This window comes from Rosa chinensis, chromosome 3 (genome assembly GCF_002994745.2).
Source record: "Rosa chinensis cultivar Old Blush chromosome 3, RchiOBHm-V2, whole genome shotgun sequence".
Lineage (NCBI taxonomy): Eukaryota > Viridiplantae > Streptophyta > Magnoliopsida > Rosales > Rosaceae > Rosa > Rosa chinensis.
Genome location: NC_037090.1, coordinates 2003160 through 2074568, shown reverse-complemented (window position 1 = coordinate 2074568; position 71409 = coordinate 2003160). Strand labels below are relative to the sequence as shown.

The 71409-nt window shown below is 36.3% G+C and overlaps 7 protein-coding genes and 1 non-coding gene across 9 annotated transcripts; 3 read left to right on the top strand and 5 right to left on the bottom strand.

Annotated features, from left to right (window-relative positions):
• The first annotated feature begins 666 nt into the window (after nucleotides 1-666).
• Nucleotides 667-781, top strand: LOC112195555. The gene has a single exon (XR_002934614.1). It is a non-coding gene; the product is annotated as a U5 spliceosomal RNA (small nuclear RNA).
• Nucleotides 782-1625: 844 nt separating this feature from the next.
• On the top strand, nucleotides 1626-3553 carry LOC112193050 (probable WRKY transcription factor 74). The gene is made up of 3 exons (XM_024333064.2): nucleotides 1626-2781; nucleotides 2866-2991; nucleotides 3291-3553. The coding sequence occupies exons 1-3, from the start codon at nucleotides 2096-2098 to the stop codon at nucleotides 3421-3423; spliced, it is 945 nt and encodes a 314-aa protein (XP_024188832.1). The 5' UTR covers nucleotides 1626-2095; the 3' UTR covers nucleotides 3424-3553.
• Nucleotides 3554-3777: 224 nt separating this feature from the next.
• On the bottom strand, nucleotides 3778-5980 carry LOC112193052 (40S ribosomal protein S15-4). The gene is made up of 4 exons (XM_024333065.2): nucleotides 5878-5980; nucleotides 5603-5751; nucleotides 5398-5455; nucleotides 3778-4205 (listed from the first exon to the last, which is right to left on the bottom strand). Exons 1-4 carry the CDS (start codon nucleotides 5878-5880, stop codon nucleotides 3957-3959), a joined length of 459 nt encoding a protein of 152 aa, XP_024188833.1. The 5' UTR covers nucleotides 5881-5980; the 3' UTR covers nucleotides 3778-3956.
• A 14697-nt stretch (nucleotides 5981-20677) lies between these two features.
• LOC112192725 (histone H1) lies at nucleotides 20678-21756 on the top strand. Its single transcript, XM_024332583.2, has 2 exons — nucleotides 20678-20850; nucleotides 20962-21756. The coding sequence occupies exons 1-2, from the start codon at nucleotides 20779-20781 to the stop codon at nucleotides 21538-21540; spliced, it is 651 nt and encodes a 216-aa protein (XP_024188351.1). The 5' UTR covers nucleotides 20678-20778; the 3' UTR covers nucleotides 21541-21756.
• Nucleotides 21757-26419: 4663 nt separating this feature from the next.
• LOC121052404 (aspartic proteinase CDR1-like) lies at nucleotides 26420-27395 on the bottom strand. The gene has a single exon (XM_040517310.1). It carries the CDS (start codon nucleotides 27039-27041, stop codon nucleotides 26421-26423), a length of 621 nt encoding a protein of 206 aa, XP_040373244.1. The 5' UTR covers nucleotides 27042-27395; the 3' UTR covers nucleotide 26420.
• Nucleotides 27396-40551: 13156 nt separating this feature from the next.
• LOC112192494 (aspartic proteinase CDR1) lies at nucleotides 40552-41616 on the bottom strand. Its single transcript, XM_024332246.1, has one exon. The coding sequence runs from the start codon at nucleotides 41614-41616 to the stop codon at nucleotides 40552-40554; it is 1065 nt and encodes a 354-aa protein (XP_024188014.1).
• A 6686-nt stretch (nucleotides 41617-48302) lies between these two features.
• LOC112191502 (aspartic proteinase CDR1) lies at nucleotides 48303-50018 on the bottom strand. The gene has a single exon (XM_024330848.2). The coding sequence runs from the start codon at nucleotides 49860-49862 to the stop codon at nucleotides 48522-48524; it is 1341 nt and encodes a 446-aa protein (XP_024186616.2). The 5' UTR covers nucleotides 49863-50018; the 3' UTR covers nucleotides 48303-48521.
• Nucleotides 50019-58833: 8815 nt separating this feature from the next.
• On the bottom strand, nucleotides 58834-63213 carry LOC112192966 (protein WVD2-like 1). 2 transcript variants are annotated; one of them, XM_040516769.1, is made up of 7 exons: nucleotides 63055-63213; nucleotides 61069-61585; nucleotides 60276-60352; nucleotides 60090-60183; nucleotides 59917-59988; nucleotides 59664-59774; nucleotides 58834-59360 (listed from the first exon to the last, which is right to left on the bottom strand). In XM_040516769.1, the coding sequence occupies exons 2-7, from the start codon at nucleotides 61579-61581 to the stop codon at nucleotides 59031-59033; spliced, it is 1197 nt and encodes a 398-aa protein (XP_040372703.1). In that variant the 5' UTR covers nucleotides 61582-61585; nucleotides 63055-63213; the 3' UTR covers nucleotides 58834-59030. The 2 variants fall into 2 exon arrangements, with proteins under 2 accessions (XP_040372703.1, XP_024188697.1); XM_024332929.2 differs by lacking the exon at nucleotides 63055-63213 and adding an exon at nucleotides 62634-62869.
• Between the last annotated feature and the right edge of the window lie 8196 nt (nucleotides 63214-71409).

Genomic DNA, 71409 nt, shown 5'->3' with positions numbered 1-71409 from the left:
ATTCAGTTAGCCTAAACATTGTTCTGTTATACTTAAGTTGACGATACTTAAGGAATCCTCAAGAAGTTATACTTAAGGAACTGTAATCCTCAAGAAGTTGACAGCATTTTAATGCGATGGGTGGCGTGTGCGACGCATCTTGAAGCTTCATGCCCAAATCCTCGCTTTGTTGTCATATTGGCAACTTCAATGATCACTTATTTGCCTAAATTTCATATTTTATTTGATAATAATCTTCCATGCTACTTTCAATGATTCTCCACTGCACGATCTTATACAAGATAAGATGATATATTAAACTTGCTTTTGATTTTGAAAGACTTTTACAAGAATTAGAATAATCACCATAATGTGGACTATGTTGTTGTGTTTAAGCTTATTAATTAAATACATCTTTCTTCTGGCTAGTGCAAGATGACAAGAGACTCACCTAGTAAGGTCATTTCAAAAATCATTTCCTCTTTATCCATCAAAAGACTTGAAAGTTGTATGACTTTTTTCATCACCAATAATTCAGTAGGGAAGTGATCATTTGCCTACCATTTGAATTATACGATTGATTAGCAACGGACCTCAATTCAAAAAAATCATTAACGATGCGTTTACTATATAATATGTACGAGGATATGGCATATAGGTTTATTCATAATTTCTTATCTTTTTACTACACACATGCATTAAGTACAGAGCAAACTATTCTTTCACCTTTTACTAAAGAATACAGTGTTTGTGGCACTTTAAGTGACATACGCCAACCACTGCAAGTGGCCTAGTAGTTCTTGTCGAGTTAGGTGTGCTCCTCAACCTAGGATCGAACCCCGAAGCTGTCAAAGTGGCCAGGCACTGTGCTGCAATGCACAGTTAGAGCATTTCACATGCCCCGAAGGGGTTTATCTTGGGCCTAGGAAGCCGTTGGATTCCCTTTGACAAAGTCAAAAAAAAAAAGTGACATACGCCTATTTTTAAAAGAGTGCATCTCTGTGGGTGCCCCTAAAAAAAAATGGACATGAGTGCGTGAAGTTTACCACACACCAAAATCATATTCTCACACGTGAACAACTTAGATTTCAGGAAAACACCCTACTAGGAATCAATTCCTCTAAAATGTGTTCTATTTAGCGAAAAATACGTTTAGAAACTTACAATAACTTCAAATAACCCAGAATATTAGAAATAGTTTTTAATATCAAGTCACAAGAATTAGTAAAGAAATATTATAGCTTAATGAACATTCAATTTTTCCTCTTCTAAACTCACTTCCACGTGTCCACATCTCCTCTGGGCAGGAGAGACCAGAGTGGAGGACATGTACATGTACATGTACATGTAGGACTCAGTCAAATGAGATATTAGCGTCTGATCAAGGTCAAGGAAGTGGGGCCCACTCTTCTCATATTTGGCCCTTTGTTTCTGCTGCTCTGTTCTTTCTCTTCCCTCTCAGAACAGAGCATTGTCTCTTTCCTGCAGGTCTTTTATTATCCGAAACGGTAAGAAAAAATTGATATGATTCGGTTTTTCTGAGACAGTTTTTCTTTTGTAGAGATATATATAAACCCTTGTGTAAAAAGGGGGGAGATTCCTTGTTATGGGGCCAATGGGAGGGAGGCCAAAATGACAAAAATTTGCGTAGGAATATCAACTCCTTTGATTAAAGAGACTTGTGTCTTTTGCAGTTAAACTATTACCAAACCAAGGCAAAGTCGTCTTCTCATTCATACCTTTAAGGCAGCTTTGTCTTTCACTTCCCAAACCCAAAGTGTGCACGATTTTCTCTTCTTTTTGGTTTTCTTACTCTCTGCTCATATAAACCACCCAAATGGATATCAGCTATGTGCTTTAGCTAGGTGTTTTGTCTGAAACGTGAAATATTTCTTGGGTTGCACATGCTCTAAGTTTCTAAGTGTTTTTCTTCTTCTTTTGGATTGAAAAGGTTGAACCTTGAGTAATACCCATCTTTTAGGGAAGTATGGAGATTAACTGGTAGAAAGTTTGTCTGTTTTCTTCATTTTTTTCCCTGGGTTTTTTAGGATTTTCTATCTTCGGCCAATGGGTTTCTTCTAGGAATTAAAGACTGGTTTTTGGGGGTTTGGGGAACATGGAGAAGGTTGAATCAGCTAACAAAGCAGCAGTAGAGAGTTGCCATACAGTTCTTAACAGTCTCTTGTGCAAACCCAAAAATGATATTCAGTCTAAAAGTTTAGGGGTGCAGACTGAGGAGGCTGTGGTTAAGTTCAAGAGAGTTGTGTCTCTTCTGAGTCATGGAAGAAGGATCAGAAAGTTGAAGAAGAAGCTCGATTCATCTTTGCCTCAAAGCCTCTTCTTGGATGGCCCTAATTACAGATCAGACATTTCAAGCAAAACCCTCCAATTACTCCCAGCTACTTTTCCTCAAAACCTACACACACAAAACCAGAAAGTGTTTCTAGGAAACCCAGTGTTGGATATGAGTAACAAGCTTCCTCTCCAAATTGCCAAACCAAAACCATTGCAGCAGTTACATAGACTTCAAGTCCATCCCCAACAGTTCACCGGCATAAACCTTGCATTTAACAAGCCTACCACCACACCCTCCTTGTCAAACGCAGCGTCGTTCATATCATGTTTGAGCATGGATGCTGGTGGTGTGGCTAACTATGGCAGCAACTCCTTCAGACTGATCAATGGCAGCGTGCCACAGTCGTCTGATCAGATCTCGCAACAACAAAGGAGGAGCAGTGGTGCAGAGCAAAGCAGCAGTGTAAAATGTGGCAGTAATGATAAGTGTCCTAATTCAAGGAAGAGGTCAGTTATTATTCTGCATTCAAAGTTTTCGAATAGGCGTTGTTGGTTTTATTTAGATCAAACTAATGTTGATTGTGTTCATAGGAGACTGAGGGTGAGAAGATCTTTCAAGGTTCCTGCAGTGAGTCAGAATGTTGCAAACATTCCTGGTGATGAGTATTCATGGAGGAAATATGGGCAGAAGCCAATCAAGGGCTCTCCTTATCCTAGGTACTAAATTAAATATCTCTATTCCAAGATGCTTTGAATTAGGGTTCGTCTCCGGACCGAATTGGGATTAGGGTTCATCCTCATTATTCTAATCAATTCCTTCCATAATTCGTAGTTTGCATGTAGTGTTATTCAAAATGATGTTTCTTTAATTGAGATTTAAATGCGGTTCTGCACAGAGCTATGTGCAGTAACTTGTGTACCATCGGAAAACTCATCGTCGGAAAACTCATCGTTGTTAGTCTAGCTATTGATGATTGATTTAAAATGATCTGACCATATCAAGGGTTTTAATGTAGGGGATATTATAAATGTAGCAGCATGAGAGGCTGCCCAGCAAGGAAACATGTCGAGCGATGCGTGGAAGACCCTTCAATGCTGATAGTCACCTATGAGGGCGAGCACAAGCATTCGCAATCTGCCCATCAATGAGAATGTTCATAGACCTTGACCTATTGTATGACCCTTAGACAACTTGTAATGACCCTGACTAGTATTGTCATGTCTGAGTGAACCCAACGTGAGTTTTTGGAAATTTCAATCAAAAGTCAAGTTGCAAATACTGCAAACTATCACATATCAAGTTAACTAGCAGATCCATTATACCTAAAACACTCGTAACCCTGATTATCAAAATGAATCACAGCCATCACCATCAAAACGGAACTAGGGATCTTTTCACTCACCAACAATAAGGTAGATGATTATTGGAATAACCATGCTTTAGTAATTGCTGCATTACTACATAAGCTAAACCAAATCATAGCCCAAAAGCAGACTCTCATAACTCATAAGTCATAAACTTGATTGCAATAAAAATTACTCCAATAAGATCCTACAAACCAGTCGACTTTGTCATTGTTTACAAAATAATAAAACTTTCAGCAAAAATGTCTGATGGGAAATCCAAATTCATACTCAAATAAAGTCCTCTCAACTCTCTGAACAACAGTGAAGTAGAAACTTCACTTGAGGGGAATGAACCTGGAAGAGTGGGTAGCACCAATACCAGGCCTTCCGTGCTTGACAGGCTTGTAACTGATAGAGAACTCAGCAAGATAATGGCTGATCATCTCAGGCTTGATCTCAACCTGATTGAAGGTCTTGCCATTGTATACTCCAATAACGCTACCAATCATTTCAGGTACAATGATCATGTTGCGAAGGTGAGTCCTAACTGGCTCGGGCTTCTCACCAGGTGGAGCCTCCCTTTTCTATTACAAACCAACAGGAAACCCAAGTAAATACAATGACTCAAAAATAAGGCAGTGATTTAAAATTTGCATACATTCATCAACACAACAGAGATTTTTTATTGGCCAAGGTATTTCAATAAGAAAACATTTTGAAGAAAAAGTTTCAGAAGTTATGCATAATGGTTTTTAAGAGAAAAAGGTCATCCATGATTTCATAAAACCGAATCACCAAGCTCAAAAAGTAAACAATGAAAACCACCAAAAAAGCCCAATTGGCAAAATGTTTTCGGTCTCCCATGCAATGCAGAAAAGTTTTGCAGTTGCTCCTTCCTCTATATAAACAAAGGGAACAATGTAATTCTTTTTGATGCCATGCTATTTTACCAACACATACAATACTATTACCCTAGCAGATACCCCAAGAACTAGGGGAAAGCAAGTATCCATGATGGATTGGATCAAATAATCATCTTAAAAGTTCAGACTTTGAGTGAGAACACCCCACTCCATTAACGTAAAATCCACTTATTGGAATCAAAGAACACAAAGAGAAGAACAGAAACAAAAATGTCAAACAACCTGATCCTTTTTTGGATATCTCAAAAACAGTTCCCCCGACTCTTCCATTTGTTAAGAGAACCTTGATAGAAACTCAGTTGTATAAATAATATGACAACCTACATTAGTTTAAAGAAATATAACAAGATTGGAACTCCAAATTTTGGGAAAATTGTATGTACCAGAACTTTACTCTTCAAATGAATAAAACAACGTAAAGTAGCATAGATGACTGATGTAATATCCAGAGACGGGTTGGGGGAAACAAGCATTACACAAATTGAACATTTTTGCAAAATCAAGCACATCCAGAACATGAATTACTTAACGAATCTAGAGAATCCAATTGCAAAACAAGTGAAAAAATTGAACAACTCGGGAACTCCTGGTGGGACACGAACACATTTTGCAACCTTCACCCATTCACTCAAGCCACGAAAGTCGCTATTTTCATTTGTTTGAAACATCCCAAACACCAAAGAAAACACCATACAACTAGTTTACTTCTGCCACATTAGACACAAATTCTTCACCAATCCGAAACAAACAAACAATCCAGAATAACACAACTTCAATCCAAACACCTAATTCAACATAACAAACACCAACTAATACAAAATCACAAATGCGAACACACGATAAAGAATCTTACAGCTTTGCGCAGCTTCTTGATCAATGCCATCGGCTTTCTCTTCAATCCCCTCTGAAACCTGCCAAACATTTCCATCAGTCCACCACCAAATAAACACCACACATCTTACACAACCTCATCGAAAACTCTCCGATTTCTCGCAATCGAAACCAAATTAAATTCATAAACACAGAGAGAGAGAGAGACAAATACATGATCTTGTTACCTTCTCCGAGCCCTGGCAGGGAAGAGCTTAACGAGCTCGTCAGTCGACATGTCCAGAAGAGCATCCAAATCCACTCCTCTGAAGCTGAACTTCTTGAACGTCCTCTTCTTCGGCACTCCGGCCGCCGCCACGTCAGCTTCCACTTCCGCCTGAATCCACATAACCAAGAGCTCAGATTGCTTCCACATCACACACAAATAAAAACAAAAAAAGCAGCGAAGAAAATTGAAATGAGAAATCGAGAGGCTTTGGATGAGAGAAGTGTGAGAGCTCACCATCGTCGGTGAAATCGTGAAGAGATGAAACCCTAATTTCGCAGAGGGAGAGAAGCGGCGACTGAAGAAGCGAGGAGCAGTGTGGGGAAGTGAAATTAGGGTTTTGTTGGGTTGGGTTATATACGTCGACGAGATAGAATATGGGTTATTTGTTGGGTCCGGCCCGACCCGTTTGTTGCGGCCTGCTCTATTGGCCCAAGCTGATGAACAAAATTTGATATTCATCAATAAAAAATTGTGATTTATTTATTTATTTTAGAATTGAAATATGTACGTCTTAGCAAACTCTCTTTTTAAACTCCTTAACTATTTTGGAAAGTATGTTTAGATTTTTATCTATTTTAGCGGCTGCACAAGACTGTTAGATGACCCTCCATTATAACTTTTAGCTATCTCGCTCCTAAATATAGAGCAAGAAATGAAGTTCTCTATAATTTGAAACATTCATTTTAAATTGTTTTATGTAATTTATAAATACATCCAAACTATTTAATCTTCATTTAAAAAATAATATAAGTTCAAAACTAACTAAAATATATAGCACTGATGCAGGCGTATTTCTAAAGTGGATAGCTAAAACAACTTTTTAGTTATTTTGGTTAAAATTTGACTCAAAAAATTGCTAGTATTGCTAAAAATTCTCTTATGAATTAGTATTTTATTCTAGTGGATAAAGCATTTATTGATTTCCAACAAAATCCTAATTTAACTTGTGTAACGTGTTTTTTCCCAACTCCATTTCAAAGGTGGGATGTAAATGGTTGTCTCTAGCGGAATGAACATGTTTCTCATGTATTTGATTAATGAATTGAATTGAGAAAAATTTACAATCATTGCCTCTAAATACTATGCTTCATGCCTTCACCGTATTTTACTGGAGAGAGGTTATCTTGCTTCATTGTTTGCTCATTATCATTCTCATGAGTAGTTTCGCTTTTATTGAAGCTTATATTTAGGGCAAGTTTTGAATTCGTGCTAGGTCCATTGGATGCAAGTGTCTCAGTATGAGGATTTTTAGATGATGTTCAATCCTGCTTACTTGTTCAGATATCTCTCTCGTGCTTTTGATTTTTGAGAATGTTATTACCCTTTACCATTCCTAGACAAAAAAGCCGGAGAGAATGTTATTGATGATACTGACAAGTTATTGTACATATCATAGTTGATAGTTGTTAGATTGATTTTAAATCTCTTATACATTATGCTTTTCACCGATATATTTATTTCTTAAGTATTTCAAGACTAATTATTGAGGGAAAAAAAAAGGGAATCAAAATAACCAATTCTAGCTCTAGAATCATTTCGTATTTATCTTGCGATTGAAATTTTGTATAGTCAAAGAGAGAGATTGTTAGTATAATAATTTTATGTGTTGGCATTCCCTATATCAGTGTTTGAAGTGTTAGGCCTACATTAGAACTATGTCAGTGTTTGAGGTGAAGAGGAAAGATATTGGAACACAAGATCAAGACCTCCAACTAATATTTGTGAAACTCTTAAAGGTAAATCATTCATTGCATATCATAACATCTTTATTTCTTGATTATGTGTTGTCGAGATTGATAGCTCTGTTTCAATCCGACCATGTATGAATAGTGTCAATTAAGTTTTATCATCAATTTCCAAAGGAGGATGTCTTGGTGATTATGGTGATCAAGACTAGCTACCACTTACTAATTTGTTGGGAAGCATCTTAACCGTTTTTAATTGAATAATAATGCATGTCCTTTTTATTAGGATAAATAAGTTTTTATTGCATAATATCTTTTAGGGAAAGTACTTTCTTAATAGAATTCAATTAGGTCTAGAACTTTAATCATCCTAGATTTTCTAGAGCCAGTAGTGGTTGTAGTGCGCATACATAGGAAAATAACATTTTCATGGGTGGTGCTTCCGAATATTTGAGCGCACCTTTTTCATTGAGAGAGTTTTCCATTGCACAGTAAACCTAGAGCTTAAACTGAGAATCACTAAGTTATTTGTTACATCTCATTCATACCATAATGCATGCCCCCATGAGGTCAGTTGAGTGTTAGTGACATATCTAAGCACATTTAATAGCTGAGGATTGTGCTATTCATTCAAGAAGACAAAGGGACGCTGTTCAAAAGGTGAAGTGCAACAAGGTGGTGATTGTCCAACCTTCTAGATGAGTCTAGTCAGAAATAACCAAAGTCAGAGCTATTCGCGTTGGTTGTAATTCCATATGTGCTTGTTTGTATTCACTTAGTGCATTGCTTTTCATTTGGCCTGTAAGAGTTAAGGCCAGCAGTTGTTTACCTTAATTTGAGGGTTTTACTGCTTCAGAAATTTCTTGTGTCTAAGTTCTTTATTTCCACTGTGGTTGTTGATTGTGGGTTATTCTCCTCCCTATTAATTTTGAAATATACTAAATCTGGGAATTGATAGACGTCTATAATCCACTTACTGTAGTTCGGTAATTTTAATTAAGTTAAAATTAACCATAACTTCCATCTAAGCCTATTCACCCTCCACCCCTCTAGGCAACGATATCCATCATACTACTTTCAACATTTCAATTAAAATTTGATGAGTGTCAAGTATAACTCAATGTGTGCATAATACATATTAGAACCTGTAGGCGGATTGTGTTTGAGTAAGCGGATAGGCATTGAGCATGTGAGCATGGCCCAAACAAGTCGTGACTATGCTCATTACCCGAGTGAGTCGTAATCCACACAAGTCTAAGCCCATAATGATCACAACTATTGATGCATGTCATAGTCATGTAATGAGTGTCACACACACATATCTGTGTGTGTGTGTGTGTGTGTGTGTGTGTGTGTGTGTAGTGTGTAGCAATTTAATTGGTTTGCAATTAAATTAGAGCATGGCATTTGTTTTAGCATGTACATGTAGTGGTAATGCTAGTAACAATTTGCATTTAGTAAGCATGCTTAATGATCACAGGGACATTTAAAGCATGATATTAACTCAAATTGAAAAAGTGTAACTAAGAACTTATTTAGAACTGTTCATAAGTAGTAAAAATATTGTAGAAATATTGGAGCTATCCATGCTTAAGACTCCATGGGCTAGCAAGTGCCGGTAGGTTATTTAGCCTTGTCTTGTATATGAAGTAGCCCCGTTGGGATGACAGTACCTTCTCAAATAAATAAGTGATTAGTAACTTATTCATATGAATGTATGTGATTGAGATTTTATGTAAATGCGTTGAAGCATAATATAATTATGACTTGATGACATTAATCAAATTGTGTGAAGCACAAAGTGAGAACTAATCAATGTTTTGGTCATGGCATATTGAACTTAAAAATTGAAATGGCATAAGTGAATATGTGACATGCACACCTGATTAAGAACAAATATAATCATCAATGAAGAATAATAGCAAACGCATGGCAAAGCTATGTAGAGCTTGCTATTGATGCCATAATTGCAGGCATGAATGTTTGGAGGAGGCAAATGACTGACAATCTAGCTAGTTTGTATGTGAAACAGATATTTGAGTATTTGACAATTAATGCGGCAATGAATTTTCCGCTATAGTAGATCATGTGTTTTGATCATAGAACATGTACTAAGGGGCTATATATGTTTGCTGATTGAGAGAGATAAGTCAACTCCAATTTCATTTGCCAATAACATTTAAAAGTACGGTAGGATGTAGAATTGGACGTGCCATCAAGTAATCTCCTTATCAATAATCAATATACTTGTGTGAGGTGTGTAGAATCGTTGTAAATCTATATGTAATTAGGATTTTATTTAATTAAGATATCCTGTAATTATGGAAAGATTGTTTCCTATTAGAGTTAGACTACTCCTTTGTACTTGTATATATACCCTCATTGTGGGATGAATAGAATTATCGAGTTAACCCTGAATTGAAATATTATTTTCTACTTGGTATCAGAGCAGGTTCAATCATTTGAACTTGCGTTGCATCCTTTGAATCATGAATCTTGAATCCTGAAGAACACCACAAACCGCTACGTACCACCACCGTTGAAATTAAACCATCCTGAATTTCAAACCACCATCACCCTACCTTTTTTTTTCGGACAAAAGAAACAAAAAAACATTTCTTTTTCCAAAACATTCATATCCATCTTGAAACCCTTGAAAATCTAATCATGCGAAAATCATGAATTAGGTTGCCAAAGGATATACACAACGCTATGAGATTGATTATGAGGAGACTTTTGCACATGTGGTAAAGATTAATACTGTCCGGATTCTAATCTCACTTGCAGCAAACAAAGATTGGCCCTTGCACCAATTTGATGTGAAGAATGTGTTTCTTAATGGGAATTTGGAGGAAGAAGTGTACATGGATGTGCCCCCAAGTGTTAAGAATTACCCAAGTGACGTTGGCAATGTGTGTAAATTGAAGAAGTCTTTGTATGGCCTGAAGCAGTCTCTAAGAGCTTGGTTTGGAAGATTTTCAAAGTCCATGAGAGCCTTTGGATACAGACAGAGCAATTCTGACCATACCTTATTTATCAAACGCAAGAATGGTAAGATTACAGCTCTTATTGTGTATGTTGATGACATGATTGTTACAGGGGATGATCCGAAAGAGATGAATGAATTGCAAAAGTATCTGTCAAAGGAGTTTGAAATGAAGGATCTGGGACAACTAAAGTATTTTATGGGTATTGAAGTTGCAAAGTCTAAGAAGGGGATTTTGCTTTCACAAATGAAGTATGTCCTTGATTTACTTGCTGAAACGGGGATATTGGACTGTAGACCAATGGAGACACACATTGAGATGAATCACAGACTTGCTATTTATCCTGATCAAGTTCCAACTGATAAAGGGAGGTATCAACGTCTTGTAGGAAGGTTGATTTATCTTTCACATACTAGACATGATATTGCTTATGATGTGAGTGTTGTTAGTCAATTTATGCATTGTCCTAGTGAAGAGCATATGGATGCAGTCTTTCGTATTTTGAAGTACTTGAAGATGGCCCCAGGTAAAGGGTTACTGTTTCAAAAAAAGGATGAATTGGAAGTTGTTGGGTACACAGATGCAGATTGGGCTGATGATAAAACTGACAGATGTTCTGCATCTGGGACTTCACTTTTGTTGGAGGGAACCTTGTCACTTGGAGTAGCAAAAAGCAGAAAGTTGTTGCCAAATCAAGTGCAGAAGCTAAGTTCCGAGGTATGGCACACGGAGTCTGTGAAATGTTGTGGATTCGTAATGTCTTGAAAGACCTAGGTTACAAGCTTAAAAAGCCTATGGATTTGCATTGTGATAATACAGCTGCCATCGAGATTGCACATAATCTAGTTCAGCATGATAGAACAAAGCATGTGGAGGTAGACCGTCATTTTATTAAAGAAAATCTTGACAGAAAGGTTATTCGCTTTCCATTTGTAAACTCAGAAGAGCAATTAGCTGATGTTCTTACTAAAGGAGTGTGCAAAAAGGTATTTGACAGCTCAGTTGACAAGTTGGGCATGATAGACATCTATGCACCAACTTGAGGGGGAGTGTAGAATTACTGTAAATCTATATATAATTAGGATTTTATTTAATTAGGATATCCTGTAATTATGGAAAGATTGTTTCCTATTAGAGTTAGACTACTCCTTTGTACTTGTATATATACCCTCATTTTTCAATTCTACTTGGTATCAGAGCAGGTTCAATCCTTTGAACTTGCGCTGCATCCTTTGAATCATGAATCTTGAATCCCGAAGAACACCACAAACCGCTGCGTACTACCACCGTTGAAATCAAACCATCCTGAATTTCAAACCACCATCACCCTACCTTTTTTTTCGGACAAAAGAAACAAAAAAACTTTTCTTTTTCCAAAACATTCATATCCATCTTGAAACCCTTGAAAATCTAATCCTGCGAAAATCATGAATTAGGTTGCCAAAGGATATACACAACGCTATGAGATTGATTATGAGGAGACTTTTGCACCTGTGGTAAAGATTAATACTGTCCAGATTCTAATCTCACTTGCAGCAAACAAAGATTGGCCTTGCACCAATTTGATGTGAAGAATACGTTTCTTAATGGGAATTTGGAGAAAGAAGTGTACATGGATGTGCCCCCAAGTGTTAAGAATTACCCAAGTGACGTTGGCAATGTGTGTAAATTGAAGAAGTCTTTGTATGGCCTGCAGTAGTCTCTAAGAGCTTGGTTTGGAAGATTTTCAAAGTCCATGAAAGCCTTTGGGTACAGACAGAGCAATTCTGACCATACCTTATTTATCAAACGCAAGAATGGTAAGATTACAGCTCTTATTGTGTATGTTGATGGCATGATTGTTAAAGGGAATAATCCGAAAGAGATGAATGAATTGCAAAAGTATCTGTCAAAGGAGTTTGAAATGAAGGATATGGGACAACTGAAGTATTTTATGGGTATTGAAGTTGCAAGGTCTAAGAAGGGGATTTTGCTTTCACAAAGGAAGTATGTCCTTGATTTACTTGCTGAAACGGGGATGCTAGACTGCAGACCAATGGAGACACCCATTGAGATGAATCACAGACTTGCTATTTATCCTGATCAAGTTCCAACTGATTAAGGGAGGTATCAACGTCTTGTAGGAATGTTGATTTATTTTTCACATACTAGACCTGATATTGCTTATGATGTGAGTGTTGTTAGTCAATTTATGCACTGTCCTAGTGAAGAGCATATGGATGCAGTCTTTCGTATTTTGAAGTACTTGAAGATGGCCCCAGGTAAAGGGTTACTGTTTCAAAAAAAGGATGAATTGGAAGTTGTTGGGTACACAGATGCAGATTGGGCTGATGATAAAACTGACAGACGTTCTACATCTGGGTACTTCACTTTTGTTGGAGGGAACCTTGTCACTTGGCGTAGCAAAAAGCAGAAAGTTGTTGCCAGATCAAGTGCATAAGCTAAGTTCCGAGGTATGGCACACGGAGTCTGTAAAATGTTGTGGATTCGTAATGTCTTGAAAGACCTAGGTTACAAGCTTAAAAAGCCTATGGATTTGCATTGTGATAATACAGCTGCCATTGAGATTGCACATAATCTAGTTCAGCATGATAGAACAAAGCATGTGGAGGCTGACCGTCATTTTATTAAAGAAAATCTTGACAGAAAGGTTATTCGCTTTCCATTTGTAAACGCAGAGGAGCAATTAGCTGATGTTCTTACTAAAGGAGTGTGCATAAAGGTATTTGACAGCTCAGTTGACAAGTTGGGCATGATAGACATCTATGCACCAACTTGAGGGGGAGTGTAGAATTGCTGTAAATCTATATATAATTAGGATTTTATTTAATTAGGATATCTTGTAATTATGGAAAGATTTTTTCCTATTAGAGTTAGACTACTCCTTTGTACTTGTATATATACCCTTATTGTGGGATGAATAAAATTATCGAATTAACCCTGAATTGAAGTATTCTTTTCTACTAGGTGTCAAGTTGAAGATTTTTCTTCAAATATGGTCTGGTTGGGAAGCCTGAGAGAGCAAAGGTAATGGCCAAGGCCATGACAGATAGCTGCCAGGAAGTAGTGGAGTTACTTCCGAGACTAGCTAATGAAGCTACTGATGAGGGTCACCGATAGGTCGGGTGTCTAAAAAGACCTCCTGGGTGCCCATGGTAGATTGCTTCTTCTTTCTATTTTTTTTTTTACCAACAAGTGTCGAGTCGAAAAGGACCAGAACTAGTGTGGAGTTTGTGTTATATCACGGCATCTGTATTGGGTGCCTAAAGTAGAACCTCTCGTCGGTTTTTTTTCCATTGTTTTTGTTTTTGAAAAGCCAGCAAGTGTTGACACTGAGAGATTGTAGGTGTCAGTATCAAAAACCAGTTTATCCACTTGGCAAGTGGAGTACCACGGTTGGAGCAAGAAGATGAACATTGAAATTCTCATCATATACTTTCACAGACCCCGTATCTAGTTTTGGCATTTGAACCCAAAGAAATCTTGTAATGCTGAACCGAGAGAAAGTTACAATTTATCAGAATTTGTCGAGCAGGGAAAGAGGAAATTTGAGATCTGTTTCTCCCCCTTCCCTCTCCCTCATACGTCATGAGTTGGGGCTGATTGGGATTGCGAACCCAAAAATCATGAGACTTACAGGGACAGGGAAGTCATGGGATCAAAATAACGATTACCCAGAGGATGGAGGTGTTGCAAATCTAACTTGGATGGGTGATGGGTGCACGAGAGAGATGGGTGCCTGGGAAAGTTTGGGTGTCCAAATCAATATCCGGTAGAGCTATGCATGAGCCACTTTCCGATGTTGCCGAAGGACGTGGAGGCTAGAACTAATTAGTCAGAGGTTGGTGAGTTTGATTGTTGTGGAGGTGAGTCACAGCGGAGACTGGAAGCTAGCGGTGGAGGAGAGAAAGAATCTGAGATATGTTTTTTCTCTCATAAAAAATTCTCTAAACCACAGCCCCAAAGAAAAAATTAGCTTGATTATGATGTTGGGCCGAGATAGGAGTGAAGGAAATGAATCCAAGGCCATGGAGAATGAAAGTTGTTGTGGCAGCAAAATAAGTTAGCGATGAGCTCGAAAAATATTTCGGAGAGCTGTGAGTGTGTTTTCCACTGAGGGCCCCTCCTTGTCATCCATGCTTGAACAGAGGTCAGAGGGAAGACTGGGATTGCAAGCATTAGACTTTCCGATGCCTAAGTCAGATACATGCAAGAATGTAGATAAGGTATGAGTGAGTGAATAATTTAGGCTTACCTTGAATGAGAGGAGATGCATGTCTATATAGTGTAGGTTTGGGCATGTCACCCTTTATTTCCTATGTGGACCTATGTGTGGCCTACTAAAGTTAGGAATGTGAGGCTAGCGTATGTGTTTGGGCCTATCTTGTAGAGCTAGGGCCCAAGTTTCTTCCAGTGGCCATTTAGCCGTATGATTCCACTGTTTATGCCTAATATGCATATGGTATGAACAGATTTCTTTTGCATGATATAGTAAATAAACTTAGGGGATCTAACCGGACCCTAGCTCTTCATCATCATTGTCGAAACCCTAATTCGCATTCTTCTTTTCTTTGCTTCTTTTATTTTCATCAATATCATCCCAAATCCCCCTTTTTACTTGTCTTGTTTTCTATAGTTTTTTGTGCTAAGGTTTTATAATGTGTTTTTGTTTTGTAGATTGTATAAAATAAAGGCAATACCTTGATCCTTAGCGTAGAACAATTCTTGCTTCCCAACCATCCTATGACTACACAAAGAGGGTTTAAATTGATTGCCACTTTTGGCCTATCAAAAAAGCAATGTGCCAAATTCTTGAAAATAAAACGCCACCCATGTTTTTAGTCTACAAGGGCAAAATTCATAATCCAAATCAAATACAAATAGCCAAGTGGAGAAAAGGAGAAAAAGAAAATACAAAATTTATACCACCACCAGTACTAGTAGTTCAGGCAATTAGTTTTTGTTAAAGTCTGCGCAATTAGTTGGCTTAAAGGATATCACTTTTTTATCAGAGTCAAAGCCAATCAAGAGATTTGTCTGTAGAGAACCTCCAAAAAAACCTTGATACCCATTAGTTATGTTTGAAATTGCTAAGCAAAATGCCCCAGGCATTTCTTCAGAAAATAATTGGTCCATCGCCACCGGCAGTTTGCTACCACCCTCAAAATGGAAAACCATTGGTGTTAATTTTGGAGGCGTCGTGGAGTTAAAGCATAGGAGACTCATCATATCCTTGGTATATATGAATGACTCCAATTTAACTATCTTTTTTAGCTGAGTTACCATCCGGTGAAAAAAGTCTTGTGGTAAACGTGACGTAGATGTACCACTGTCAACTAGGGGCGGGCAGAAACCGAACCGGGGGTGGAAAACATGCCGAACCGGGCTGGAAAATAGGTTTCGGTGGCCGAACCGGAAGAAATAGTGAAGTGAAATTCAGTAAACCGGACCGAACCGGCTGTAATCGAGTCGGAACCGGCTTTTGACTTCCCACCGACCGGTATAAACCGAACCGGCCTTACTTAGGTTAGTTTATTAATTTATAGGATTAATTTCAGTTTACCCCCCTGAAGTTAGGGGTCGTCATCATGTTAGTCCCTCGAGTTTCAATTTAATCAGTAACACCCTTGTACTCTCCAAATTCATCACCCGTGTCCAATTTCTACTATTCCGTCCAATTTTGACCGTTAAGTTTGACTTTTGAGGGCTAAAATGGTCATTTCAAGACAAAAAAAAAACAAAACAAAAAAGAATTCTTTTTCTTTTTTTCGTTTTTTTTTTTTTGCATTTTTTTTTCTGTTTTTTTTCTTTTTCTTCACTTATTATTATTATTATTATTTTTTAAATAATTTTGTCTTCAACCTATACACCACAAGTTATAATAGGTTTATAAAAAAAAAAAAAAAAAACTCTAGGTGGTCAAAAAGCAGCTCGCTGGTCTACGATATTTGTGATATTTCTTCACTTTATTGGGGATATATCCTATTATTCTTCACTTTATAAACCTATTATATTTTATAGATATATTTTACAAATATATCCTAAAAATTTTCGCTGGCTGGTTACAAATAAACCCTATAATAGGTTTATAAAAACAAAAACAAAAATACTCTAGGTGGTTAAAAAGTCGTTCGCTGGTCTACGATATTTGTGATATATCTTCGATAAAGCGAAAAATTTTAGGATATATTTGTAAAATAAATCTATAAAATATAATAGGTGTAAAATATATCCTATAATAGGTTTAAAATATAATAGGTTTAAATATAATAGGTTTAAAATATAAAATAGGTTTAAACCCTATAATAGGTTTAAAATATAAAAAATTTCGCTTTATCGGAGATATATCACAATAAAGTGAAGAATTTTAGGATATATCCCCAATAAAGTGAAGAAATATATGTATTTATTTTTTAATCATATTTTATAGATATTTCTTCATTTTATTGGGGATATATCCTAAAATTTTTCACTTTATAAACCTATTATATTTTACAGATATATCCTAAAATTCTTTGCTTTATCGGAGATATATCATAAATATCGTAGACCAGTGAGCGGCTTTTTGACCACCTAGAGTTTTTTTTTTTTTTATAAACCTATTATAACTTGTGGTGTATAAATTGAAGACAAAATTAAAAAAATTATAATAATAAGCTAAGAAAAAGAAAAAAAAACAAGAAAATAAAAAAATGCAAAAAAAAAAACAAATTTTTTTTGTTTTTATTTTTTTTGTCTTGAAATGACAATTTTAGCCCTCAAAAGTCAGACTTAACGGTCCAAATTAGACGGAATAGTAGAAATTGGACACGGCTGATGAATTTGGAGAGTATAAGGGTGTTACTGATTAAATTGAAACTCGAGGGACTAACATGATGACGACCCCTAACCTCAGGGGGTAAACTGAAATTAATCCTAATTTATATTTAATTTTAATACGTGTTGAATTATCATTGGTTGAAATGAGGTTTCATGTGAGATTGACCTTACATTTATTGTTTTTGTGTTGGTAAAATGGTGATTTTGGAGAATTTTTTCGGATAAGATGAGCGCTAAAGCCACCATTGATATTGGTTGCTATTGTAGCATAGTTATAAATGAGATGAAAGAAAAAAAGGGTGATGACAGCCATAGTATAATTATTTTTGTGTAAAGGACATAGGACAGCCATAAGGTCGAGTTTAGGTGGTGATAAGAAGAAAAGAAGTTGGAGGCAATGGATGTTGGAAGCTTTTTGATATTCAAAGATTTGTGATCTTTAAATATCAAAAACTTATTTCGCTCCACGGATATCCACTTCAGTATGAACCTTACTACATTTGTGACCTTACCACATGTTTATATAGGGGTTAGGAAATTTGTGTTTACGGCTAAAATACCACTAGTCACACTTGGAGATGTGACCTTAAGTTGCGGTAGAATTTTTGTTTTTAGAAATAACTTGGAAGATGACTCGGTCCATGTTTTCCCCTAAAGAACTTTGTACCAGTTGTTTTATAGGGCAAAGCCTCATTTTCTAAGTTCATTTTCCAAATTTTGGATTTTGCATATTAATTTTCAATTATGCTGGACCAAATTCTTCAAAATTAGTTAATTATATTATTCTAATAGTTCTTAGTTTTTTATATATTTTTTATCCTCATTTATGTTTGAGCTAAAAATCATTTTACATCCCTCAACTTTACATTTCTCAACTTTACATCTAAAACGGTTTGTGTTTTTGAACTTCTAATATGATCAAATGTAACTTGATCCAGAATGGTGAAATTTCAACTACGAATGCGTGAGGAATGAATGTTAAAGCTATTACCCAATTAAAAGAAACCACTCATTAGAAACCTCATGTTCTAACCTCCACATCCGTCAAAATCTCACTAATATCCATCACCTACATCTTAAGTTACACCCATTACAAATTGTATGAGAAATTTACCGAAAATGCTATTTCAAATTTTCGAAACCCCAAAAAGTGCATCCTCCTAATCCCTGAAGCTGATCTGCATCTAGTCCTAACCTTTATTTCCAGCCATAGATAGCCCCCCTACTCCAACATCATCTATTCAAAATCCTTTTGCCCTCGATCCGCATTACTTGAACCTCCACCAATCAGTACTCACTATCCCCTCAATACGAACCTCCCGCCCCAACTGCACATTTCACATCTCTATTTTCTTCTTCCAAAATAAGAACTCAAACACAATCCAACTTGACCAATTTTTTCAATTCTAATTTGTCCAAGTCACCAACATGGCTGCCAAAACCGCCATGGTCAATCCCAAAAAGCTGCGATCGCCTCCCACTCATTCTCTATTCGTCGAGGTATGTGACCCGTAAATGGATTGTACTTTGTTCATTCGTTGTGATTTTACGGCTTTGGACTTGGCTTTGTGATTGGAGACTTGACAACGGCGACGTTTGACTTATTAAATAGCTCAAGCTTACTGCATATTCACTATTTCACGACAGAGAAGTTGATGGATGACCGAACTACATTTCTTTTGATTAGAGGATGAGTCTAATTGGCGTCATTTTTTCGATATCTAACATCGACTATGAGTTTGGAGTAACATGTTTGGCCTATTTTTTATTCGATATTCAGTAAACACAAAGATCACTTGGATATTGGAATGGAAAAGATTCTGCTAGACTGATGCCTAAAATTACCTTGAACTCGAAATTCCTAAAATTGCTCTACTCTTCGATTCTCTCTTCTTTGATCAAATTGGGCCAAAAGATGTATACTAAGATGATTAGTGCATCAAGGACTTCAAAACTCGGGTTGTGGTGTCGTATGAGGTGGCCGGAAAACGGTTATCGAACAGGGTACCCGAACACAGCGACGTCGTTCCTTTTCACTTCCATTCGCCGCCGTGGGTGGTCGTCAATGGAAAGTGAGGCCAGAAACATGGCCGGCGTGAGGTGGTTGTCTATGGTGGCCGGACGGTGGGGAAACCCGACGGGTGGTGATTCCGGGTCGGGTCTAGGAGAGAGAGTTTGAAGGTTAGGGTTTTTAAATAAATGGTAGGTGTCCGGAAATGGAAGCGTTAAGTTTCTATTTATAGTTGGTTTCCCAAAATAGTAACTCGAGGTTTTCAGATCGTAACTTTCTCATACAAATTTGTATTTTCGCGTGCTACATGTCTACGAACTCGGTTTAACGTCCTCTATTACTTTTTAGAAGGAAGTTGTTTTTTTCGGAAAATGTACGAAACAAAAAGTAAACTTTTTGGTTGAACGCAGGTAAAAAGTGAAAATGATTATCATTTACTGTCCAAATGACTGGTAAACGGGTAAATTTAGGCACCGAGTATAACAAATGCAAGCCATTTTTCTGTCAAATTTGAGCCAAAGTAGCTAAAAAGTCATTTTAACTAGCAATTTTAAAAATATGTTTGCATCAGTGCCCTCTATTGAATTTATATTATTTATGAAATGAAGATTAAATAGTTTAAATGTATTTACAAATTACATAAAATAACTCAAATGATAATTTTTTAAATTATAGAAAGTTTCATCTCGCTCTCTATACTTATGAGTGAAATAGCTAAAAGTTATAATGGAAAACCACTTTAGAGTCCGATGCAGCTAGCAATTGTAAAAATGATTATTGTGAGATGAATCAAAGAAAGTAGATGTTTATACATCTAAGAAATCTTTTAGAGAGTTAACATAGTAATTTTAGTTTTGAGTTCACTGTAAGATGATGCTGAAGTACTACAATCTTGTGCATATTTGTGTTTGATGCATGAATTCAATCATCCCATTCACATCCTCATCTCATCACAAACACTATTCAAGCGTGTTCAACTTCAACGATCTTCATGTCGAAACTTCCTCACTCATTTCTAGTCGAAATCCATCATACTCGAACCGATTTGCTTTCCAAGTAAACTCAGAGCGGTTCAAGAACAAGAATCAGCGCGCAAATGCCTTCATAAAATTCTCTCAAAACCCATTCAAACTCAAACAAACCCTAATCATGGCCAACTCACCTTCAAACTCAAATTCCTCCCAATCCCCCAGCAAAAATACCACTCGTGAGAAACCTCACGTTTTAACCTCCACACCCATCAAAACCTCACTAAAATCCATCACCTACATCCCAAGTTACACCCATTACAAATCGAGTGAGAAACACACCCAAAAAGCTCTCCCAAATTTTTCAAACCCCCACAAAAAAAAAATCACCCAACCCCGATCCGCACCTCACCCAAACGCTCACTTCCAGCCGCAGATAACCCCCTTAATCCAACGGCCCGTATACAAACCAACATTCATCCCCCGATCCGCGTCACTCTATTCTCCACCAATCAGCGCTCACTATCTCCCTCAATATAAACCCCTCCATCCCCAACTGCCCATTTCACATCTCCATTTCTCTCTCCTCCCAAATTCAAAACTGCCCGTCACAATCCGACCCGACCCGTTTTTCCATTTTCTAACCGCTCGGAGTCACCATCACCATGCCCGCCGAAACCGCCGTCGTCAAGGCCAAGAAGCCGCGATCGCCGCCCGCTCACCCTCCCTTCGTCGAGGTATGTTGATCTCTCAATACTCCGCTTCGTTTCGTTGTGTGATTTTACCGTTTAGGCCTTTTGTGATCGGAGACACCTGACTACTACGGCGTCGTTTTTTTGTTGTTGCAGATGATCACGGAGGCGATTGTGGCCCTGAAGGAGAGGACTGGTTCGAGCCAGTACGCCATCGCCAAATTCGTGGAGGAGAAGCACAAGCAGTTGCCTCAGAGCTTCAAGAAGCTTCTGCTCCTCAACCTGAAGAAGCTCGTCGCCTCCGGCAAGCTCGTCAAGGTCAAAGCCTCCTTCAAGCTCCCTCCTCGCTCCGCCGCCGCTGCGGCGGCTGCTCCGGCCAAGGAGAAGACCAAGCCGGAAGCTTCCAAGCCTAAGAAGTCCGCCGCTGCCAAGACTACTACTAAGCCCAAGGCCAAAACCGTCGCGAAGCCCAAGGCGGTGGCGAAGCCCAAGACCAAGGCTTTGGCGGTGGTTGCGAAGGCCAAGGCGGCGGCGAAGCCCAAGGCCAAGGCCAAGGTGGCTAAACCTGCTGCTGCCAAGGTGGCGAGGACGTCGTCGAGGACTTCGCCGGGGAAGAAGGTCGAGGCAAAAGCCAAGGCGGCGAAGAAGCCGGCGGCGACTAAGGTCGTGAAGAAGCCGAAGAGTGTGAAGTCTCCGGCGAAGAAGAAGGTTCAGCCGAAGAGGGGCAAGAAGTGAGAGAGAACGAGAGAGGGGTAGTGTTGTGTAAATTTGTTTAAGGCTTGAGGGTAGTTTCGGAATGGAAAAAGAAGCAAGGGATAACAGTTTGTTTGTCACACAAATTTGTAGGATGGTTTTCCTGGTTGTTATTTGTTGACTTGTAATGACTTCTATATTAGTTTAATGGCGCTTATTCTTCTTCTTCTTCAAATCAAATCAAAGTGTGTTTCACCATTTGTTACATTCCCTTCATATCAAAATTTCCACAATTTGGTACATTTCTTTAAATCAAAGATGCATACAAAAACCATTTAATCACATCTTCATATTGTTCTCTATATAAAAAACCAAGATTCTCCCTTCCCCTTACTTCTCTATTCATGAGTTCCGTAGTCTCCTTTATTGATATTCCTGGATACTCTCCATCATCACCATGTACCTTTTGCACTTTGGATATGGAACGATTAATCTTCAGCATATGCTTCATGGGAATCCGAACCAAAGTTGAACGGAATTGCTTTCTATGAATTTCCAAGGACGGTCAGACAGGAATCCAACTCCAATTTAGTGCAAATCCTAAAGCCATGAGGTCCCAACGATAATGGTCTATACATTAAGAATTCAAAGCCGAAGGACCAAATCCGTAGAACATCTCCAACCATTTAGTTAAAATCCAAAGTCATATGCAAAATATGACTCCCCTAATGTCATCACTATTCATTCAATTTTTGCATCTCCAACGATCTTTAGTCAAAAGTCAAAGTCATTTAATAAATTAATTATTTTCGAGAATTAATTAACTACAATTGCAGCACATGCAGCGGAGCCCACCATTTTTTCAACCAAAGAAATTTGGCTTTCGTTCTACAAACTTGAGTCAAAATGACTCCAGTTATGGCTCAAGAGTCAAAATAGCTAAAGCAAGAGCATGGTTGGAGATCTCTCTACCAAAAAGCTAAAGTCAAAATGACTTATAGCTAAATGGTTGGAGATGCCCTTACACTCACAAGTCAAGAATCCATGGAGCTCTTACACTCACAAGTCAAGAATTCATGGAGTAGTGTCCTATCCTTCTAACTTGAGATTTCTACACACACAAGTTAAACTTAAGGATCCAAACCTCTCCAAAAACCTCTCTTTTTGGAGAACAAATAAATTTTAGTTCTGGGTACTTGAGGCAAACAAATTGACGAATACAAGTAAAACCAATTAACAACCAAGGATTGTAAGCATTGCACATACACACTGATAGAAAAAAACCGTAAAGCAAGCTGCATTCCACAAGAATAGTGAAATCTAGGCAAAAAAAAAAAGTATCTGCAGAATATAAGATGAAAATCAAGTCTCATAACTTCCACGTGAGATTATGCTAAAGCTTTAGGATTTCCATCATGCAATTATGAGAAAAGGTAGAGCTCTATGAAATCACAAAGACAGAAAATTTAAGTACAACAAACCCTAACCATAGAAAAACTACAAACCCTAACCATAGAAAACCTCAGAAGTAACCATGTTCAAAGGCAAAGTCCCAAGATCGTACCAGCGAACTAATGGCGGATCCTGACATAAACTGAGGAGGTAGAGAGGAGGAAAAAGGTCGGGCAGTTCGGTTGCAGCCGCGCGTCTCGAAAATTTTCACATTCCAATAGCTTTGCAGCGACTAAAGAAAAGATAAATACATCAAGGCAGATGGCAATTTCGGATTGGGCCAGGTAGGAGAGTTGGGATGCAAGATTTTTCCTTTCTATCAATGAGAGAACGCCTGGTAATTGAGAGAGCCGAGTGAGTCTTGAAGTTAACTTACTATTATTATGTGTGCAGGTGTCCAAACATTTTGGCTGATAATGAGATTGGGTATTGAGCATGTTCGCCCTGAGAGTGAATCTAAAAATTATCATTACTACATTAAGCTTGAAATAAAATGTCCTTCATAATAAATGTAGTAAGATTTCTTAGCAATGACAGTATGAATAAGTAAAACACAAAAACTTCTGTAAAATGTAAACATTGTAATTTTGAGTAGACGTGGTACTGAAATGCATTAGTTCTAGTTGAATCACTCAATTGGGTACTAAGAGATCAAGAGAATTATTGCATTAAGAGCAAGTCCATACGTTGGGTCACAGTGTCAGTTACTATTCACTAATTTTTAGTGTTTATTTTCACCATCTGGGTCACTGGCACAGTTTCCAAACTGACCTGGGGACAGTGTCAGTTACTATTCACTATTTTTTAGTGTTTATTTTCACCATCTGGGTCACTGGCACAGTTTCCAAACTGACCTGGGGACAGTGTCAGTTACTATTCACTATTTTTTAGTGTTTATTTTCACTATCTGGGTCATTGACACAGTTTCCAAACTGACCTAGGTCACCCCAGGTCACGAAATTGACCCACAAAGTGACCCATGTCAATTTGGAAACTGTGCCCGTGACACAGAGATGAATATTAAGTGACCTGATGACTCAACGGGTGGAATTGCTCTAATCTTGAACTAGAAGACCTAGCATAGTACATTCTTTTGACAATGCCTATCTCAAGAAAAGAAAATGAGAGTATAAACAAGTAGAACATGAATAACCCACATACAAACAAAATAAACAATCACGACAATCCGCAAATAAAAAATCAAAATTTCATGAGAACACATTAAATAAAATGTCCTAATCATAAAAGGCTAATAAAATGTTGAAAACGGCAGAGTGGACGATACATTTTTCCAAATATAGAGCACAAGCAAGATCGGCTGTACCTCTGTCGATAATGCCCACAAAGGGGTCATCAGGGACTGCAATGGCGAAGGTGACTTGCTCTTGCTTTGGTCTTCAATATTGACCTTCTTGAGGCATCATAGGAGTGTTTGTGTCGTTTTGGGCACCATCAAAGGGGAGTCCTTTTATAGGTGGGGGTTTGGGTTGGAAAGAGAAGGGTTATGGTTAAGGGGTTATGGGTTTTTTAGGAGGGGTTTAAGGATGAGAGAAGAGTGAAAGGATCAAAGCATGGTTATGGTTTTGGGGAGGAGTGAAGTTCAATGTTTTATTTTTTGGTCTGAGAATGTCTTATCTTGTAAAATTGTATTTTCATTTGTGCTTTTTCACAGAGCAGAAGTTGAATTTCCACATCTTGTAGATGAAGCACTCAATAACTTTCAATTCACCACGGAGTTCCTGCAAATTTAACCACTATTTGGCGGTAAATGTTACTTGTATCTTGTGGAATATCTGAAAAATAAAATATTATGTGATACTTCTCACCAGAAGGTCGGTTCATGTTTCTCCTGGTTCTCACAATTTACCCAATATTTTGGCACACCTCTTCCTTTCTTTTAATTTTCTCAAATGGTGTAGCGGCTGCATGTTCGGATCTAGAGGTGACAAACGGGGTGCTAGACACGAGCTAGACACGTTTAAAAGCAGCCTTGCATGGCCTAAGCCAGTTAATTTCCTTGCACGACCCAGGTACTTCAAAATAACGGGTCAGGCTGGGCCTAGAAATATTGACCCAGTGGCCTGGCTCAGCCCGAGCTAGTTATGGGCCCGGCACGACCCCAAGCACGACGTATTGTGGGTAGGCCTATTACAAACACAAAATTTCAGTTTGCTTTTAAAAATATTAAAAAATTACAATGATGAGATTTGAACATTAGACCTATTTATTCAAATTCTCATGACAATTCCAAAAATACTGTTTCATTAATGTTGTTAAAGTAGTGAAACAAAACATTATATCCTTGTTTGACGTATTTTTTTTCTTCTAAATATTAAATATATGTTTATTAATAAAGACTAATCTCACAATAATACAACTATAGAACGAAGAAAAAAATATGATGCTAAATCTTCATTTTATTAATAAAGATAAATCTCACAATAATATATTAAAAAAGTATATTTTTAATTTCTAGTTATTTAGTTTTTAGTTGTTTTCTTACAGTTATTATTGTGTTGACAATAAGTCTCTGCCTTGTTTCGGTAGGATGCGAAGGGCTTTGTGGCTTTGTGCTGGTCTATGCACCATGTGTGCCTTATTTGCCCTAGGTAGGCGGCGAGTTCTTTGCTTGGTTAAATGTTCACTTAGTGGTGTTAGCTTAGTGGTTAGAGCACCCACTACCTATGTACGAAGTCATGGGTTCGAGTCACCATGGGGGTAGGACCGTAGGAGTGAAATCCTTTGATCATCTTTTTCAAAAAGAAGAAAGAAAAAAAAAAAAATGTTCGCTGCCTCCTAATGGCAGGATAAAACTAAGTGTTATCGGACTTATCCTCCAACGGCAATGGGGCATTGACCTTGTCGGAAAGCTACCAACCGCCAAGGGCTAGTTCAAGTGTATCATTGTTGCAATTGACTACAAAAAGAAGTGGATCGAGACTAAAATAGAGAAAGAGAACTCAAGACATCGAAAAGGTGTTTCATATAAAACTGATGAGGTGCCATATTTACAACCTTTAGATATCAATTGAACAATCAGTATTCAAAGTCAAGGATAAAAAATTAAAAAAAGTGTCCATGTCAAGGTCCCTATTATATATGGAAGAGCATTTGTGACTTAATTCATTATTACCCTTTACATGTGAGAGAGAGAGATGTCCCAAATTCTTGGAAATAAAATGCCACCCATGTTTTTAGTCTACAAGGGCAAAATTCATAATAAAAAGCAAATACAAATAGCATAGTGCATAAAAGCAAAAAAACAAAATACAAAATTTATACCACCACCGAGAGAGAGAGAGAGAAGTCCCAAATTCTTGGAAATAAAATGCCACCCATGTTTTTAGTCTACAACGGCAAAATTCATAATCAAAATCAAGTACAAATAGCATAGTGCATAAAAGCAGATAAAAAAAACAAAATACAAAATTTATACCACCACCAATGACCAATACTATCAATTTAGGCAATTAGTTTTTATTGAAGTTTGCGCAATTAGTGGGCTTGAAAGATACCACTTTTCTATCTAGGTCAAAACCAATCAAGAAATCTGTCTGAAGAGTACCTCCAAAAATCATAAAATTATAAGTGTTGTTCATCATCATAAAGCAAAACGCCTTGCGCTTTTCGTCTATTTGAAATAATTGGTTCTCATTCAACTGCAATTTTCCACCACTCTCAAATTCTAAAGCCACTGTTGGTAATTTTGGAAGCGTCGTGTAATTGAAGTAAATGTTACTTAATCCACCTCCATTTTGCATGAATGACTCTAATTTAACTGTGTTGTTTAGCTGAGTTATCACTCGGTCAAAAAAGTCTTGTGGTAAACGTGACAGAGGTGTACCTGAGTCAACCAGCATGTTAGCTTTCTTGTTCATTGTCCCAGTTGAGTTAAAAGGAACAAAGTCATTTTCAATGGTAATTCCTGATATTATCAATTTATATTGTTCCTCATTTGGTTCTGCCATAGGTTCTGTCAGTACCCCTTCACCCAAAACTTCACTCCCGTTCCCGAAATAGATCTTGCTTTCAATATTGGGATCTGCCATGAAGCAATGAGAGAATTTTTTTCCTCCAACATAGGGAGCCATTTGAGAAACTAAAGACAAGGGGCCACGTCCAAGCCCAATAACTCCCAAATTATTTCCGTGGAAATTGTTCTCATTCCCACACCCAAATAAATAATCCTCTACGTTTACAACCTTATCTGTAGTGGATGTCAGGGTAACTGTTTCTTTAGCGAATGGACCGGTCGAGTTATGCCCGCTTGAATACGCGGCATGGTACACGCAAGTTTCTTCAGGATTTTCTCTACAAAAGTTTGGTGGATAGACCGATGGATTCTAGATGAGTCTACAGTCGCTTGCCCAACATGAAATGTGGAATAAGTTGAGGATTTTCTCGGGTCAAAAATGTCAAATTTGGTCTTATAGCAAACTTTACACGGTTGGAATTGCGTCCATAGTAGATCGCTGTCTGTATCAACAATGGCATAAATATCAATGATATGAGCATTTTAATGCGATGTTTTAATTATTATTTCCTCATATTTACTTAGTTATTTCCTTAAATAAATCATTCTTGTTTAGGAAAGTTTCTATCTTTAGAAAGTTTCTATTTTTAGTAATTTTAATAAAAGTTTCTATTTTCTATGTACATTGGAATAAATGGAGCTGAAATGAGCTGAATTGAAGAAATGGAGTTTTCCTGGTCCGACTAGGAATCCCAGTCAACGCAGAAATCCTAATGAGGCTAGGAAACCTGAAGGCATTAGGAGACCACATGATGACGTAGGAGATATTTTGGGAGATTAAATCTGATTTTTGCATGAGAAATCAAGGAGATTATGTTGAGAATATCAAGGAAGAATTTCAAGGAAGAAAAGGTTCAAAACAAGTCCAGATTCGTTCCTCAATTCTCTCAAGATATGTTGGCTGAAATTAGAGAATAAAATATGCAACTTTTATGTGAAAATCAAGAGAAAATCAAGGGGAGGACATTAAGGATAAAGCCATGGAGAGATTTAAGGGAGAAAAGGTCCAAAATGCGTCCGGATACATTGTCTAGGTTCATGCTCAGATATTTGGCCGAAAATGGTGAATAAAATTATATTAAATCTTGGGAAAATCAGCAATAATATATTTGGAAAGATTATGGATTTATTTTGGAGCTTTTTGATTGATTGAGTGACACAACAGAGCTGACGTGGCATTAATTCATTGGTTGGAGCTGTGTGGTGCAACCAGAAAATTCCTTAGAAATTAAATTCATGAAGCCTTGCCTTCCCCTATATAAACCCCCATATGCTATACCACAAGACACACCTCTTCATTCATAAAATTCTCTCCATAACGTCAAGCTTTCTCTCCATCCTCTAGTTTCAAGTCTCTGCGTCTTCAAGTAAAGAGAATAAGAGAGGAAGAAGCCATGAAGCCTCCTAGCCGCCATCATCTACCTTGTGTCGTGAAGCTTTGGAGCCTTGCTTTCAAGATCCAAGACCAACGTCTCAAGCTTTCCACCATTCATCCTTCATGGTGTAATTCTATCTTATTTCTTGTAACCTTTTTGGTTTTCTTTGTTTTGATTTCGTATGAACTGGATTTCTAGTTGACATAAACGTTAAGGGCAAAGTTTAGAGCCCGTTTATATGTTTTGAAATAAAGTTGTGATTTCTTTATGTTGATTTATATGTTGCTTATGTGAGATTGCTTGATTGATTTTGTTTTACAGAAAACTTTTGCATGTTTATGTTCTTTGGTGGCCAACTTAGGATATATGCATGTAATTGGAGCTAATTTAAGTAGTGAAGGCTTTAGACAAAAGTCGAAATCAATTAAGGAGGATTGCAAATAGGTGAACTTATTCATAACTAGGTTGTGCACTTTGGTTGACATCATTTCTTTGTTCTTCATGCATTGAATGTGTTCTTGATTAGCTAGCTTTCTAGACTATGATTGCATGTTCAATAGGATTGATTTAGGTGCTTTCACTTAGATTAATTATTCAAGGAAAGTAAAAAATGGGAAATCGTTTACTTTCTAACGTTTCACTTGGTCAACTTCTTTCTCATGACATAGAAAATCAACTATAGGAATTGTGATTGGATTTCATTCATATGATTGTGGTTTTAATCTTTATTCCTTGTGTTCCACCCGTGTATATATGTTTTTACATTTTATTTATTTAATTTTTAATTTAATAATCCTAAAAGCCCCTTTTCTTTGTTTTATTTTTGTAAATAATACTTTTTACTTTTATTAATTTGTTTTTCCAATGACAGGTGTACCTTCAATCCCCGGAATAGAACGATCCCTATTTACCATATACTAATGATGACATTTTCAGGGTTAAATTGCACGTTTGCTTTATCAATCAAATGGCGGAGTTCCCATTGAGAACTTCATAATATGTTGGCCACTATCCAAATCAGTTGTCATTGGTGCTCCAGCTGTGTCTAGACCCATCAATCGTCGAAAAACTTTATTGTTTTTGTATTTATACAATGGTGAATTATTGGAGTTCCTTCTAATAAGATGGGCGCTAAAGCCACCATTATTGTTGTTGATATTGGTGGTTGCTGTAACAGAGTAACATACGAGATGAAAGAGAAGAAGGGTAATGACAGCTATAATATAATTATTTTTGGGTAAAGAACAAAGGGTAGCCATAAGATCAAGTTTCGACAATAATAAGAAGAAAAGAAGTTGAATTTGAGGCAAGGTCACGATGAATATTGGAAACATTTTGATAATCAAAGATTTATAATCTTTAAATATCAAAAAGTTACTTTGATCCACAGATATCCATTTCAGTATGAGCCTTACCACATTTTCTCTAAAGATCACAATTAAATGTTTAAATAGAGGTTTGGTAGATTTTTTTTTAACAGCTCAGCAACCACTCCATATATGGAGATATGGCCATAAGTTGTGGTGAAATTTTTGTGTTTAGAAATAACTTGGAAGATGACCCAGTCCATGTTTTCCTGAGAAAACTCTGTACCATTTGTTTTGTTGGGTAATGCTTAATTTCTTGTGTTACACTAAATATAGCTTTAGAGACAAAATCTAGTGAAATTTTTTTCATTATGGATGAAGTTTTTTTTTTTTTTTTTTTGAAACGGGGTTTGGAACCCAGCCCCACGCCCGGAATTATTATTAATAATAGATGAAAAATTGTACAGCGAGGGAGACATATTATCTAAACCTCGAGTACTAGTACAAGCATCCTCATAGAGAACATCCTGGATAATCACATGTGTCTCATCTAACCAATAATCATCTAAGTAATCAACACTAGCAAGATGGGCCAATATATATGCCACACCATTTGCTTCACGATAAATAAAGCAGAGTGATGAAGAAGGAATTGAACACAAATAAGCTTTACAATCCTTTACAATACATCCCACCTCAGATAAATCTTCTGTGTCTCTATCAAGTGCATCAATCACCATGGTACAGTCCGTTTCAATGTCCACGGTATCCATATCTTGGTGAATGAGAAGTAGGAGTCCTGCTCTCATAGCTTCAAATTCCATCTGAATAGCATATCGAACATGGGAAAAGGGACGAGCAATGGCAGCTACACACACACCGTTCTCATCTCTAATGATTGCCCCAATTCCGCCTTTACCAGTCTCACTAAAGAAAGCACCATCAGTGTTTAACTTGAGTCTCCCCCTCGGGGGCAGCTTCCATTTTATTAGAAATGAAGTTATCTTGATTGCCTATAATAGTTGTATAGGCGGATCAAAATCCATCTCTAAGTCTCTAACAAATAGTGTCGGAATGATAACTCCACTAATTGTTTGGGTGCCTGCTGATAGGAGCATTTTAATGTGATATTTTAATAGTTAATTCCTCACATTTTGCTTAGTTAATTCCTTAACTGAATCGATTTTAATTCAATTTCTATTTTTAGGTACATTGGAGTAAATGAAGGTGAAATGAGCGTTAGGTCCATAATTACCTAGAAATGATGGAGAAGAATGAAAATGCACTAAAAAGTCAACCTTGAATATTTTCTTACTCCGGCTAGGAGAATCAGAGCCAAGCAAGGAAGAAGGAGCGGCCGCCTGACCAAATGAACTTCAAATGAGCTGAAACCTTCCAGATCCATTTTAGACACCCAAAGGATCATTTCTTATGAAGAGTGCCAGAGAAAAATATGAGTGGAAGGCCTTCAAACAATCAGCCCAATTTTCTACAGAAGCAAAACCGGAAAACTGGACCTGTAAGAGGTCCAGCAGCATTTCCGGCCCAACCACATGGATTGAAGCTCTGAAAATTTGTCAGGATGATCTACACTCATAGTGGAACATTTCATATGAAGAAGTCAAAGGCATATAATGAAGTCTTGTTGGAGAAATAATTGAAGGAATAAAGGGGAAGAAACTGACCTGAAAACAGCTCAACACCACATATTCATGTTTCCCACCCACATGAAGAAAGCTAGATGCTTTTCTCTTTTTCCTTGGATATATCTTTTCTACAATCTCTTTAATAGATCATCATCACTTCCATGTTGCTGCACCTTCATGCTTTGCTTTCATTTCATCATTTCTCTTTCTTTTCCATATTTTACAAATCACTTTCATACTCCACTTTCATTATTTTTCTTCCACTCATCATTTCACTCTTCTTTTTCTTCCCTATATAAACACCTTCTCCTCTCATTCTAAAACACATTCCTTCATCCATTTCATCTCCTTGTCTCACCATTTCCTCTCCATTTTCCTTAGTCACCATTTCCAACACAAAAATTCCTTCATCCATTTCATCTTCTTGTCTCACCATTTCCTCTCCATTTTCCTTAGTCACCAATTCCTTCATCCATCTCATCTTCTTTGTCTCTCCATTTCCTTTCCATTTTTCTCTCCATTCTCTAGTTTTAAGTTTCTGCATTTTTAAGCAAAGAGAAGAAGAGAAGAAGAAGCCATGAAGCCTCCTAACCGTCATCATCCACCTTGTGCCGTGATAGTGAAGTCTTGCTTTAAAGATTCAAGATCAATGTCTCAAGCTCTTCATCATCCACTCCCTTCATGGTGTAATTCTATCTTTTTCCTTGTAATTTCTTTTGGTTTTCTTTATTTAGATTTGTAGAACTATGAATTCTAGTTAACAAATAATGTTAAGGGCAAAGTTTAAAGCCCGTTTATATGTTTTGAGATAAAGTTGTGATTTCTATATGTTGATTTTTATGTTGCTTATGTGGGTTTGTTTAATTAAATTTGCATGATAGAAAACTTTTGTATTTTAATCTTATGTGGTTGCAAACACTTAGGGTTTTGATATAATTGGTGCTAGGTTTAAGAACATGAAATCGACTTTTCGTTTTGTGTAAACTTGAATCAAAGTAGTAAAGGTTTTGTGCAAAGATCGAATTTAATTAAAGATGATTGCAATTAGGTGGACTTTTCCATACTAAGTTGTACACTTGAGTTGATAGCCTTTCTCTATGTCTAATGCGTTGAACATGTCATGATTGACTAGCTTTCTAGGGCTTGATTGCATGTTTGATAGGATTAATCTAGGTGCTTTCGCTTAGGTTAATTAGCATTGAAAAGTGAAATATGGGAAATCATTTGCTTTCGAATGTTTCACATGATCAACTCCTCTCTCATGACATTTAAAATCAACTATAGGAATTGTAATTGGATTTCTTGCATATGGATGTGGTTTTGATCTTTGTTCCTTGCGATCCACCCTTGTATATATGTTTTTACATTTTCTTTATTTTATTTATCTTAATTTTCAATTCTATAATTCTTAAACCCCCCTCCCTTTTTATTTTTGTTCACTTGTATATATTTATTCTTTATTTTATTTTTGTAAATAATACTTTTCTTTATTTGTTTCACAATTACAAGTGTACCCTCAATCCCCGGAATAGAACGATCCCTACTTACTTATACTACTAACGACATTTCAGGGTTAAATTATGCGCTTGCCAAGAGCGCATCAATTTTTGGCGCCGTTGCCGGGGATTGAAAAAGCACTTGCTAAATTGTATCATTTATTGTATATATTTGTTGTATATAAATTGTTTGAAACTTAGTTTAAATTAACTAGGATGTTATTTATATTATTGAACACGAATTTTAATTGTAGGTTGTAAATTGAGAGGAATAGGTGAAGTCTCTTTTGTTAATATTGGCCTAAACCCCTTATTGATACCTAGCTCAGGTCCCTTAAGGTTGAGGGCGGCCTTTATTAACACTTGTTGAACTGTCTTCACACTTATGACCTTTCTCATCTTAGTAAGAAAGCCTATGTGAAATGGTGTCTAGGAAGGGGACAACGTTCATGACGGGTTTTTGAATCCAGAAGTGCTTGCAAATGGGCCTAAACCACTATGTGGGAGTAGCTCATGCCAAAATGGATTTTTCCTCTCGTGTTCGCCCTCCCCCACCTGGCCATTTCAGTAAGGTTGCCCAAACGATTTGAAAGGGAGTTTGTGTCTAGGCGACTATACTTGGGCCGCACGTCCACTTGATTTACCGCTTGGAATTTGATTCGATATTAATAATGTTTATAATAAAAGAAATACTTGTGAATACTCTATACGTGTAAATTATTTTGTTGTTTCACACTTTAAACTTGTAAAAATACTTTTCACGTTTTATACTCACTTGAGTACTTAACTTGTGTCTTATGTACAATATACTTGTTAATTATACTTGTAGTTTGTAATTAATAGTTATACTTGTTTTTATTTTGTATTTCTTTGTTAATTATAGTTACTAACTTTATTTAATGTAGGTACCGTCTGGCTGCAAGACGTAAAATACAAGCGCTACTTGGGAGGCAACCCAATTCAGAATATAATCAGATTTGCTTTCTTTTTCCCTATTTCTTTTTATTTTTCATTTTTTTCTCTATTGTTTTTATTTTAGGATTTGTTTTCGTAAATGTCTTCTATCTATGCTTACTTATTTCATTGCATACTTTTAATTGATTACATTGAGGATAATGCAATATTTAAGTGTGGGGGAAGAGATTTATATTTTTGTGTTTTATTTTTGAGTCCTATAGATTTTTTTTTTTTTTTTTTTTTAAAAAAAAACTGCATTTATTCAGTCTTATTAAATTCAGCTATTTACAAAAAAAAATATATATATATATATATATATATATATAATTTAAAAAAAAAAATTTACACTATACTAAGCCATGTCTGCATCTCCGTAGGACTTTGCTTCAAGGACAACAGAACCATACCAAGGACATTGCAGAGCTCAAGAAGCAAATGGGACAAGTGGTGGACTTCATGACCAAGTTTCATGAGAGTGGTAAGCTTCCAAGCAATACAATTCCAAACCCAAAGGGAGGCTTTGAAGGCTCCACCAACTAAGGACAAGAGGAAACCACGTCTAGGCTGACAAGACGTAAAATACAAGCGCTACTTGGGAGGCAACCCATGCAAATCAGATTTGCTTTCTTTATCCTTATCTTTTATTTTTAGTTTTTGCTTATTTGTTTTAGTAGTTATTTTCGTAAATTTCATCCCTATATGCTTAAGTGTTTCATTGCATGCTTATTCTTGATTACATTGAGGACAATGCAATATTTAAGTGTGGGGGAAGGGATTTACACTTTTATCTTGAGTCATATATATTGAAAAATACAAAAAAAATCGAAAAATGTCAAAAATTTAAAAAAATTTTGGTTACTTTTGTTTTTGTTTTTGAGTCTTAGGATGCTCCTAACGTCTAGGATGAACATGTCTCTGAATTCATGGCTGAAGGTTTTCACAATCGAAATAGGACTTAATTGAATCCTGTGGTTAATTGACATTGTGATGCTTGTATGAAGATTTGAGATATGATTGTAACTTGGTTCATTAAGCATGCTAGGATTAAGTCTGATTCATTTGACCCAAAGTGAGTTTTTTGTGCTAAAATACTTTCTTTTCGAGTGCTTATTGATAATTCTAGAATTTTGTGGCTGTATTTGCAAAACCTCATCATTCTTTGGAAATCCAATGATCATGTGCCATAGATTTTAATGGACTAGAGAGTACTAGAACTCGGCTGTTGTGACTGTCAAAACTTGTATGCCATAATATGCACTGATCCTGGATAGGATAGAAGGCATTAGGGTAACCACCAAAGCCAAACAAGCATGTGTCCCCAATTGTGCCCGTCGTGGGACTCCTTAGAATGAACCCCTTTGAGCCTACGTTGAAAACCTTTGTTTCATCACCCTCACTACCCTACCATGAGCTTAGTACAGGATATCTCTACCCTTGTCTTAAGGACTTAGTAGAGCATGACATAGTATGTAGGGGTGACGATGAAAGACAAGTATGGGGTGGGGAAAATCCAAGAAAAAAATTTTGCCTTGAAAAAAAAAAAAAAAGAAAGAAAGAAAGAAAAGCGGCAAAAGAGAAGAAAAATTGAAAAGAAAACTCTTGGGAAAATGTTGAAGTGTGGTTTTGGACTTGCAAATTTGTAGAAGGCTCAAAGTTGAAAATTATGCCTTTGTCCATTCCCATGTTGGTTAGAGTGAAGGTTTGGCCCAAAACAATGATTTTGGTCTACAAAAATGATGACATAAGGTGATCCTTATATGCTCTGCTAGGTCCTTAGGATTTTTGTATCCTTAATCTTCATTTCGAAAACCCTAGCTTAGCCCCATTACAACCTGTTTTAAGTGCTGACTTGATCCTTGAGATGGGCAGTCTTTGGTTAGTGGAGTCAGTTACGCAGTCGAGCTTATGGTTTAGGTCCATTTGTGCACTTAGTCATTTCATGAGGTCTTTAAAAATTCTTCACAAAATGTGTTTATTGATGAAATATGCAAGCTGTTTGTTGCCTTACAATTTGTTCTCTTGCATATACTTGAGTGTGAAGCTTTTAAGCATAGCCATTTCTGAGAGAAAAATCGAGAGTATGCCCTGTGAGTTTGGATTGGACTTGTTCGAAACATGCTATCATTCACTGTATAACTTAAGTTCTCCATATCTTGCTTAGTCATATGAATGTCACAGGTTTATTAACCATGGAATTATCTTTGTGATTTTGATTAAGTGTTTAACGTGAAAGCCATGAGTTTGGAGTCTCTGAGACAACAGTTAGGAGCAATAGAGTCATTTACTTGCCTTTTGTCAAGTCTTTGTTCTGTTTTAGAATTTTTTTTGTTTTGTTTTGCTAAGGGACTAGCAAAAGCTAAGTGTGGGGGAATTTGATAGGAGCATTTTAATGTGATATTTTAATAGTTAATTCCTCACATTTTGCTTAGTTAATTCCTTAACTGAATCGATTTTAATTCAATTTCTATTTTTAGGTACATTGGAGTAAATGAAGGTGAAATGAGCGTTAGGTCCATAATTACCTAGAAATGATGGAGAAGAATGAAAATGCACTAAAAAGTCAACCTTGAATATTTTCTTACTCCGGCTAGGAGAATCAGAGCCAAGCAAGGAAGAAGGAGCGGCCGCCTGACCAAATGAACTTCAAATGAGCTGAAACCTTCCAGATCCATTTTAGACACCCAAAGGATCATTTCTTATGAAGAGTGCCAGAGAAAAATATGAGTGGAAGGCCTTCAAACAATCAGCCCAATTTTCTACAGAAGCAAAACCGGAAAACTGGACCTGTAAGAGGTCCAGCAGCATTTCCGGCCCAACCACATGGATTGAAGCTCTGAAAATTTGTCAGGATGATCTACACTCATAGTGGAACATTTCATATGAAGAAGTCAAAGGCATATAATGAAGTCTTGTTGGAGAAATAATTGAAGGAATAAAGGGGAAGAAACTGACCTGAAAACAGCTCAACACCACATATTCATGTTTCCCACCCACATGAAGAAAGCTAGATGCTTTTCTCTTTTTCCTTGGATATATCTTTTCTACAATCTCTTTAATAGATCATCATCACTTCCATGTTGCTGCACCTTCATGCTTTGCTTTCATTTCATCATTTCTCTTTCTTTTCCATATTTTACAAATCACTTTCATACTCCACTTTCATTATTTTTCTTCCACTCATCATTTCACTCTTCTTTTTCTTCCCTATATAAACACCTTCTCCTCTCATTCTAAAACACATTCCTTCATCCATTTCATCTCCTTGTCTCACCATTTCCTCTCCATTTTCCTTAGTCACCATTTCCAACACAAAAATTCCTTCATCCATTTCATCTTCTTGTCTCACCATTTCCTCTCCATTTTCCTTAGTCACCAATTCCTTCATCCATCTCATCTTCTTTGTCTCTCCATTTCCTTTCCATTTTTCTCTCCATTCTCTAGTTTTAAGTTTCTGCATTTTTAAGCAAAGAGAAGAAGAGAAGAAGAAGCCATGAAGCCTCCTAACCGTCATCATCCACCTTGTGCCGTGATAGTGAAGTCTTGCTTTAAAGATTCAAGATCAATGTCTCAAGCTCTTCATCATCCACTCCCTTCATGGTGTAATTCTATCTTTTTCCTTGTAATTTCTTTTGGTTTTCTTTATTTAGATTTGTAGAACTATGAATTCTAGTTAACAAATAATGTTAAGGGCAAAGTTTAAAGCCCGTTTATATGTTTTGAGATAAAGTTGTGATTTCTATATGTTGATTTTTATGTTGCTTATGTGGGTTTGTTTAATTAAATTTGCATGATAGAAAACTTTTGTATTTTAATCTTATGTGGTTGCAAACACTTAGGGTTTTGATATAATTGGTGCTAGGTTTAAGAACATGAAATCGACTTTTCGTTTTGTGTAAACTTGAATCAAAGTAGTAAAGGTTTTGTGCAAAGATCGAATTTAATTAAAGATGATTGCAATTAGGTGGACTTTTCCATACTAAGTTGTACACTTGAGTTGATAGCCTTTCTCTATGTCTAATGCGTTGAACATGTCATGATTGACTAGCTTTCTAGGGCTTGATTGCATGTTTGATAGGATTAATCTAGGTGCTTTCGCTTAGGTTAATTAGCATTGAAAAGTGAAATATGGGAAATCATTTGCTTTCGAATGTTTCACATGATCAACTCCTCTCTCATGACATTTAAAATCAACTATAGGAATTGTAATTGGATTTCTTGCATATGGATGTGGTTTTGATCTTTGTTCCTTGCGATCCACCCTTGTATATATGTTTTTACATTTTCTTTATTTTATTTATCTTAATTTTCAATTCTATAATTCTTAAACCCCCTCCCTTTTTATTTTTGTTCACTTGTATATATTTATTCTTTATTTTATTTTTGTAAATAATACTTTTCTTTATTTGTTTCACAATTACAAGTGTACCCTCAATCCCCGGAATAGAACGATCCCTACTTACTTATACTACTAACGACATTTCAGGGTTAAATTATGCGCTTGCCAAGAGCGCATCACCTGCTAGAAATCTTTGGGTTAATTACATATAAGTGCATCTTAGAATATTTTTTTAGCCATAAGGGCACCAACTAGTTTTTTTTTCATAAGGCCACTAAATTAAAAAAGATGTTATATTTTGGATATTAAAAACTAATATATTTACATAAATGCCACTAGAGTACAAAATCAACATTCATTCTCTCTCTCCTCTCCAGTAAGGTCTTCAGTCAACTCCGGCGGGTCTCTGGCGAATTCCTGCGACCACAAAAGCTACTGTCCCCAGCAACAAAAGCTACTATCACTAGCAACAAAAGCTAATCTGGTGAGATTTCTGGCAACCTCCGGCTGAGTCACAAAAACTATTGTCACCAGCAACAAAAACTATTATTACCAACAAAACCTATGCTACATTCATCAGTAACAAAAGCTACTTTCACCATTACCAAAAGTTACTCTTATCAATGCCAAAAGCCATAACTAAGCAGAACAAAAATTACTACTAAGCAGAACAAAAGCTACTCTCAGAGACTGAGAAAGCTATTCTCAGATAATAACAAAGTTACAAAGTTATGGAAATGTAAAAGATACAACCAAAATAAAAATACTACTACAATTGAGAAAAGAAATCATATCCAATGATACAAAAAGTATCCAAGTTTCAACAATGATATAACTATGTAAAAAGTTACTTTTATAGTTGTAAAAAGCCACTAACACAGTTGTATAAATGTATTACAATAGTTGTATAAAACTACTGTCAATGTTGTAATGCTACTATCATTTTTCAATGGCGACGCTTAATCCCATAGGCATAATGTTGCCAACTTCAGCATGAGACTTCATTTCCACATTTCTTGGTTAGCCGAATGATCTATTGGCCAATGGAGACTTCAATATCCAAATTCACATCAGTTTTGAAATATACTAGTACAAATGCAAAGGGGAAGGATATTCTACAAGAACAAAGATACAACAAAATATTAGTATTTGAAATAAAAACTAAAAACAACAATGTATTGCTGCGCTGCAAACATGGCACTCTTTATTAACTTGATAATAAAAAAATAAGCAATTTACAAAGCTACTGACATAGGTACAGAAAACTACTATAACAGACGTAAAAAGCCACTGGACCAGTAATAAAAAGTTACTGACATAGGAACAGCAAACTACTATAGAACATTTACAAAGATACTGGACCAGTAACAAAAAGCTATTGATAAAAACTTACTGACATAGGTACATAAAACTACTATAACACATGTACAACTTATATGTAATTTTCTATAACAAGATTATTGGGGGACAATAATAAGATTATTTATTTGAATAAACCTCCGAAACCTTTCAAAATTCAAAACATCTTCATTTTTCACTAATTATTGATCTACAATAAACTTGTTATTGGGAAGCAATAATATGTTTATTGGGGGGCAATAATATGATTACTGGGTATTATTTGGGGGGGGGGGTAATAAAATCAGATGCCGGAATCCTGTCACCGGTCACCGGTCGCCACAGTCTGGTCACAGCAGTCCGCGGCCAGCCACTGGTCACCGGAGTCCCGCAAGGACTCCGATGACTTCTCTCTCTAAGTGACAAAGAAGGAGAGGGCAAAATTGTCCCAAAAATAAATAAAAAGGAATAAAGAAAATACTTAATTGGGTATTAGGGAAATGATTTCTTAGAGTGTTTGGGTAAGTGAGCAATTTGTAAGCTACAATTAGGTAAATGATCATTTCCCCTATTGTCTATAGTGATAGGAAAATAAAGACTTCCTTTAAATAAATTAAAAAAATAAAAACAACTGAGACACCGTCTAGGCGTCTGTCTAAACCCCTGAGCGCTAGTCCCCTGGCCACCGCCCGACTAGAGCCTAGCGATTTTTAGAATCTTGGTTTTGAAACCACAAAATAAAAACATAATAAATTGTTCTACAAGAAGAGTAAAAACAGTACAATGGGATGTAAGGCCATGTCTACACTTTTTGAGATGCCTTGGATGTAAGATCTCCTTCAAGGTTGTAGATCATGGCAAGGCTTGATGAGGATGGTTGATGGAAGTGCACGACTTTGCTCTTGAAAGTTGAGGATTTTAAGACTCTTTGAACTAGGAATTTGTGGGAGAGAAAGCAAAGTCCCAAATTCTTAGAAATAAAACGGCACCTATGTTTTTAGTCTACAACGGCAAAATTCATAATCAAAAGCAAATACAAATAGCCTAGTGGAAAAAAGGAGAAAAATAAAATTCAAAATTTATATCACCGCCAGTACTAGTAGTTTAGGCAATTAGCTTTTGTTGAAGTTTGCACAATTAGTTGGCTTGAAAGATACCACTTTTGTATCCAAGTCAAAACCAATCAAGAAATCTATTTGAAGAGAACCTCCAAAGGTACCATAATCTTCAGTAGTGGTGTTCACCATCATAAAGCAAAATGCCTTGGTCTCTTCATTTCTCTGAAATAATTGGGTCTCATTCAACGGCAGCTCGCCACCACCTTCAAAATGTAAAGCCACTGTTGGGAATTTTGGAACCGTTGTGGAGTTGAAGCAAAGGGTAGAATCCTCCGGAGATATGAATGATTCCAATTCAACTGTCTTTTTTAGCTGAGCTACCACTCGGTCAAAAAATTCTTGTGGTAAATATGTCATAGGTGTACCTGAGTCGACCAACATGTTACCCTTCGTGAGCAATGTCCCTGTTGAGTTAAAAGGAACAAAGTCATTTCCGATGGTAATTCCTGGTACTGTCACATAATAGTTACTCCCGCCTGGTTGTTCATCGAACAAAGGTACTGTCAGCACACCTTCACCCAACACTTCACTCCCATTCCCAAAATAGATCTTGCTTTCAATGTTGGGATCTGGCACCAAGCAATGTGAGAATCTTTTTCCTCCAACATAGGGAGCAATTTGAGAAACAAATGACAAGGGCCCACGTCCAAGCCCAATAACACCCATTTCAGTTCCAGTTATAGTTGAATTGTTCTCATTCCCACACCCAAAGATAATATCTTTTAGGGTTACGACTTTACCAGTAGTGGATGTCAAGGTAACTGTTTCTTTAGCCAATGCACCCGTCGAGGATGACGTGTCCATATACGCATACCTGTACAAGCAAGGTCCTTTAGGATTTTCTCTACAAAAGTTTGGTTGATAGTCTAATGGTCTGGAAAGGGCGACGAGTCTACAGTCGCTTGCACGACAAGTAATGTTCCTATAAGTTGAGGATTTTCTCGGGTCAAAAACGCCAAAGTTGGTCTTGTAGCAAGCTTTACATGGTTGGCATTGTGTCCATAGTAGATCACTACCTGTATCAGCAATTGCATAAATATCAAAGGGTGGGGTTCCCATTGAGAACTTCATAATATGTTCGCCACTACCCGGATCGATTTTCATTCGTGATCCTGGTGTGTTTGGACCCATCAACCGTCGATGAACTTTGTTGTTTTTGTGTTTGTACAATGGCGAATTTGGGGAGTTCTTTCTGATAAGATGGGCGCTGAAGCCACCATTATTGTTGTTGATATTGGTCGTTGCTAAAACAGAGCAATACATGAGATGAAAGAAAAAAAGATTGATGATAGCTATAATATAATTATTTTTTGTAAACGACAAAGCATAGCCATAAGATCAAGTTTCAGTAGTTATAAGAAGGAAAAAAAGTCAAATTTGAGGCAAGATCACGATGGATATTGGAAACTTTTTGATATTCAAAGATTACAAATCTTTGAATATCGAAAAGTTCCTTTGTTCCACGGATATCCACTTCGATATGAACCTTACCACAGTTTCTCTAAAGATCACAAATGTTTAAATAGAGTTGGTAAAGTTTTTGTTTACGGCTCCAAAACCACTAGTCACACATGGAGATAAGACCTTAAGTTGTGGTAAAATTTTTGTTTTTAGAAATAACTTGGAAGATGACCCAGTCCTTGTTTTCCTTAAAGAACTTTGTACCAGTTGTTTTATTAGGCAAAGCCTCATTTCCTGGGTTCATTTTTCAAATTTTAAATTTTGGCATTAGCTTCCAACTATGTTGGAATAAATTCTTCAAAATTAGTTAATTATGTTATTCTACTGGTATTTGAAAGAAGGGCTGGTGCAGCTACCCTAAAGCCTTAATTAATGAAACTGCCGAATATAGGGGGGGGGGGACATTGAGCCTAAACCCCTTATTACAATAAGCATCTAGAGGTCCCGAAATAATATCTGGCGATTCTACAAAATACATGTATTCTACTGGTATTTGTGTCTTCTTTAGTTTTAGTTTTAGTTTTAGTTTTATTTTTATTTTATTTTTTATCCTCTTATTTATGTTTGAGCTAAGAGTTTTTTTTTTTTTTTTTGAAAAATATCATGTCGATATATTAATAACTCAGGCCAGAAATGACCATTACATATCTTCCCTCTACCATATTTGAGTAGATAAAGAGTTTGTGGTATACCAATAATTATATATTCTTATTTCTCTAACACGAGAAAATAACAATAATTATAAGAGAAAACCCTAGTGTTGCCTGCTGCCGCGCTCTAATACCAAAACCCTATTGTTGCTTACTCATGGGACCTCCTCCTCCGGGAAAAAGACCTCCATTGAAGATGTCACGGCCATGTTTGCTGCCTCTCTTGCTCTTGTTGGGGGAGGTGTTGTTGATATCTCCCACATGGGGAGTGGAACCACCAAGGGAGGGTCTCGAGCTTTCTTACTGTCTCGTCCATTGACAAGGAAAGCATGTAGTAGCATGGATCTACAGCGTCACTTTCGACGCATCTGGGTATTAGATGGATATATTTGTAAAATAAATCTATAAAATATAATAGGTGTAAAATATATCCTATAATAGGTTTAAAATATAATAGGTTTAAATATAATAGGTTTAAAATATAAAATAGGTTTAAACCCTATAATAGGTTTAAAATATAAAAAATTTCGCTTTATCGGAGATATATCACAATAAAGTGAAGAATTTTAGGATATATCCCCAATAAAGTGAAGAAATATATGTATTTATTTTTTTAATCATATTTTATAGATATTTCTTCATTTTATTGGGGATATATCCTAAAATTTTTCACTTTATAAACCTATTATATTTTACAGATATATCCTAAAATTCTTTGCTTTATCGGAGATATATCATAAATATCGTAGACCAGTGAGCGGCTTTTTGACCACCTAGAGTTTTTTTTTTTTTTTATAAACCTATTATAACTTGTGGTGTATAAATTGAAGACAAAATTAAAAAAATTATAATAATAAGCTAAGAAAAAGAAAAAAAAACAAGAAAATAAAAAAAATGCAAAAAAAAAAAACAATTTTTTTTTGTTTTTATTTTTTTTGTCTTGAAATGACAATTTTAGCCCTCAAAAGTCAGACTTAACGGTCCAAATTAGACGGAATAGTAGAAATTGGACACGGCTGATGAATTTGGAGAGTATAAGGGTGTTACTGATTAAATTGAAACTCGAGGGACTAACATGATGACGACCCCTAACCTCAGGGGGGTAAACTGAAATTAATCCTAATTTATATTTAATTTTAATACGTGTTGAATTATCATTGGTTGAAATGAGGTTTCATGTGAGATTGACCTTACATTTATTGTTTTTGTGTTGGTAAAATGGTGATTTTGGAGAATTTTTTCGGATAAGATGAGCGCTAAAGCCACCATTGATATTGGTTGCTATTGTAGCATAGTTATAAATGAGATGAAAGAAAAAAAGGGTGATGACAGCCATAGTATAATTATTTTTGTGTAAAGGACATAGGACAGCCATAAGGTCGAGTTTAGGTGGTGATAAGAAGAAAAGAAGTTGGAGGCAATGGATGTTGGAAGCTTTTTGATATTCAAAGATTTGTGATCTTTAAATATCAAAAACTTATTTCGCTCCACGGATATCCACTTCAGTATGAACCTTACTACATTTGTGACCTTACCACATGTTTATATAGGGGTTAGGAAATTTGTGTTTACGGCTAAAATACCACTAGTCACACTTGGAGATGTGACCTTAAGTTGCGGTAGAATTTTTGTTTTTAGAAATAACTTGGAAGATGACTCGGTCCATGTTTTCCCCTAAAGAACTTTGTACCAGTTGTTTTATAGGGCAAAGCCTCATTTTCTAAGTTCATTTTCCAAATTTTGGATTTTGCATATTAATTTTCAATTATGCTGGACCAAATTCTTCAAAATTAGTTAATTATATTATTCTAATAGTTCTTAGTTTTTTTATATATTTTTTATCCTCATTTATGTTTGAGCTAAAAATCATTTTACATCCCTCAACTTTACATTTCTCAACTTTACATCTAAAACGGTTTGTGTTTTTGAACTTCTAATATGATCAAATGTAACTTGATCCAGAATGGTGAAATTTCAACTACGAATGCGTGAGGAATGAATGTTAAAGCTATTACCCAATTAAAAGAAACCACTCATTAGAAACCTCATGTTCTAACCTCCACATCCGTCAAAATCTCACTAATATCCATCACCTACATCTTAAGTTACACCCATTACAAATTGTATGAGAAATTTACCGAAAATGCTATTTCAAATTTTCGAAACCCCAAAAAGTGCATCCTCCTAATCCCTGAAGCTGATCTGCATCTAGTCCTAACCTTTATTTCCAGCCATAGATAGCCCCCCTACTCCAACATCATCTATTCAAAATCCTTTTGCCCTCGATCCGCATTACTTGAACCTCCACCAATCAGTACTCACTATCCCCTCAATACGAACCTCCCGCCCCAACTGCACATTTCACATCTCTATTTTCTTCTTCCAAAATAAGAACTCAAACACAATCCAACTTGACCAATTTTTTCAATTCTAATTTGTCCAAGTCACCAACATGGCTGCCAAAACCGCCATGGTCAATCCCAAAAAGCTGCGATCGCCTCCCACTCATTCTCTATTCGTCGAGGTATGTGACCCGTAAATGGATTGTACTTTGTTCATTCGTTGTGATTTTACGGCTTTGGACTTGGCTTTGTGATTGGAGACTTGACAACGGCGACGTTTGACTTATTAAATAGCTCAAGCTTACTGCATATTCACTATTTCACGACAGAGAAGTTGATGGATGACCGAACTACATTTCTTTTGATTAGAGGATGAGTCTAATTGGCGTCATTTTTTCGATATCTAACATCGACTATGAGTTTGGAGTAACATGTTTGGCCTATTTTTTATTCGATATTCAGTAAACACAAAGATCACTTGGATATTGGAATGGAAAAGATTCTGCTAGACTGATGCCTAAAATTACCTTGAACTCGAAATTCCTAAAATTGCTCTACTCTTCGATTCTCTCTTCTTTGATCAAATTGGGCCAAAAGATGTATACTAAGATGATTAGTGCATCAAGGACTTCAAAACTCGGGTTGTGGTGTCGTATGAGGTGGCCGGAAAACGGTTATCGAACAGGGTACCCGAACACAGCGACGTCGTTCCTTTTCACTTCCATTCGCCGCCGTGGGTGGTCGTCAATGGAAAGTGAGGCCAGAAACATGGCCGGCGTGAGGTGGTTGTCTATGGTGGCCGGACGGTGGGGAAACCCGACGGGTGGTGATTCCGGGTCGGGTCTAGGAGAGAGAGTTTGAAGGTTAGGGTTTTTAAATAAATGGTAGGTGTCCGGAAATGGAAGCGTTAAGTTTCTATTTATAGTTGGTTTCCCAAAATAGTAACTCGAGGTTTTCAGATCGTAACTTTCTCATACAAATTTGTATTTTCGCGTGCTACATGTCTACGAACTCGGTTTAACGTCCTCTATTACTTTTTAGAAGGAAGTTGTTTTTTTCGGAAAATGTACGAAACAAAAAGTAAACTTTTTGGTTGAACGCAGGTAAAAAGTGAAAATGATTATCATTTACTGTCCAAATGACTGGTAAACGGGTAAATTTAGGCACCGAGTATAACAAATGCAAGCCATTTTTCTGTCAAATTTGAGCCAAAGTAGCTAAAAAGTCATTTTAACTAGCAATTTTAAAAATATGTTTGCATCAGTGCCCTCTATTGAATTTATATTATTTATGAAATGAAGATTAAATAGTTTAAATGTATTTACAAATTACATAAAATAACTCAAATGATAATTTTTTAAATTATAGAAAGTTTCATCTCGCTCTCTATACTTATGAGTGAAATAGCTAAAAGTTATAATGGAAAACCACTTTAGAGTCCGATGCAGCTAGCAATTGTAAAAATGATTATTGTGAGATGAATCAAAGAAAGTAGATGTTTATACATCTAAGAAATCTTTTAGAGAGTTAACATAGTAATTTTAGTTTTGAGTTCACTGTAAGATGATGCTGAAGTACTACAATCTTGTGCATATTTGTGTTTGATGCATGAATTCAATCATCCCATTCACATCCTCATCTCATCACAAACACTATTCAAGCGTGTTCAACTTCAACGATCTTCATGTCGAAACTTCCTCACTCATTTCTAGTCGAAATCCATCATACTCGAACCGATTTGCTTTCCAAGTAAACTCAGAGCGGTTCAAGAACAAGAATCAGCGCGCAAATGCCTTCATAAAATTCTCTCAAAACCCATTCAAACTCAAACAAACCCTAATCATGGCCAAATCATATCCAATGATACAAAAAGTATCCAAGTTTCAACAATGATATAACTATGTAAAAAGTTACTTTTATAGTTGTAAAAAGCCACTAACACAGTTGTATAAATGTATTACAATAGTTGTATAAAACTACTGTCAATGTTGTAATGCTACTATCATTTTTCAATGGCGACGCTTAATCCCATAGGCATAATGTTGCCAACTTCAGCATGAGACTTCATTTCCACATTTCTTGGTTAGCCGAATGATCTATTGGCCAATGGAGACTTCAATATCCAAATTCACATCAGTTTTGAAATATACTAGTACAAATGCAAAGGGGAAGGATATTCTACAAGAACAAAGATACAACAAAATATTAGTATTTGAAATAAAAACTAAAAACAACAATGTATTGCTGCGCTGCAAACATGGCACTCTTTATTAACTTGATAATAAAAAAATAAGCAATTTACAAAGCTACTGACATAGGTACAGAAAACTACTATAACAGACGTAAAAAGCCACTGGACCAGTAATAAAAAGTTACTGACATAGGAACAGCAAACTACTATAGAACATTTACAAAGATACTGGACCAGTAACAAAAAGCTATTGATAAAAACTTACTGACATAGGTACATAAAACTACTATAACACATGTACAACTTATATGTAATTTTCTATAACAAGATTATTGGGGGACAATAATAAGATTATTTATTTGAATAAACCTCCGAAACCTTTCAAAATTCAAAACATCTTCATTTTTCACTAATTATTGATCTACAATAAACTTGTTATTGGGAAGCAATAATATGTTTATTGGGGGGCAATAATATGATTACTGGGTATTATTTGGGGGGGGGTAATAAAATCAGATGCCGGAATCCTGTCACCGGTCACCGGTCGCCACAGTCTGGTCACAGCAGTCCGCGGCCAGCCACTGGTCACCGGAGTCCCGCAAGGACTCCGATGACTTCTCTCTCTAAGTGACAAAGAAGGAGAGGGCAAAATTGTCCCAAAAATAAATAAAAAGGAATAAAGAAAATACTTAATTGGGTATTAGGGAAATGATTTCTTAGAGTGTTTGGGTAAGTGAGCAATTTGTAAGCTACAATTAGGTAAATGATCATTTCCCCTATTGTCTATAGTGATAGGAAAATAAAGACTTCCTTTAAATAAATTAAAAAAATAAAAACAACTGAGACACCGTCTAGGCGTCTGTCTAAACCCCTGAGCGCTAGTCCCCTGGCCACCGCCCGACTAGAGCCTAGCGATTTTTAGAATCTTGGTTTTGAAACCACAAAATAAAAACATAATAAATTGTTCTACAAGAAGAGTAAAAACAGTACAATGGGATGTAAGGCCATGTCTACACTTTTTGAGATGCCTTGGATGTAAGATCTCCTTCAAGGTTGTAGATCATGGCAAGGCTTGATGAGGATGGTTGATGGAAGTGCACGACTTTGCTCTTGAAAGTTGAGGATTTTAAGACTCTTTGAACTAGGAATTTGTGGGAGAGAAAGCAAAGTCCCAAATTCTTAGAAATAAAACGGCACCTATGTTTTTAGTCTACAACGGCAAAATTCATAATCAAAAGCAAATACAAATAGCCTAGTGGAAAAAAGGAGAAAAATAAAATTCAAAATTTATATCACCGCCAGTACTAGTAGTTTAGGCAATTAGCTTTTGTTGAAGTTTGCACAATTAGTTGGCTTGAAAGATACCACTTTTGTATCCAAGTCAAAACCAATCAAGAAATCTATTTGAAGAGAACCTCCAAAGGTACCATAATCTTCAGTAGTGGTGTTCACCATCATAAAGCAAAATGCCTTGGTCTCTTCATTTCTCTGAAATAATTGGGTCTCATTCAACGGCAGCTCGCCACCACCTTCAAAATGTAAAGCCACTGTTGGGAATTTTGGAACCGTTGTGGAGTTGAAGCAAAGGGTAGAATCCTCCGGAGATATGAATGATTCCAATTCAACTGTCTTTTTTAGCTGAGCTACCACTCGGTCAAAAAATTCTTGTGGTAAATATGTCATAGGTGTACCTGAGTCGACCAACATGTTACCCTTCGTGAGCAATGTCCCTGTTGAGTTAAAAGGAACAAAGTCATTTCCGATGGTAATTCCTGGTACTGTCACATAATAGTTACTCCCGCCTGGTTGTTCATCGAACAAAGGTACTGTCAGCACACCTTCACCCAACACTTCACTCCCATTCCCAAAATAGATCTTGCTTTCAATGTTGGGATCTGGCACCAAGCAATGTGAGAATCTTTTTCCTCCAACATAGGGAGCAATTTGAGAAACAAATGACAAGGGCCCACGTCCAAGCCCAATAACACCCATTTCAGTTCCAGTTATAGTTGAATTGTTCTCATTCCCACACCCAAAGATAATATCTTTTAGGGTTACGACTTTACCAGTAGTGGATGTCAAGGTAACTGTTTCTTTAGCCAATGCACCCGTCGAGGATGACGTGTCCATATACGCATACCTGTACAAGCAAGGTCCTTTAGGATTTTCTCTACAAAAGTTTGGTTGATAGTCTAATGGTCTGGAAAGGGCGACGAGTCTACAGTCGCTTGCACGACAAGTAATGTTCCTATAAGTTGAGGATTTTCTCGGGTCAAAAACGCCAAAGTTGGTCTTGTAGCAAGCTTTACATGGTTGGCATTGTGTCCATAGTAGATCACTACCTGTATCAGCAATTGCATAAATATCAAAGGGTGGGGTTCCCATTGAGAACTTCATAATATGTTCGCCACTACCCGGATCGATTTTCATTCGTGATCCTGGTGTGTTTGGACCCATCAACCGTCGATGAACTTTGTTGTTTTTGTGTTTGTACAATGGCGAATTTGGGGAGTTCTTTCTGATAAGATGGGCGCTGAAGCCACCATTATTGTTGTTGATATTGGTCGTTGCTAAAACAGAGCAATACATGAGATGAAAGAAAAAAAGATTGATGATAGCTATAATATAATTATTTTTTTGTAAACGACAAAGCATAGCCATAAGATCAAGTTTCAGTAGTTATAAGAAGGAAAAAAAAGTCAAATTTGAGGCAAGATCACGATGGATATTGGAAACTTTTTGATATTCAAAGATTACAAATCTTTGAATATCGAAAAGTTCCTTTGTTCCACGGATATCCACTTCGATATGAACCTTACCACAGTTTCTCTAAAGATCACAAATGTTTAAATAGAGTTGGTAAAGTTTTTGTTTACGGCTCCAAAACCACTAGTCACACATGGAGATAAGACCTTAAGTTGTGGTAAAATTTTTGTTTTTAGAAATAACTTGGAAGATGACCCAGTCCTTGTTTTCCTTAAAGAACTTTGTACCAGTTGTTTTATTAGGCAAAGCCTCATTTCCTGGGTTCATTTTTCAAATTTTAAATTTTGGCATTAACTTCCAACTATGTTGGAATAAATTCTTCAAAATTAGTTAATTATGTTATTCTACTGGTATTTGAAAGAAGGGCTGGTGCAGCTACCCTAAAGCCTTAATTAATGAAACTGCCGAATATAGGGGGGGGGACATTGAGCCTAAACCCCTTATTACAATAAGCATCTAGAGGTCCCGAAATAATATCTGGCGATTCTACAAAATACATGTATTCTACTGGTATTTGTGTCTTCTTTAGTTTTAGTTTTAGTTTTAGTTTTATTTTTATTTTATTTTTTATCCTCTTATTTATGTTTGAGCTAAGAGTTTTTTTTTTTTTTTTTGAAAAATATCATGTCGATCTATTAATAACTCAGGCCAGAAATGACCATTACATATCTTCCCTCTACCATATTTGAGTAGATAAAGAGTTTGTGGTATACCAATAATTATATATTCTTATTTCTCTAACACGAGAAAATAACAATAATTATAAGAGAAAACCCTAGTGTTGCCTGCTGCCGCGCTCTAATACCAAAACCCTATTGTTGCTTACTCATGGGACCTCCTCCTCCGGGAAAAAGACCTCCATTGAAGATGTCACGGCCATGTTTGCTGCCTCTCTTGCTCTTGTTGGGGGAGGTGTTGTTGATATCTCCCACATGGGGAGTGGAACCACCAAGGGAGGGTCTCGAGCTTTCTTACTGTCTCGTCCATTGACAAGGAAAGCATGTAGTAGCATGGATCTACAGCGTCACTTTCGACGCATCTGGGTATTAGATGGATCGTTCAAGGTACAAGATCGGCCTCCAAACCGGTATGTGTTCGCTTTTGATCATCGTAAGGTCAAAACAAGGTACTCAGAGGGGGACCTTGGTATTTCAACAAAGCTCCAGTGGTCATCCAATACTATGATGGTTTTATTGCTCCTCAATCTGTACCGCTTGAAACCCTATACTTTTGGGTGAGAATCAACAATATTCCACTGGCGCTGGAAGAGTTGCAGATGATCATGAATGTCACCTCTATTGCTAGGAAGTATCAGGAGATTGACCAGAAACTTTTCGACACTTCGGGAAAAATTAGGGTTCATGTTACACATGAAATCTCCAAACCCTTCTTCCAGGAAAAAAAAAAAAAAAAAAAACCCTAAAACTTGTTGCTGGAGTTGTGGCCGAGATTGATTTTTTCTTCGAAAACTTGATTAGTAAATGAGATGCAATCTAATTTACCATGACAAGGGAGTTTGTCAGATGGTTTCACCGAACAAGTCTTCTAGGGAGGAGGAGCATTTTGCCGAAACCTTTCCTGGGCTTTGCTGATAACAGGTTTGTCAATGGCGCTTTTAAATTTCAGGGTATACAAACCCCAATACTACCTCCTGTAGCACGTAATCTATTTAGATCCTTTGATGGCAATAAGCCTCGAAAACCAATTATTATTCGGCAAACAGATTTGGAGACTCGAAATGCAGATGCTTGTACTGAAGGCACTAGTGTGGATGCTCTGGCACTAGTTCCTTTTGAAGGGATGTCGTTTAACTTGAAACACAGCAGGCCAGCTTCCCCTTTCTCTTCCCCAAAGAAACTCAAGTTTTTGCGAGATAAAGCATCAAAGTGCAACTCTGAGCTCCCTAAGAAGCTGAAAGTCCCGGAGTTTCATACTAAATTTTCTGCTAAATCTCTTGGCTTGGTCGAAGCTCTTGAAGGCATTCTGATTCCAAAGGCAAGCTCAATGCGAACCAAGAAGAAGAAGGGACGACCTCTAGGATCAAAGAACAAGAATCCCTCTAAGACAACGAAGGTGACTGCTGAAGATGTGCCAAGTGTTATTTGTCCTGGTAAACCTCTGAGCCCTAGTGTTAAGGGCAAGGAGAAAATTTAGTTTGTTTTTCATTTGAACTTGCCTATTTACTTGTCATTGTTACATAGTTTATAGGCTTTTTTGAATAAGTGAGCATGAGTACCGTCAAATGATCGGATCTAATCTATGTATGTTTAAGCTAAGAGTGTTTCTATTCATACATCTTATATTGGCATTTGGACCTCCATTCATTTTTGAATAATTCAAAATCCTATTTTAGCCTTCTTATAAATTCCACATACACAAAATAAAAATAAAAAATTGCACTGGGTTGCACCTCCCTGAGAGACTGAGATTATCCTTTATATCCATCTCAATATATCTTATATCTAAAAGCAAATTAAAAGCAATAGAGTGTGAACATAACATATAATTATATGAATCCCTTGCCACAGCCCCAATATTCTCTTTTTTATTTTATTTTTTATTTGTTTGCTGGAAATCTTAGGCACCTCTTGATCTATATTTGATTATATCCTCAACTTTACACCTAAAATGATTTGTGCCTTTGAACTTCTAATTTAATCACATGTGTCCATGTACTCTTCAATTTGCTTCGTTATAGCCAATTCTTATCTAATCTATCAATTTTTTTCCTATAATATTGCCCACCCAAATTAGTTTTTTTCAATCTTCAGTTATACAAGAAACACACCAATTACATGATCAAACCTAAAAATTGACTCTGATGGACTTGCATCATCACCAATTTATGAAAAGAATTGATGAATTAGTTTACTAAGGACTATGATTGATCATATTGGAGAGTATAAGAGTATATTTGATCAAAAAGCAATATCAGCAAATTTTGACCAAATCATTTTGACATCACCTCATGTCAATTTCATTGATTGCATGCATATCAATTGTTTGATCGAAAAAAATAAAAAATTAATTGCATGCATCAAGCGTCATATCTTTAATTGTGGATAGCTTTTCTTGATGACAGCAAGAATGAGAGCTTCTCTCTCTAAAACCTAGAGAGAGAAAACAGATCTGAAAATCGATCCTCCTCTCCCTGCTCTCTTGCCCAGATCTTGATCCATCCGGATATAGATCGAGGGCTTGAGAGTTGGGGGAGGCCTTTCTTGTTTGAGCTTTGTCCATTTTCCTTCCATCTCTATTCCTCATCACCTTCCTCAAGCTTTTCCATATCCTTTCTCACCCTTGTGGTGATATTTTGTACCATTTGTGGTGATTTCCTGGCTCTTTTCTCTCTGCTACCTTTAACCTCCAAGAGGGTTCTTATGGTTGCGATTATAAAGTACAAGTCACTTACCTAGGTGAGTATGGATACTCACACATGGGTTTTGGGATTTAATTGGCACATCGGTACATCAGTATGAAACTTCTTGGTGTTCTACTTCCGGCAATACATCGACGACTTTGCAGGGTTGGCAATTCTTTTGGGCATTTTTTTGGACATTGTACTGATTGAAGATCTGATATCACTGATTTTGCAAGTGTTTAAAAATAGAGAAAATTAGATATTTTAAAATTCAACCTTCTATTAGAAAAAACTCATACATACTTTTCTTTTAATTTACACCCAAATCACATTTATAAATCTTCTATATAGAGTGATTCATCAAAAAATAAAAAGAAAACCTTCCATGTAGACTGTATGCCTATAATCAATATTTTTCCTTATTTTCATGTATATCTAATTTGCCCTTTTACATTCCCTCAAATAATACATGTCTAATATACCTATTAAATATGTATACGTAGGTAGGGCCTAAATAATAGAAATGTTCAAGCTTAATGGAGATCGACATGCAATGATATATACTACAATCATAGGTGTAACATTTTTGTATATACAATCGTAGGTATAATATAATAGAAAACCTAACAAAGAGGTATGATACAAAATATAATAATAAATTCTAATACAGAGATGTTATACAAAACCTATTAACATTTAGACTGTAATGACTAAGCCTCCTATATGTTAGATACATACCTAAAATCAAATTATCTAGGAAAAAAAAAGTATTCTAATGATCGGTTACCTTTTTAGTACATACCTTACAAATAGAACAACTGTATAATATGTTATTAACTTATGTTTGCTTTCCATTCAAGTGTTTCTATGAAAAATATAACATACCTTTTATATAGAAAAAACAGATCACTAAATAGAGAAAATCAGATATAAACCTCAATCAAGGGTCTAGTTCATCAAGTGTATTTGTTTGAGAAATTTTGAATACACACCCCTAATCACTTAATACACATCCCTATTATTTTGTATTTCAAATTAGATTTTGTAGGTAAGTTAAATGACCAAAACAGACATCTATGCATCAGAAGGAGAAGAAAAATAGTCATATTTTCCTTATATTATTCTATTTATGTATAAATAGTTAGATAAACACAACAAATTTCTATACATGGCCTCACAATTTAATACAAGAATAAAGTTAGAAACTATCTAATTTAATTTTGCCTTAAATAAATTGTAATTAGATGAGGTTAGAGACCATAATATTTAGAATTTCAAAATCAATGGCATTAAATATTTTTTAAACATATCGCTTTACTCCCATTTTAATTTTGTTCTAAGAGTTATGATTAATCAATTTATTTTCTAATATAAAACATCACAGGTGAAAAAACTTTGTAATTGTTAATTTGTTTGGCCCCTCTAATGACAACTATTTAGTTCCGCAACTATGGAGAAACTACTGGTATAGTTTTGGTTGAATGTTCGACTCATAATTTTATACTTGATTAACATGGTGTTTGGTGGATGAGAGCTCAAATAACACAAAATCTATTTATATGCATCTATTTAAAGGAAACAATAATAAATCTTTATGGATTTCTCAATAACTAACACAAGTAATAAATGTCAATATACTAGAATATACTAAATAGTAACCTTAATATAGTCAAAAAGTAGGATATTTCATGATTTTTGAGATTAAGGGTATTTTAGGTACTTCGGGTTGTGTATTTAGTAAATTATTAGAATGAGAAATTAAATGAGTTGTGTATTAAGTATGGAGTGTGTATTAAGTAATTAGGGGTGTGTATTTAAAACTTCTCTATTTGTTTAGAGCTTGTGGCATATTAAGAAATTTTTGACAAAAACATGTTTTATTTTCTATTTCACTCAATGAGAATTTATTTATATAATCAACCGAATCATCAGAGTTGGGTGTATAATAAAAAAAAATCATAAAGATGCGTCTACTAGCTTTCTCTAACTTATTCATTGGTAGGTTTGGAACTCTAACCAACTATAGTGTATTTTGAAAAAAAATATGCTCTCTTCTCTGAATCCCGTAAGGGAGGTTTCTCGACGGCGGCTATCTTCGGGTGGTGGTGGTCTTGTGTTCTTGACTACGACGGGTGTCCTTTCGCCTTTCTCTAGTCTAATTCTTGGTGGTGCCGGCGGGACTACTCGACGGGGCTCCTAGCTCCTAGGCTGCTGCCTCATTTTTCTTGTCACCGGTGCTTGCTATTGTGATGGTGGTTCTGGGACCGATATGAGGTGGGATCGATATGATATTGATGCGGACTCTCTGTTGAGGATGGCTGCGAGGGAGGGACTCGATATTCGACCCGTGGATGATGGAAGTGATTGCATCGGGTTGATGTCCCGATCGGCTTTCGACACTGAAGGATGGGATTAGGTTCTGCGTGGGGTTTTGCTGGTGTCGAGTACTGGTGGGAGAGGTGCTGCTGTGGAAGACGACCAAGGTAGGATCTGGTTTTGCGGTGGCATTGCTACTGCCGGTTATATAGACAGAAGTGCTACTGGTATTGGCAACGGAGGCAAGACCTGTGGCGGCGGCGTTGCAGGGGTTGAGCTTGGCTGCATGGCAGGGGTTGCGTAGGGTTCTCCTACGTTGTAGTTCCTGGGCCCCAGATTGGGGTTTGGGCCTTTCTAGGGGGTGGTTTTGAGCCTTATTGGTTCCTAATTGTTTAATTTTTGATTTAGTTTTGGGCCTGCATTCTTTTTTACAAAAGGATGTTAAGCCAATTTTCTTTTATTGAGCGGAAGAGATCGACAAGGGATATGTTGTTTTTTGATTATTTTTATTTATTCTTGGGGCAACTGTGTTCTCTTGATTTTGCGCTTAATAAAAAAAGGTGGGTGTGCTCAGTAGTATGCTTGGGTGAGGGGTATGCTAGTGTAGTGTGCTCTATGTAATGGCTTCTTCTGACGGCCCTATGGGCAAGCCGTTCTTGTACTGCTTGCTGAAATTTATAAAAGTGTGACATTTTCAACTCAAAAAAAAAAAAAAAATCATTGATGGGTTTAATCTAATAGGTGTAATCAAATTTGGGTGTAAAATGAAATGCATACTATTTTAACATTTTGGTGAAAGACTTGATGACTAGTAGTGCCTTTTCTAGCTAGTTTACTGGAAACAACATCCAGGAATCCTACTGTGGTGGTGAAATTCCTCAATCACATGACATTATACTATAATCAAGCTTAGAGAGTTTCCTAAACATCAATTCTTGAAGGACAATTGGAATCAAAATCAGTAAGACTTTTATTCTTTTGTACCTAAAGAATGATGATCACTGAGGGGCGTTAGCCCTCAACCCTGGGAAATGTATCGCACGTAACACATAAATTTACTAATGATCAATAGCCATCTTCATAATACAATACAAAGCACATAAGATGGGACTCAATACAAAGTAACAGTTTGTCTATCCACGGTTTCAATTAGATAGAACTTTCTGTTAGTTTCGACATGCACTTGCTTTGTCCACGCCTATATCCCAAGACTGCTTAACTCAGACGAAGCCCTGAAGAGACTGTTTTGTCGGATGGAGGCTGTCTGTTTCATTTCAAATGATTAGGGTGGGGGGGGGGTGACACAAACAACTGTTAAACATTCAATATTTGGAATGTTCCAATAAATCAAAGATAATATACAAAAACTAAATCATGAAATTGGCAATTGCTATGTATATGATCCCCAATCTACATTCACTTTTGGGCTACATTAAGTGGTAAGCTGCAACTCTGGCGCTGTATGTGTTTCTCTTACGGGCTCTAACCCTGGAAATTGGCCTATATCATGTCCTTTAAGTCGTTCAAACTCACTGCATAAACCAAAAGCAAACTCTTCGGGGCGGTCTCCACCGCTTTGGAAATAGTCCTCGATCTGTAACCAGAAAAGCCTTACTAAGATTGAATGATATGAAGCTAAGGAGACATCTTTTTCGCTAAGTCAAGGAAGCACTGCAGTGAATTTAGCTTATTTGGTCATATTCCAAGTGCAAGAGGCATAGTTATTTAGACAAACAATACATTCCTAATATATATTCCAATGAAATTCAAGGTCACAACTCTTTTGAATAAAAGTTGAAGAGTTGCATAATTAAATGATTTGCAAGAGGCATTCCGCTTATGGCTGCTGATTCTAAACTCGAACCAAGTAACCGATCACCGCATATACCAGCCCTTCTGTGCGGATCAAAGTTGCAGGGGATACCAAGCGTATTAGTTCGAAGAGCCGCACCCCTGCACATATTACAACATGGGAAATAAACTCGGTAATTATAGCATTCTGAATTACAATCATTTTCCACAACTATGGTTATCGAAATTCCACAGTTGGCACACAGCATAAATTCCACAACAATGTAATCACAGAGAGCTAAAACATATTGGATGCAGAGAAACAAAGTTAATTAGACTAGTTCTTAAAGTTAATGATGCTTTCAGACTTCTATAGGAATGAATAACTTGGAAAAATAAAAATCTGAATATCACTTTCTCCTAATTCTTTTTTTTGACTGCCCTTATAGAACAGCAACAACATCCCCCACATCAGAGAGGCAGACAGATCCTTAGAAATACCATATCACATCAAATTATCTATTGAAGTGAAGATCGTGACATATCCAACCACCAATGATATTCATGAACATACAGAACACATGATTCTCTTAATCAAAGAAGTTTGGTTGGTATCACCATAACTAATTTGCTTCTACCTGCCTGCCTGCTAAGTAGGCAAGAGATGTGGCAATTCTGTGGTCTAAACTGGGATTCCAGGAATCCACATAACTGGCATTCATTTCATTCAAGTTATGGTCCAAGGCATTGAGTGATTTGAGTCTGTGCATAGTAAACAATGGTTGAAATATGCTTGCATTGAGTTGAAATAAACCTGTGGAACCTTGTTTCTTATTCTCATTCTCATAATAAAGATAATTATCATGACTTCATGAGAAAGCTGAAGAAACTGTAACTTTCACCTTAGTTCTTGAAAATTTAACTAATAATTGGTGGTAAAAGTTTCGTGTATCTGTATTCACTGAAAAACTGGTCAACTGCATTTAGCGAATCAATACAGAAGTGTCAATCTACTGGAAATTATTCTATGCACCGACAGTGCAAGTGACCCAACCCTTATAAAATAATCTCAACCCTTGATATTTATTATCAACTTTATTTTTAATAAACAAAAAGTATATTTAATGCAATCTAACCATTTATTTATGTTGGTGCAATCTAACCATTCATTTATTATTTAATCTCAACCCTAAATAATCTCTCTCAATCTACTTCATACACTACTTTCCTTTAGTGAGTTGGTCAATTGATAAATTAATGCACTCAAAATGACTCCCAGTTTCTCAATCTTTTTGGAAGAACCGGTACGAATATGAAAACATGAACTTGAGTTTCATCACACCAACTTCAATAAAAACAATAATATCTCTGTAAGAAAGAATACTTCATCAGTCGAAATAAGCAGATTTAGTCCATGTCAGAATGGATTACTCATTTCATATATAACAAGATATGTACCAGCACCAACTTACAAAACATATACAGTTCACAATCACACAAACCACGTAAACAAGTCATTGTGGAGGAAAGAAAACAAGCTATTTTCCATTAGTACATCCAAATGTAAACCACAAAAAATGAAGACCCACTTGATATTAGAAAAAGCTTTCAAGTTCATGATTCAAACTGATGTCTACGTTTCTCTTCTGGGTGAACTTAGGAGCTGTTTTCGTTGTTTCTTCTTCTCCCTGTTTTGATTGGTCTTTGACTTTGCTACCATTGCCAAGACTGTTACGTCTACTGTTCTGCACCTTATTCTTTGGAGTAGTCGATGCAGTGCATTCTTTCTGGCAACCAACACTGTGACGATGTGCTCGAGGACAAACTCTTCCCTTTTCGTCATGAGATGTGTTGAGAGCATCACCAAAGCTCTTTCTCCTGCTTAGACTGTTCAGTTTTGGTGACTTGGGCCGCGTAAGTGGAAGCTGCCATCATATAGAAAAGTTCTCATCATACAATAAAACTGCAGCTAGTAAGGTAGTCCAATGAAGAGTTAAGAGTCTCCTGACAACCCATGAGAAATATTACTAAGAAATTGCTACGGGTGCTAGATTGCAAATTGAATTCCAAATTCAACTTGGTGAAGGTAACTCCATAAAGCAGGGTGCTAAATAGAGGCAACTCCAAGTCGAACACAGATTATTTGCATTTTAAACATCTAGAGTCTGGGCATCAGAATAGAACTTAGAAAGAGTCGAACACAACTCGAAATGATTTTGGCTACTTACCTTCTTGAGTTCAGCCTTAGGAGGAGGTGGCTCATAATAGAAACTAGGTACTGGCTTTGCTTTGATCACCAAGGACTTCCTCAGCTGCTTGATGGCTGCTTCTTGCTCTTCCTGAAAGTGTCATGAAATGAAGAATATAATTTTCCAAACAGATGTCATCATATACGAAATACAAAATACCCAAATACAACATATCTCATCTGATACCCATGCACAAGACACAATAAAATAAAGATACTAGGAAGTGATGTACCCTGGTCCTTGATTCGTACTGCAATCTCTCTGCCTCCAGAGCTTCTTGTTTTTCCTTTAACTTCGAGTAGTACTAGATGACAGTAATCATAATTTAAAAAGGTTAGATGCAATAAGATTGTGTTGATTAGAAGGCAGTTCACAAGATATACATCACAGAATCTATAATAGTACCTCATTTCTTTTTTGTGCGCGTTCACTGCATTTAAACGAAGGAGCTTGTCCAACTGTAACCTTGAATTTATTTGTTCTCACAGATGCAGCAGTTCTATGCTTGGTTAAGGATAAACTAAATGTAAAACAAGTCTACCAGATAATACCATCAAAGAAATTTAAATTCTACACATCAACAAAGGATACGAGGAAGTAAGAGACCAATTATCTTCTTCCTCAGCATGCTTCTTAGTATCAGGTCGTGATGACCGAGGTGAATTTGGCTGAAATGAAATGACAAAAATTTTCAGATCAGAACTGTCCTGTAATGTACAATAACGCTACAATGATGTTTACACAGATATCAAATGGGCTAGCTATAACTCGAGCAGTTTTTATAAGCAACACTGCAACAGGACATCATTAACTCAGTATCATGCTGCACTTTATGCCAAAAAGAATGACATTTGGTTTCCATGAAGTGTAACTCGTATCAATTTGTAGTGGCATTCTTAAGAACTTATAAAAATATTATTTAAAATCTTATTGGACGCATGATCATACAGTGTCATAAAACTGAAAGAAATAACTCTACTGAGAAAGAACAAGCATAATATCTAATACAGTAATACTTATGCCATATGTAGGTCATAAACCTCAGTTGAAATAGACTGGTGGATAATCTTTTTTTAGTTGGAGACACAGTGCATGAAACTATTTGGAGCTTTAAAAAAATAATATATTTGGTAATTCTGGGATTAATTGAAGGAACGAAAAAAATCTTGAAAAACAAAAACAAAAGCAAGAAAGTTTCAGTAGTATTTTCAAATATTAAATACTTAACTTTTCTTTAGATTTCTTTTCGTCCTTTATCGAAACCAATAGGTTTTTATTGAAGCCAAATCAATGGAATCGACTCTCAATTTCATAGTACTAGAATCTCAGACTGCCAAAAAAAAAAAGAGTAAAAAGGAACAAAATATATCCAGAAAAACCTTACCTCTGAACTCTTAGTAGGTGACTCTGCATTGGCAGTCTGTGAAGTCTTAGTTGCATTAGGAGACTCTGCAGTGCTGGAGTTTTCTGAAGTGGCAACTTCAGCCCCAGCAGTCTCTTCACATGTACCAGCCCTTTCAGTTACCAGAGCATTGGGATGAGGAACAGTCTGATTTGAGTGCCCATTTTCAACAGCAGCAGATTTTGAAACTGGTGAGCTGGAATTTAAACTCTCGCTTGACTTCTGAGTTTCAGGTTTCTCATTATTCTCCTTGGTCAAGTCATCATCAAGATTCGTGCTCTTAACAGCCAGCATATCTTGCTTCTCAAGACCTTCCCCCTCAGCTGCTTTCTCTTCATTAGAGTCCTTCACCTTGTACTCCTTGGACTCGATCCTGCTGATTCTCTCGGAAATTTTGGGAGAGACATGGAGTTTAGCAGTAGAAAAACCATTGGTACCCACTACAACACCATTAATTTTCTTCTCTTCCTTCATACCAGTAATTTCCCTCCCCATGTCACTGCATGAAAAGACTGGAGGGTGAGCATCACAATATTATAAGGATGGTTCAAGTTACATTATTAGCAGGGGGCATAACAAATCAAGTAAAGCTATTTTCATAAGCTAAGACAAAATTGAAAGCCAACACAATTGAATTGTTCTATCTTCAATGCTGATTCCAAATTCTTCCTTTCATAAATTCTTTTTGGACTTCATCTCTATAATACAATGACAATTTCCAAACTTAAACGAACACATTTTAGAGGCATATAGGCATCTCCTTAATCATGAGACATTGCCAAATACATCTTATAGCGAAGGTAAACATCTCATAATAATTAAAACATGCAACTTTAGCATGTTCAGCATACTGCATGAACAAAAAATTACAGACCTGTAACATCATAAGTTTACCAGGAAACACATGAACACAAAAGGGAGTAGAAAAACAGGTCAACAACCCAAAAACATGATCTAAAAGAATAATCCTCTGGTGAACCTAAAGAAGACTAGAAAATAGCAATGACATCTTTAAAGCTACTGGGGAATAGCCGAAATGGAAATGGAAAATGATATGCTATAGAAGAAGACATTTGAGAGACAGAGAGTGCGAGAGAGAGAGAGAGAGAGAGAGAGAGAGAGAGAGAGAGAGAGAGAGAGTAACAAAGCTAGCAGGGAGAATTAGTAAATAGTCAAGCTTTTATGTTTCACATGAAGTTATGTGAATCTGAAAGGTATCTTCAGGTTTATGCCTTCTGTGTTAACATTGAAAAAAAACGAGGATAGAAAAAGTATCACAAGTAGAACACAGAGGAGAATTACAAGATCCAAGGAAAATCCAAATAGAGGGGGACAAAATAGTTCAGAAAGAATTGTGAGTAGCAGAATTAAGAGAAAAAAAAAAAAGCATAAATCTTTCATCTATCAAATATAATCACGTTTTGATTAAGAAATAATAGGAAATAGCACATGAAAATACAGGAATCAGTATCCATAAGCCAACACCAAGAAAAATAATTATTAGAAGAAAAAAAAAAAAAAACTATTTAAAAGGTAAAGGTAAACACCATAAAAGCTTGAGGTCCCGGAACTCAATAGGCATGGAGGATGGTTCAATTTGCAGGAAAAAATTTAAGAGGAAAGTCAGAAACTTGATTAATCAAACCAGATGCGAGAAAAACCCATGAACACAAAAAGGGCTCCTTTTTCATTTCTAAGCTCATTCACATTCACAGAAACACAAGCAAAAAAGCAAGTCAATAGCTTCCACTCTGAACCCAGATGAAACAAAGAATAGCCACCGTTAGCAAAACAGAGATAAACCCATTAAAGAAAAATTAGAAACACCCTCAAAGCTCCAAGCTTTGCACTAAAAACAAAAAACAAAACAAAAAGTCAGATTGAAAGCTGGAAACTAAACCAACATTGCAGAAATCCCAAAAACAAACACAGAGCAGAACACCAAGAATGTTAGAGATTTTCTCTTACAGGTTTCTGTTCCCGATCTGACAAGATCTCCAATCCCTCTCTCTCTCTCTCTGAAATCTCTCTTCTTCTTCTTTTTCTGAGAGAAGGGTCTAAATTCTCATGCTATAATTGTTTTGGAGTTTTGGTTTTTTGTGCTCCCCTGTTTGCCTACTATATATAGAGACTGCCTCTTTTTAGGTCCAAAACGCCGTTTTGTGAAATCTGTGTTTTGGTAACGGTGTTTGAAAACCAGTGGGAAATAGGAGAGAGGGCCATACGTGGTTTTGAGAGTGACATAGTTTTTCTGTTTTGGGCGGTTGGTGACTAGAAAAAGAAGAGGAATAACAGAAAGTGGTGTTGGGTATTCAAACCCATCCATTACGTCCTCTTTTGAAATTACGTGTTGTGGAGAATGAAAGATCGAATCTTCTAGGTTGTTTGGATTTTGGAAGAGGAAATTCCCCAAAAATAAGTTGAGGAATTTATGGGAAGGTAGATGTGGTAGCTAATTGAAGATACCTACTTGATTCAATTTCACCAGAATTTAGTGAAGGAATCTTTTTTGATGTAGGAAGTAAATTGAATGGAATGTTGGGTACATCTAGTATGATTAGATATTTAAGTTAAGTATTAAGAATTGACATAACTTATTCAATATGCAATTATTTGAACCTTAAATGATTATTAGTAGTGAGATTATTTGAATTCATGCTCCTGTTCTTCCCTTTTTAAACCTTAAATGATTGCATATGATTATCTCTGTTTTTGTTCAAACATGACATCTAAACATTTACGTTATAGCCTCATAATTGTTGAAACTAATCCTAAAAGTTGATCATTTCACAATAAAACGTCAAAAACGTTTAAAGCGAAACTCTCTTTATAAACAATAGATTTAAGACAATAAGTTCGAATCTCCTTTTCAACTTAAAATCAAAGTATCGATATTAATTATCATCTATATTAGGACACAATAACGACTTTTTTTTAGAAGAAGTGTTCTAATTAAATACAGTAAATGATTAATGGATTATACAAAAGGGCGATAACAGGAAAGTGGACTCAATTCTTGAATAGATGAAGATAAGATAAAGATGATGTTTGCTAAAAATTAACCTACTAGAGAGAGAGACAGAGGGGGACAGCTCTGAAATTAATTAGTTAGTTAGTAGTATTTAGCGGTTTCATAACGGTGGTTGTGGGAAACGTGGAGGGCGTAAAGGAAATATGAGCCCAACGCCGTTGAACGTTCAACGTTGCGCGGTGGTGGGAACGTGGAATCTCGTTGAATACACTATTTCCGTTGTAGAGGTCTCTCTCTCTCTCTCTCTCTCTCTCTCTCTCTTAATTGGGATTTTGCTATTTGTGGGCTCGCTATCGAACGTGTTACAGTGACCTCATCTTGTATTTTTCTATAGAGGCCACTTTGTCGGAGATTCCTAATTACAATATAAATTTTCCTCCTCATTCAAAAAATAAATAAATTTTCCTCATGCCACATTATTCATGATCCTAATCCATAAAATAGTTCTATGTTTCCATCATACCAGATACATGGTTTTCATGAGTACATGCTTTCCAACTACTAAATTCTCAGCTCTAAATTGTAAATTGTTTTGTTTTAAATTTTATATACAGGGAATGTTTACTTATATCATAAATAAAATGAATGATTTTAATTCATTTTTCATGATTATAGATATATATGAATTAAAATACAAGTTGAATTTACATGAAGATCAGAAGCTCATTCTTATGAAATAAAAACTAAGTCGACAGAGTGTAACAAGTAAGTTGTAATCAGTGTCGATTCTTTAAAATTGATTTTATTTACCATAGATGTCGTTTACAAATTTATATATGATCAATGCGTAGGTGCACCATGATAATCAAGCCATTTTGGACTATGAAATATCTTAATAGCTAGGGTTATCTTCACATCCTTGATCATTTCATATCTCCAATTAATTTCAATGAGTAAACATGTCAATGCTTAATCAATTTTACGTATTAACCCTACCCGAGCCTCATAACCAACCTAGACCTCGATGGACCCTACGTGAAGCAGTTGAGTCCTAGCAGGCATCATGCATATATGCAAAGTTGCAAACATACTAAATGGTAATGACCAGCTCTGCAAGAGCAGATGAAGCCATTATTAGAGTCCAATATTTACTGTGACAGTATCATCAATTCGGACTACATGTAAGTTAACCCAAGGATCCCCGTGAAATATTAACTGCAAACATTAGCGGCAGCTACCTTCATATACCTCACATGAATCTTCTGATCGAAACCGATCGATTATCAGCTGGGAGCCTGCTAGCTGGTGCAGTTGTAATGGCCTTTGTACTGTACGTACGTATCTGCATGCCTAGTATTATTAATCTGTACGCAACTATGTATGTATTATACATAAACACACACACACACACCAGTGCAATCTTAATCTGAGTCATCATGCATACGCCTTGGATCTGGTCATGAGTGTACTATATAAACATGCATCTGCATACTTCGCTTTAAGCAAAGAAAAGAAATCGATTTTGAAGCATATATACTGTTTTGCTTTTTGTGTGTGTGCGCCTTTTTTTTTTTTTTTTTAAATAGTTGCTTTTTGTGTTTATGTTCAAATTCAATCCTGGTACTTGCTGCTGCTGCTGCTTCTATCTACTTTAAACTGTCATCAATTTTCCCCACATGCATAATGATCATAGGGATTGGCCCTTCTTGTCCCTGCTCAAACTTAACCCGCCCTTTTCATTTGAAATGATTTGAAGTAGTATCTATTTGTTGGGTCAAGTTAGCTAACGAGTCCTAGGAAAAAGTAAGAAATTAGGTATCTCATGGATCATATTCTATATACATTATTTAAAGCAATACAAATAATATCCATGCCATTTGGTCCAGCATGCCTTATCCTAGCTTGGAAGACTTTTCAAGAAAGAGAGTCATGACTGACGACTCAGTGCAAGTGTCTATGACCTTCCGAGGGGACATGTTTTGTTCTCTATCGCTCTGCATTATTGCAGTATTAGAAATTAAGAACCAGGAGGACCAACAATAATACCACAAGATCATTATTTACAATTTTAAAAAATTGTACCAATCAAAATTAAGCTTTCTAATTGGCTATGGGATCACCAACACCTTTAGTTATTAGCACATACCCTCTCAGCACAGGTTGTTGGACCAAACATGCAAATCTGATATGTTTGATATTATGATATAGTTTTATTGGAGGATCATCAGCAACAACCTGAGCTAGCTGCTATCCTTCTTTTAAGGAACTGTTTGGATCGAATCGCGATATACAATATTCAGTTTTGTTCCTTTCAAATTGTCTGAGCGTTTAACTCGACCTTCTGAATATTCCTCTAGCTAGGCTACTTTAGTTTCAAAGGCCCGCGAGTCGCGACAAAGTCAAAAAGCTAAATTGGTTGTCTCTCTCTCTTTTCTGAAAAAGTAAAACTTAAGTCCGCAAACCTAGTCTTAAAAACGAAAATGATTTTCTCAAACGGTGTGTGTGTGTTTTTTTGAAACAGCAAATTGTGTGTGTGTGTGTTTTTTTTTGAATTAATGGCCGATGCAGCTGCTCTCAAGTCTTGATTAATGAAACTGTAGAATACAAAGAGAATGACATATCAAGTGTTATAGTTACATTTTTTAATTTTTCAGCAATTTTTGATTGATTAGATGCGCTGAGTTTTATGGGGCAATACTTAATTTGTAAGTTTACGATCATTTCTTGACTATCTTATAGACATCTTTGTTTTACTTGAACAAAATTTGTTTTAAGCTATACCTCGCACTTCTATAATATAAGGAGGAGGTTGGTCCAATTAATATCTACTGTTGTGTAGTCTTCATCTTCATAGGATTGGGGACATCGATATGACTATATGAGACGTCACATTACTAGCTAGTAGCTAATTGTGGTCCTAATTAATTATTCATGGGATATAATTAAGTGAAAATGGAACATTTAAGGGATTCATTTCATGTATTGATATAACTATTGAATATTATATACCAACTGACATCCATCGATCTTAATTTGATCAGATTAATATGACTTGGATTTTTCAGGCCCTAATTAAGTAAAGATGATCGAACTGTAAAGGGTATCATGTAGTAAAATATGATCTTTGTCTCTACAAAGTGTAATATATATTAAAATTTTGGTGGCTGAAAATAATTCACAAGCCCTAATTAAGTGGATTCGATCTAATATGGATCAACATTCAAGCTGCCGGCTTCATTTACTTTTGGGAGTCCGAAGCTTTCATAATTTAGTGCAAACCAGCTAGCTTATAGAAAAGTTAACTTGCTTTGATCAGTTTCCATTATGGATTAATATATTTTAGTTGAAATAGTAATGTCTATTTCTATCTCCCATTCACATGGAAGTCTTCATTATGGGATTGATTAACAAAGTAAATGAATGCCCCTGAGGAATAATTGGTTCGACTTTCTTGAGAGGGTTAATTGACTTTCATGGAACCAATTAAAGGTGCCAATGGACTTTGTTCGGTTGGAAATCTGAAAGTTGAAACTCATAGCAGAAAAAGATTGGCTTTTAGGAAAAATGGTTGTCGGAGGATATACTAATTTGTCAAATCACAACTAACCCGGCCATCTTTAGAGAAAAAGAAAATTATACTTGAATTGTATGTATGGTCAATTTGCATGTCAAATGGGGTACATGTGCGTTTGGTTTGTCCGGCTATCGTGGGAGTGATTTCGGTAACACAATAATATTTATTTTTACGATTATGAGCTATTTTTTACTCCTATCTTTACATGTAAACTTAGATGAGTGCTTATCGCCTATATTAATATCCTATATCTATGTCGATTGTATATATTTACCTTCAATTTTAGCTAGCTCCTGTTTCTAACTCCTAATATACATATAGATCTTCATTTTCTCCTTATGTTCAACATATATATGAACACCACCATATATATATATATAGCTAGGTAATACAGAGCTCCCTGCATGTACTATCTGTTTGAACTTAACTAATGTGAAGCAGCAGTGATAGCTAGCACTAGAAGCGGCACTAGTACTGCTGAAGTGAATTAAGTAGATGATCGAGAACACGAAAATGGCAGTGGCACTAGGCTTCACATAATTGATGAATAATATTGTACAAATACTTCACACTTAAACATACTTTTACGATTGAGGGTGCATAATTAATAGTAACAGTAACCTGATGATCGCTAATGAAACTCCAAATTAATGAAAAAAAATTCTTGCTTATATATATATATATATATATATATAACGGACCTTGTTAGTTCCTTAATTTGAACGTCAATATATATATGTGGACGTAGTTAGTTCCTTAATTTGAACGTCAAAAAGTTATCATCAAGCGGGACACGCTGATTAATTAGCGATGTCACGGCTCTATTACAAGTCTTCTTCAATCCATTTTCCTCAATTAGGATATCAATTTTGATTAATTAGGAGCCATATATAATAAAGCACTTAAGATGGAAGTAGTACTGGTCAAGATTGTCGGTCGTCATCCCTGTATACATACAGACTGGAGATCCACTACTCATGGAAGATTTTCCTTCACTGAATTCTCCAATTCATGAACAGACAGGGGACCATATAATTGCGGTTACGTACAAGTAGTCCCCAGCACCTAGCCAGAAAGCTTCGGCCTAGTTTGGTGTGGCTATGCTTTTTAAATAATAATCAGTTTTAATTGTGTTGGGAGAATAATCGGCTTATAAATTAAGTGACTGAACATTTGACAAAATATGCTTTTAAAAGTGGTGTGAGTACAAAAAATAGTGTTTAAGTGTTTCATAAAATTTGATACAAGTGCTGGGAGTGTGTAAAATGACCAAAGTCGATCAATCAACTTTTAAAAAGCCCAGCTTATAGAAGCATGGTATTTCCATAAGTTGCATAGGAAAGTGTAAGATTGCATTTTAAGTTGCTTACTTTTGTTTTACCAAATATAAATAGCTGCTTAAATTATTTTATAAGTCACAATCTCACAATCACCTTAGAGCCAAACTGGCGCTTATACATGAATCTTACACTAATTAACGGTTAACCCTTATCCTTAGTATATATCTACGCTTTAAAAGAGTCTTTTCCCATGCCTTCGACCAAAAAAAAAAACAGAAAAAGTTATTTTGCTTTGCATGCAATTAAACTAGATAGCACACAAGTGTTTACTCTCAATCTGGTGATTATTATGGTATTATTCTTGTATTTATTTCCAAAATAATATCGTTGGCTTGAAGTTTGATAAGAGAATTATTATAACTTTTGATCCGGATTTAGTGATATATCCACACACATATATACATACATATATATATATATATATATATGTATTAGGGTTTACTATTTCGTTGTATACTTTAATAGGCAAAGAGATTTAGAAATAATAAAAAATTCAAGTAACGGAAAGGTTAATGGAGTATAATTTTGAAGGAGATGTGTCTTGGAGATGCATGCATATCAGCACAAATTAATCTTATATACATGTTCATATATCAAATCACCACCAACCATACCCTTTTCTTAATTGATCCTTTTTCCTAATTTAGTTGTGCACCCCCTTACAATAAGAGGATCGATCCCTACCTAGCTCTTCTCAATGAATAATCAATTATCACACGTCGAAAATGACCATTCAAGAGAAATGCTTCTTTTTGCTTGATTTCATTTTTCTTGACCGAGCTAGCTCGATCGATCTAATTTATTCACCGACAAAGTTGCACGTGTAAATTGCTAGGAAGCAAAGATCTGGACAACTCGATATATATCAATTTGCTGGATACTACAATAGATTGTTTTGGACCAGCCATGCATGTACTCGTCTGGCCATGAACACACCCCTCATCCCCTATCCTCCACTTTCGGCGCGTTCTAGCTCTTTTAGTTGACAAGCTAGTTTTGGTTTATGCTTCTTTAATGTTCCTTCTTCCATACTCATTCTTCTCGGACTATTTGAAAGTCGCGGAATAGTTCTATTTGTACTATTTACTAATCACACTAGTAACTTATAAGACTATTTGAAAGTCGCCGAATAGTTCTATTTGTACTATTTACTAATCACACTAGTAACTTATTTTTTCAATTGAAAGACGATATTAAATGAAACTAAAAAATACATAGGACGATGCAATAGCATTGAAAACAAGATCCACAAGCATATGTAGAAAGAAAAATAACCACAATATGACTAGAGCTACACTATATATGTCACTCGAGCAATGTAAATGTAATAGTAACTATAATCATAACCGTTATAGGTGAAATGATCACCTAGGATGTATGACTCGCTAACAAAGAGTTCGAAAGTAACCGAGGCTGTCAAAAACTCGGACGTTAGCAGACAAACTCTCAATAACCAAAATCAATACTAACACAAAATTAGCATATTTCTCTGATTCAAGATCTAAATTTGGGTGCGACCCGAGTCCCAAACTCGTCTATAATCCAGAGTTAAATCAAATCAAAAGCCCAGGTCCAAGTGGAAATGGTATGGGCACCTAAGCATTTGGGCCCCCTAACACCTGCCCATATGGAAAAGCTGTGGACACCCAAATAGCTGGGAATGGCAAACAGTTGCGTTGCCGAAGTATTATGGGTACCGCCACCAGCCACATTGCGAGCCTTGTGCCCAAACCAGTCGTTTGTCTTGCCATGAGGATCGCGGAATACCCCAGCGCCATGGACAGACAAGGATCCCTGTCGTTGCGCTGGGAAGAGAGAAGACACTGAATCGGAAGCGCCTCCCAGCCACTGCAGACTCGGACAACCACCATCCCTGCAAAGCCATGGTGCACCATCGCCAACATAACCCGATCCAGAGTAACCAGAATAATACCTAGATCCTATAGGCGAATCAAATCTCGCCATTGCAATAGAGGACCAAAATTTTGTTCAGCTTCATCACTTTTTGCTCAGGGAGGTCGACCGACATGCACTATGAGGAGGGAAGACCTCAACAGGAGCCAAAAAGCTCGACAGACGAAATCATAAAGCTAGGGTTCGCTGCCCCCATAAAGAGAGAAAAGAGAGAGTTTTCGCGCGCTCTCATCGTGGTTGTTATCACCCTTGCAAAAGATCACACTAGTAACTTCACTACATTACTTATATTGAAATTTACACGATCGAGAGATTTACCTATAGAAGGAACTACGGTGACATTTACTATAGATATCGATAAATCCACGCTGCTAGTAAGTTTCTTTCCGGCCTAAGCTTATACATGTGAAAGTTCGAACATGTGTTAGTGATAGTGAAGAAAACAAGACATAAACTTTGTGGAAGGTTTTCTGATTTTACTTCATTGGTTAAACTGAATACAAGCTTTTCCTCTATATACACAA

Bases quoted from the DNA above. Each gene is read 5' to 3' on its own strand.
- LOC112192494 (XM_024332246.1), bottom strand. From the start codon at position 41,616: ATGGGAACCCCACCCTTTGATATTTATGCAATTGCTGATACAGGTAGT.
- LOC112192725 (XM_024332583.2), top strand. From the start codon at position 20,779: ATGCCCGCCGAAACCGCCGTCGTCAAGGCCAAGAAGCCGCGATCGCCG. The intron at 20,851-20,961 runs GTATGTTGATCT...TTGTTGTTGCAG, and splicing joins CTCACCCTCCCTTCGTCGAG to ATGATCACGGAGGCGATTGT.
- LOC121052404 (XM_040517310.1), bottom strand. From the start codon at position 27,041: ATGGCTCCCTATGTTGGAGGAAAAAAATTCTCTCATTGCTTCATGGCA.
- LOC112193050 (XM_024333064.2), top strand. From the start codon at position 2,096: ATGGAGAAGGTTGAATCAGCTAACAAAGCAGCAGTAGAGAGTTGCCAT. The intron at 2,782-2,865 runs GTCAGTTATTAT...TTGTGTTCATAG, and splicing joins TGTCCTAATTCAAGGAAGAG to GAGACTGAGGGTGAGAAGAT. The intron at 2,992-3,290 runs GTACTAAATTAA...GTTTTAATGTAG, and splicing joins AAGGGCTCTCCTTATCCTAG to GGGATATTATAAATGTAGCA.
- LOC112193052 (XM_024333065.2), bottom strand. The intron at 5,456-5,602 runs GTAACAAGATCA...AATGTTTGGCAG, and splicing joins CCTGCCAGGGCTCGGAGAAG to GTTTCAGAGGGGATTGAAGA. The intron at 4,206-5,397 runs GTAAGATTCTTT...GGTTTGTAATAG, and splicing joins TCAAGAAGCTGCGCAAAGCT to AAAAGGGAGGCTCCACCTGG.
- LOC112192966 (XM_024332929.2), bottom strand. From the start codon at position 62,668: ATGCCTATTGAGTTCCGGGACCTCAAGCTTTTATG. The intron at 59,775-59,916 runs GTACATCACTTC...TGACACTTTCAG, and splicing joins AGTACGAATCAAGGACCAGG to GAAGAGCAAGAAGCAGCCAT. The intron at 59,361-59,663 runs GTAAGTAGCCAA...ATATGATGGCAG, and splicing joins CTAAGGCTGAACTCAAGAAG to CTTCCACTTACGCGGCCCAA.
- LOC112191502 (XM_024330848.2), bottom strand. From the start codon at position 49,862: ATGGCTATGCTTTGTCGTTTACAAAAAAATAATTATATTATAGCTATC.